The 72,089-nt window shown below is 43.4% G+C and overlaps 1 protein-coding gene across 5 annotated transcripts; it reads right to left on the bottom strand.

The window, feature by feature from the left end:
* Positions 1-36,500: 36,500 nt before the first annotated feature.
* IRX6 (iroquois homeobox 6) lies at positions 36,501-43,474 on the bottom strand. Of its 5 annotated transcripts, none has more exons than XM_044987405.1 (9): positions 43,435-43,474; positions 42,699-42,728; positions 41,407-41,664; positions 40,911-41,020; positions 40,016-40,323; positions 39,095-39,697; positions 38,575-38,688; positions 38,174-38,205; positions 36,501-37,697 (listed from the first exon to the last, which is right to left on the bottom strand). In XM_044987405.1, exons 3-7 carry the CDS (start codon positions 41,500-41,502, stop codon positions 38,576-38,578), a joined length of 1,230 nt encoding a protein of 409 aa, XP_044843340.1. In that variant the 5' UTR covers positions 41,503-41,664; positions 42,699-42,728; positions 43,435-43,474; the 3' UTR covers positions 36,501-37,697; positions 38,174-38,205; position 38,575. The 5 variants fall into 5 exon arrangements, with proteins under 5 accessions (XP_044843340.1, XP_044843338.1, XP_044843335.1 ...); XM_044987403.1 differs by lacking the exon at positions 43,435-43,474 and adding an exon at positions 42,992-43,129; XM_044987400.1 differs by lacking the exon at positions 43,435-43,474 and having other exon boundaries at positions 42,699-42,826.
* Between the last annotated feature and the right edge of the window lie 28,615 nt (positions 43,475-72,089).

Genomic DNA, 72,089 nt, shown 5'->3' on the forward strand with positions numbered 1-72,089 from the left:
GAGGTTTTTAGCGTTGGCTGGCTGAGGTAGATTATGGCTCTTTGACTCTGGAGGCTGCTGCCTAGCAGAATTAATTTATTTTTTGTTAGTGTTTGCGCTGCCTGGTGGCACTGGTGGGTGGTGGTTTTAATTGTCACAGCACTCAAAGATTTGCTTGGATGTGGTTTCATTAAAAGGTTCAGTCTAAACAAATATCATTAGCAGATGTTAAAGGGAGATTGCACAGTTCTGTTAGCTCCACCACTTCCGTCCTAAGAGCTTGTTAGCCTTTTTTTCATGAAGACTGTCCTGTCCCAGTGAACGCCTTGGTCTGGGTTTGAATCTGTGTTTGCCCCACCTCTCATCTTTATGACCTCGAAAGAGAAGGTCTGGGGTGGGTATTGCCAACAGTGCGCGGGGAAGACTGATACAAAGGAGTTGTTTAACTTCCCTGCAATGTCCTCATTCTCTCTGATTGCCCTGGGCACCCACAGGTAATCCAGCAGATTCACTGACTGTCATATTTCCAACCTCTGGCATATGTAAAGAATAGCTTGTTTGTGTTGGGCTACTGAGACTTCAAATTCCTTCCAAATTTTCCTCTTACGTTTTGCCTGTCATCATTTATATGCCTTGAACTGTGCTCCCCTCATCTCTAGGCTGCTGGGAGATGACCCAGCCTTCAGTGAAATGTAGAGCAGCCTCAGCACTGCTCTAAATTACAACTGGGTGCAACAGCTCCCAAGGATCCATTCTGCAGCCATAGATCATGAGAATAAAGAGCTCTGGTGCTGCCGCACCTTCTTACCCCTTCTACCAGGTGCTGTGGAGATGAAACAATGGTAGAGGGCCAGTTATAGTTGCTCTTGGCTACCTGGGGATTCCTCTGTGCATGCTGGGCTGGGTGAGGGGATGAGTGCATCCCTCCCCTTTCCCTGCACAGCTGCAGGGGGCCAATTACCACAGACTGAAATCTGCAGCCTTTTCAAAAGTATGTCTCCGCTACAGTGAAATCCCTAGTATAGGGTCAGATTCTGAAGTCCTTCTTGAAGCAACGCGTCCACTGACTTCCATAATACATGGACTGGTGTAAGAGAAATGAGGGGCGGGGGCAACTTGACTATTACAGGGTTCCACTGTAATTCAGAATAATACCAGATGTTTCATTATGTATCAGCCAGCTATAAACCAGCTTCTTTGAGCCAGTCAACAAAGACAGTTGACAAAAGAAAAAATTAATGTTGTGTCTTTGATCTCATGTTTTAAATTTGTCTTTTATAAATAGTGATGGTTTCTGATTTAAAAACACTCCAACAATTTGTTAAATATGCAAATGTCTTAAGTTTCTTAGCAACAGAACAAATAAGTGTTTTTCTTCTAATATAATATGTATGCTAGTTTAGTAAGCACACAATAAGTTAATTAGGCTGCGGTTAGGTATTATTTGTAAATGTCATATTAGCATGCTGTTTTGTTTCTTTGTTGCAACCGAAAGCCTCAGACTTGCTGATGTCACTTATTGCATGTTGTTTTTTAACTCTCCTAGTTTTGAAATGAGTTTATTTTTTTAGCATGCTTGTGGGCAGAATAATGATTTATTAAGTTGGGGGTTTGTTATTGTTTTGCTTAGCTGTAATGTCTTGTTGTTTTTACATTGTTAGTAATGTCAGGGGCTTTACAATGAAATTCCTAGGAAAGTACACATTACACGTGTAGCAATGCTGCCGCGGTTTATGATGATTAATGCTGTTGCAATGAATACCAAATGAATTAATAATGTTGGGGCCACTTCGTTTTAAAACGTTGGCATTTATCTAAATGCTGTTCAGAGGGGGGAAGAAAAGGCTTGGCAGCATACAAACAGAATAAAAATAGTACATTTACTGCCAACATGCTAGCTGCTTATGGCTTTTCAAACAGCTACGGTCAGCATTTAACCCCTTCATTTTCAAGTAGATTTGAGTGACTATTGGGAAGCCTTTCCTGTGGATGTTTGGATTTTTTTTTTCAATTATTGAACCATGTTTTCATCCTTTTCTGTTTAGATTTCTGCAGCTTTTATGACAGCACTTTTTAAATTGCACCAGTGTTCAGGGAGGAGGTTTTTATCCTGTGGAGCCATGTATTGCATGCAAATGCATGTGCCTGTCTGTGACTTCAGGTGTTTGCAACCAATCGAGCATCTTCACGAGAAGATGGTGCAGATTTTTCATGAGAATTTGAAATATTTAGACTAAATCTAGTTAAGTGAGGAATGATTTTCCAGCCATCTACATGATCTATTCACCCACAGTTTAACCTCACAACAGCTGGTTTGCACTCATCTGTCAGTAGAAAGCAGTCATGGAAGGTTCCTCCTTCAATGGGAACTGTCAGGTGATGTAGGGTTGATGTAGTCCCTCATAGGTGTAGTGTAGGGAGTACATCTAAGCAATAAGGGGCATAGTTGGTTGGCCTCTGCTTCAGCTGATTTCCAATGGCTAAAACAACCCTGGAGGCTGTAGGTAGCTGAGTGTGAATTAGAGCTGCCTTGAGTTTGCATACAAGTTGGGCAAAACTACTTCTGCATTATCTGCATGTCTGGAAATGGGAGGCTAGCTTCTCTTGGACTGAGTACTGAGCCTTAAACTGGGATTGCCCATGATGGAAATCCAGAGAAAAGATGGAGGTGCACAGTGTTTCTTCTTGCTTAGGGTGACTGTATTTCCCAAAAAGGAAAATGGGGCACTACCTGTGACTAGCCTGAGGCCTCGGCCTGAGCCCGGTGGCCCCCACCCTGCATGCGGGGGCTAGCATCAGCCACTGGCCCGAACCACTTGCCCCCCATGCCCACGTGGAGCTGGCCCATGCTTCTCACGCCTCCCTCCCAGCCCACGAGGGCCCAGCCCAAGCTGCTCGCCAAACCCTCCCTCCCCTCCCACAGGGCTGGTTGTCACCCCCTGCATATTCCTCCACACTTCGCCATGGGTGGCACCCCACTGGTTTTGCAAAGCTGGGCATTTGTCCCATTTGCTCTTGCCAATGGATGATCATTTTGCCAAAAAAGTCGGGACAGCTGGGACAGGGCTTACAAAAGGGACTGTCCTGGACAAAACGGGACATATGGTCACCCTATATTGCTTCTGAATTGGCAGAGGGCTGCACTATGACTTCGAGGATGCCACCTGAGCCACCATTCTGACATGATGCTCTCTCTGAGTTAGGCAGAAAAATCTAGGCTGACCCTAGCAACCACTCTCAAGATTCACACTCTGTGATCTCCCCACACCCCCTAGGATTCAGGCACTAGCCATTTAGGGGGCCCAATTTGCACCTCTGAGGCTAGATTTAGTGATGCTTTGATTGTATATTTACAGAAGTGAAACAAGACCAAGGAGAGGCTCCTGCCAGGGTTCATAGTTATAGAATATCCTCTTCACTCCAGTCACCCTGTGCAGTGTGCAGCTCCCAGGAATCCTTAGTGATTATGGTACCCTGGTAGGAAACGGGTCAGTTTTACTGAAGATGTTCTCCTGCTTGCTGCGGGGCTTGATGAATTTTTGCTGTTCCTTGCCTCACTCCATTCGACATCCTGTTACATTCACCACCTGGGCCATCTTATTTAATGCTAAACTATGCTGGCACCTGATTTACAGCTGCTCATTTTGGTTCACTTGAGGATCTGTGTGGATAAGGCAATTCACTTCCCTAATAGACATGTGGACCAGCAGTCATCCTGAACCCTGATCAACCTCTTGAAGTTTGCCCATCACCCTATATACTTGTGTACCTGCTAATCTATTCCATGAGTTTCTATGGCCTCCATCAACATAGTGTCTAAGCACTAAGATCAGCCACTAAAATCTATAGGGAATGAAATAGTCAGTCAGCTTCCTGGGACGCACTAGTACATAAAGCTGAAAGGTGATTTAGCACAAGAGGAAGAGAGGGAAGAAATGGTCAAAAGAATGATCACACCATTTAGTGGCAATGTCCTTTTGTGTTTCCAGGTGAATGTGTCTGTTTCCTGCCTTCTGTCAATATTAGTGTCATAATTCCTCAAGTGGTGCTTTTCCTCAACACAGTCATGACTGAAGGCCCTTATATGCTGTGTCTCTCCAAACAAACACGACTTACAGCACACGCAGCCAATGAATGGTGTTGCTTGAGAGCCAGGCACATTTAGGAATAGAGCCAGTCCAATTTTTCATTATGAACAAGCAATATGGCCTCCTGTCCCACTCACAAATGACACAAACTATGTACCTTTTAAAGTGCACAGGGGCCGTTAGAGTGCTACCCAGTAGAGCATATCACAAATCATGCCCCTCTGGAGCACTTTCCCACGCTGTGTAGACAAGCCCTAAATTTTGGCCAGGCTGCCCAATCCCAAGAGTCCTTTCCAGCAGCCAGAGATTACTGGAATACTCTGACCACATCCCTTTTCCCATGGACACCACCCCATGTATGAGGAGCTAGGCATAGAGCCACGACATCAGCTTTATGTCACCCAGGGGATTCTCCTTATACAAAGATAATCCTGCGGATGGAGGATGGTTAGGACAGCTTCCTGGCTGTTCACACCACCAGAGCTATGCAAAATAACCTAAAGCATAGGGAAGGATTGAGGTGCCGTTGTTCACAAGAAACTGTGTTTTCATGACTTACAGAAAGTATTTTGGAGACCGTTTTCATTTAGAAAATATATATCTAAATGAAATGGTGTTTTGTTCTGAATCTGACTGTGGAAAACGTTGGCTTTGATTAGAGTGTGCGATGGAAGAGCTGTAATTCCTTCTGCACAAATCTGAGCACTCTGGATACAGTTTGTCCATAAATGCCGGTGTCTTTTCCTTTTAAAATGTATTTTTGACTTCACTGCAATGGTAGTTTCATAAACATTTTTAGGAATACTGAATAATTTACTGAGGTTAAAATGGTGTGTTTTAATTAAAAAAACTTCAGCATAACAGCAAAACATATTTCATGAATTATTAGATAAGAAGAAACCACAGTGGTCACCAAGGCTGGGCTCCTGCATATCACAGAGCAGAGAATTTCATCCAGTGACTTCTGCCTCCATTAACTAGTAGGTAAATTAGAGAATCTCTTTTAGAAAGACATTCAATCCTGATGTAAAGATTTCAAGTGAAGGAGAATTTACCACATTCTTGGTAATCTGATCCCAGGATTAATTATCCTGTTAGGATTTTTTTTTCTTTTGTGCTACTGAAGGCCTGATTTTTTTTCTTTTTAAAAAACTCAGAGAGCTATGCACACGCACATGAGCACAATTGTGTGCTTGCTTGTATGCTCCATTATAGTGAATGCACAGGAAAATCGGGCCTTTGCACTTTCTAGTTACCAGGCATTGTGTCTCACCATTTATGCACACAAATAGCCACATGGTATTTGCACATATAAATGAGGTGCACAATTGCACACACACGTTTGAGTAATATCCTAGGATCTTAGCCTTATGAAAATCAAGCTGTGTAATACACTATCATCCTCAACCTCATTGAGGTTATGTCTGTACTGCAATCAGGAGGTGTCATTGCAGCATGTAAGAACATAAGAATGGCCACACTGTGTCAGACAAAAGGTCCATCTGGCCTAGTATCCTGTCTTCTGACAGTGGCCAATGCCAGGTGCTTCAGGGGGAATGAACAGAACAGGTCATCATCAAGTGATCCATCCCCAGTCACCTATTCCCAGCTTCTGTCAAGCACAGGCTAGGGACACCATCCCTGCCCATCCTAATAGCCATGTGTGATTGTTGCATGGGCCAACCCTATCCCCTTCCTGGACATTGGGTATGTCATTGAGAAGCAGCTGCAACATTATTACTGTTGTAACTCGAGCTAGCTTTGATCAAAGCTAGCCTCAGATAGGTCTATGCATGCTGCAATCATACCTCTCCTTGCAATGTAGAAATACCCTTAGGACCCTATAACCTGAGTGTCACCTTCAGCTCAGACCTCTCACTAAGACTTTATCTACACTTGCACTTTTGTCTATCAGGGGTGTGAAAAACCACACCCCTGACCAACATAAGTTTCACCGACAGCGGCACTGTGGACAGTGCTATGTCAGCGGGAGAGCATCTTCCGCCAGCATAGCTACCGTCGCTCATTGGAGGTGGGTTAATTATGCCAGCGGGAAAGCGCTCTCCCATCGGCATGGAGCAGCTACACAGGAGACCTTAGAGTGGTGCAGCTGAAGTGGTACAGCTCTGCCTCTGTATGATCCATAGTGTAGACATGGCCTCATGTGAGACTGACTATGTCTAAGTCTTTCATACTCTTTCTGCTTAGTATCTCTAAGATACCGACTTTGCTTTCTATCCACACAACTAAAATGCTTGCCAAGCCCTCCTCATCTCATGTCTTGATTATTGAAACATCCTTTTCTGTGGCCTGGACAAATGCGGTCTTGCCCCATTCCTATCCATTCAGAATGCTGCTGCAAAGATAATTTCCTAGCCTGTTCCTTGCACCATATCATCCCTCTCTTTGCATCCTTCCACTGGCTCCCCTTTCTCTGTCGCCTCAAGCATAAACTACTTGTCTTCACCTCCAAGGCTCTTCCCAGCCTCTCCCCATGCTACATCTGATCTCTCGCTCGGTATTGAGATGTCGACTCCCACTTCTGATCAGCTCATGATGTCAGCCTCCATCGCCCACCTGTTAAATCTTGGTACCTTGGTACTTTTCCCCATTCTGCTCCTTACAGCTGGGATGAGCTTCATGTAAACATCTGAAAAACTACATCATTATCCTCCCTCAAAACTCTCCTTTGCCATGATAACTTGACAAGGCCACTAGTATGCTGAGACCAGAGCCTGTCATGCTGACCAGCATTGTCTCCTTCTTTCCTTGTGCTTTCTAGCTGTCTATGACTCTGTCGTCTCCTGTTTCTTAGTGTGATTGGAAGCTCTTTGAGGCAGGGAACATGTCTAGTTCTGTGTTTGGATAGCACCTAGCATAATGAGGGCCATGACTAGGTTCCTAAGCACTACCACAGTGCAAATAATAAAGAAAAAAAAATTCAGGAGAGTTTCAGATCACCTGAGGCTGTGGTTTAACAGGGAAGCCTTAAGCAGAAAGCGTTATCATGTTTTTCCTTGGTACGCAAAGTCTGTCTAACTTGCTGCTTCAATTAGCTGGGTTTTGATTTACTTTTGTTACATTGGTTGCAGAGGAACAAAAGTTTTACAGCATGTGCTCATTAAATTCAGATAAATATTGAGGAAGTGCTATATATGCTAATTAAGAGATAGTGTTAATGAAATAGAATGTTCTCGCAGGATTATGGTTCTCCTGCTGTTACCAAAAAAATGTTGGGCAGAAGGAAAATAAATGTTAGAGGTGAAGCTGTGTTTAGTTTCAAACCAGGAAACACTGATTCTGGGACATGGTGTTACAATGATTTTATGTTTGTTATGCTAAATGATGGATGGAGATATAATCATTTTGTCTGATGGATGCTAGTGCAGAGTGACAGATACTAACTGCACTATTGTTGACCTGCTCTATTCTGATTGGCTGAAACAGACAAAGGTCTGTTTCATAAGCCAATCAGGGACAGTATTTTCCATAAAAGAACAGTTTGTTTAAAACAGTACTGTATTTTTATGAATAAATTGGATTCTGCTTACAGCATTATTATTAACTTGCTGTATTCTGACTGGCTTAGAGAAGAGATTATTGTGTGCTTGAACAAATCAGAATCCAAAGTATCCACACACATACTGAGTTTTAATAAAAACACGGTGATTGAAGCGCACAAAATTCTGCCCACGGTTACACCAGGTGCAACCTCATTGATTTCCGTGGATTTGCATCGGTTAAAAAGCAATTTTTGCAACTTAAAGCAATCAGAAATCAGCTTAGCGAACAGACTTTCTGGACCAAAATAAGGCCCAAAAGACTGTACACTAAGCTGATTTCTGATTGCTTTAATTTTTAAAAACTTTTATCAAAGATTAATGGTCAATTATCTAGCAATCTGATTTTCTGGTTTGAATTCTATTTGCATAATTTCATAGACACTTAATATATGACCAGACTCTTAAGTAATCATTTTAAAATGGGGTTGGGCCTGTCTTTACTGTGACTGAAAACTGGCCACAACCCATGTAAATATGTACTATCACTACTATAGCCAAGGATATTTTTAACAGGCTGTTGTTTGAGCAGTAAACAATGCAAATCATTTCTGTTCTCCGAACGGCTGACTATAACGTCAGGGCCAATGCTCAAGCATATGAATTCAGAACTTTATTTCCTCAGGTTGTCTCCTTTATGTGTTTAAGGTTGACTTTTTCCACAGATATGCCAGCAATCTAACTTCCTAGTATACTGGTAAAATGTGCACACACAAGGGGCATGAACATAATTGAACACAGTTGAAGTAAACCTGTTAAAAATTCAAGTAAATATTTGCAAGAAATATTTTTTCTGTATTCTCCCATAATAATAATCTTTACCTGTGGAGCATAACTGTGTGGGAAACAGGTTTTTTTTTCTGTCCCATTAAAATTTTCCTGTTCTGAAACTGATCTTTCAGGTATTTTTGTGGGGAAAAACAAGGAGGTGACCCATCCCACAATAGCCAAGAGCCTGGTGATCAGGGTACTTGCCTTGGATGTAGGAAGCCCAAGTTCAAGTCCTTGCCATCTGTTTGGAGCAGGGCCTTGAATCTGAATTTCCCACCCGAGTTTCCCAGATCCAAGTGGAATGCCCAGACCCTACAGGCTACTAGCTACTCTGAAGTGAGTGTGTCTATGGTTTTGACAAGAAATTCTACCTTGGATGTGACAAACCTTCCCAATGAAAGTATCATCAACACCAATCCTTTGCTGATGAAAATCTGTTTTACAGGTCTGTCTCATCTTACACATGGGTTCCGTTCTGCGGTTAGCGCGTAAAGCGAAAACCGCTTATAGTCAAAATTACATTGAGTTGAATGGCGGGTGGAATTGCCCGCACTACAGAAACAATATTTAAATTGTTATTTTTCTCTTTTTCTTTTGTTTTTGCTGACTGTGTAAAGCTGAAATTGCGTATGTTAAATGCGCGTAAGATGTGACAGACCTGTATTGAAAAATTTGCAAACAGTTCTAGTGTGAAGTCCTAAATTATGTTTGTAACAGACTCTGAAAGGTCCTTTAAGTGAAAAAATATCTCCCATAAAGATGGGGACATGGTTGAAGAAAGTCTGTATTTTCAAAGGGGAACCAATAATATTGTTTTCTAAGACCAGAAGAGACTATTATATCATCTAGTGTTACCTTCTGCATGACACAGACGATTGCATTTCATCCAGCTACAAATGTACTTGTTTTTAACAAAAGAATATCTTCCAGAAAGGCATTCAGTCTTGAGATCAAGAGATGGAGAAACCGCCACTTCCCTGGATAGCTTGTGCCAATAGTTAATCACCCATGCTGTTGGAAGTTTGTGCCTTGTTTTTTCACTTCACTTTGCCTGGTGTTAATTTCCAGTCACTGGCTATTGTTATATTTTTCACAATTATATTAGAGACCTTTAGTACCTGATATTTTCTCCCCGTAAAGGTCCTAATACACTGTATTCAAGTCACCTTTCAGTAAAAACATAAGAGAGACCATATTGGGTCAGATAAGAGATGCATCTAGCCCAGTATCCTGTCTTCCAACAATGGCCATCACCAGATGCTTCAAAGGCAGTAAACAGAACAGGGCAATTTATCAAGTGATAAATTCTAGCTTCTACAGTCAGAGGTTTAGGGATGCCCAGAGCATGGGGTTGCATCCCTGATCATCTTGGCTAATAGCCATTAATGGACCTATCCTTCATAAATGTATCTAATTTGTTTTTAACCCAGTTATACATTTGGCCTTCACAACATCCCCTAGCAATGAGTTCCACTGGTTGACTATGTTGTGTGAAGAAATACTTCCTTATGCTTGTTTTAAACCTGCTCTCTATTAAGTTCAGCGTGTGCTCCCTGGTTTGTGTGTTGTATAAAGGGGCAAATAACATCCCTGGATTTACTTTTTCTACACTATTCATGATCTTATAGATCTCTGTCATATCTCCCTCAGTTATCTCTTTCCAATCTGAACAGTTCCACTCTTTTTAATCTCTCCTCATGTTCCATCTGCCCTAATCATTTTTGTTGCTATTCTCTGTACCTTTTCCAATTCAAATGTATCTTTTTTAAAATGGAGTGACCATAACTGCCAGCAGTATTCAAGGTGTGGGTGTACCATGGATTTATATAATGGCATTCTGATATTTTCTGTCAGTTTACCTATCCCTTTCCTAATACCTCCTAACATTCTGTTAGCTTTTTTGACTGCCACTGCACTTTGAACAAATGTTTTCAGAGAACTATCGGAACTATAACTTTCATCTAACTGATCACCATATTTTGAGTTGGGAAGGAATGTTTCCCCTAGATCAGCTTGACAGACTCCTGGGTGGAGAGGGAGGTTTTGCCTTCCTCTGCGGCATGGGGCATGGGTCACCTGCAGTTTTAAACTAGCGTAAATGGTGGATTCTGTGTAACTTGAAGTTTTGAAACCATGATTTGAGGGCTTCAGTAACCCAGCCAAAAGTTAGGAATCTATTACAGGAGTGGATGGGCAAGGTTCTGTGGCCTACAAAGTACAGGAAGTCAGGCTAGATGATCATGATGATCCCTTCTGACCTTAAAGTTTATGAGACTCCAAGATCTCTTTCCTGAGTGGTAACAGCTAATTTAGACTCCACAGTTTTGTATGTATAGTTGAGATTATGTTTTCCAATATCCATTACTTTGCATTTATCAACACTGAATTTCATCTACCATTTTCTTTCCCAGTCACCCAAACTTCTTTTTGAGAAGTATTTAGCTAATCAAACCTATTTAAGATTGGGTTCTTTAAGTCTCACTGTAAGCCATTTTCTCTAGCCCACAAATAGCATTTGTGTTCTTCTGCATCCTCTCTAATTTTTCAACATGCTTTTATGATGTAGACACCAGAACGGTACACAGTGTTCTAGTATTAGCATTCAATTAGTATTATTCATATAGCAGCAGTGCCTAGTGCCCTAATCATGGCCCAAGACCCCCTTGTGCAGGGCCGGCTCCAGGCACCAGCCCAGCAAACAGCTGCCAGGGATGGCCAATGGTGAGCGGAGGCACGTCCGGGTCTTCAGCGGCAATTCGGCGGCGGGTCCCCGTCCCTCACTCCCTCTCGGAGCGAAGGACCAGTTGCCAAATTGCTGCCGAAGCCTGAAGTGGCGGCGATAGAGTTGCAGATCACGATCGTAGCTTTTTTTTTTTTTTTTTTGCTGCTTGGGGCAGCAAAAACCCTGGAGCCAGCCCTGCCCTTGTGCAACGTGCTGTACAAACACAGGACACACAGACAGTTCCTGCCCCCAAGGAGATGACTATCCAATATAAAATGCTGTTCCTTCTTGCCTTGAGGTCAAGGTAATGCTGCTGCCAAGATTTCCAATAGACAGAGAGGTAGAAGTGGCTGCTTTTTTTTTTTTTGAATTTCAAAATGTGGAATGTCTGTCAAAAGTTTGTGATGGTTTTCCTCCCATTTTTGACCAGCTAGATATATTTGGATTGGTTCTAATTTTGAGTTTCAGAAGGTGAAAAAAAATATAAAAATGCTTCTCATTCTTTTTGACCATCTCTACTTAAAAAGTTAACAGTGCTACAAAACAAATAATGTTTTGCCTCAGTATTGCTGTAGTTATAACTCCATCTGCAGGGGCGGCTCTAGGTATTTTGCCGCCCCAAGCATGGCAGGCAGGCTGCCTTCCGCAGCTTGCCTGCGAACAGTCCACCGAAGCCGTGGGACCAGCGGACCCTCCGCAGGCAAGCCGCCAAGAGCAGCCTGCCTGCCGCCCTCGCAGCGCTGGCAGAGCATCCCCCGTGGCTTGCCGCCCCAAGCACGTGCTTGGCGTGCTGGGGCCTGGAGCCACCCCTGCTCATCTGTCTCCCAGGACAGAACCCGATTGTCTTAAGTTCTTTGTTATCCAAGCTATACAATAGCTCAGTAAACATGGAGTTTGGATTTACCTTTGTTTGCTGGAAACATGCATTATCCAAGCCTCACTAAGCAATGATTAATTTTTATTTTTATTTGGAAGTTGACATAAACACTTGTAATCTCTATTTCCTTAGTCTTATGGGAATGGTACTGCAGGTCTTTAGAACTACCTCTGTGACACAGCTGTGTCTGTATGCTATTTTATGGTTTGATGGTGTCTAGCTGCCGATTTCTCCTGCAATGTAACTTCAAACCCATGGCCTCTTTCTTCCTTTTAATCTTGTACCTGTTCTTTAGCTTGCACTTATTCTTTCAAGAGAGTTCTGTGAGCCAGGCTTCAGATTATGACCAGGGGTTCCTTTCTCAGAGAGAGACAGAATACTCTGTCGAGGTGCTATCCCCCTCTTCCATCTCAGTCTAGTGCTATCACACCAGCATCTAGGTCCGTCTTGGAGGGGTCTATATAAACAGTTCCAGAATGGCTGTTTTAATTATACCAATGTAGTGTGTTAGCTTCCAGCTTCGTTCATTAGAGACATCTCCTTTATGGGTCTGTGGCCCGTTTTTGATCCCAAAGTGTGGGGCCCTGTTCCAGATGTGAGTAGAAATTAGTGGTAGTCTGATATTTCTCTGATGCAATATTGTTCACATACAAAGAAGGTACAAAGTGTTGTGTCTCTGACGGAATCAAATAGCTGGCAACAGGCTCTTCTGCTCAGAGCACCAAGAGCACTCTTTTCAGCCTGTAGCCCTGACACACAAACCTCTTCCCAGGTTTCTTCCATGCTTCTTCAGTCACATGCTTTTAGCTGCCTCCCTCATGCCCTCAGTTCTTGTCTGACCTCAATTTCTGAGAGTTCTCCCTTCCCACAAACAGGCACTCACGTTGAATACAATATTCTGCCAAATGCTTTTGGCCAGGTTCACACACCTTCTGTCTTAAGTGGGGCTTATGCTTACAGTTATGTTAACTGAATGGTGGGTTCACACCTGCCAGCCTCAATGGGGTTTTAACTCAACCCATAACTAGATTGTGTCCTGCTCATCACAGGTGCAAAGAGACTTCTCCAGAGCTGTCTCTCATCTTCTAAATCTTTCTAAAGGTTTCTTCATTTACATGCAAACTTTTCAAGGAAGTAATTGGAAATGTGCATAACTCTCCTGGCCTATTTTTCTTTGATCCATAAATCCTGTTAAATTACCTGTCCTCGAAGATCTTGGATATATGCAATTTTTTTCCTTTCTTCTGCTGTTTTTATAGGTCATTGTGCTCATTACCTGCCCAACCCATAAATGAGTGACGCAGGAGCATAGAGAAATAGGTCACGATACAGCTTACATCTCAGAAAAAGGTACACTTCTATTTTGGGGTTTTGCTCTGTTTTTTTGTTTGTTTGTTTGTTTTTGTTTTTTTTTAAGTCCTAGTTCTTTGCGTTAACCAGGGCGAGCAGCCAAAATCCCCAATGTTGCACAGCTTAGTGCTAGAAGATCCCACATCCCACGAGTCCCACAACAGCACTCTGCAAATAATAAAGAATAAATTGGCTCCAAAACCAGGTAGAAAACAAAGCAAGGATTCCTAGAAGAAAGGACGTCAATTGAAAGAAAGAGTAAAACAGTTGTTTTCTGGTTATCAGAAAAGATAAGCAATATTCCCCCCCCTCCCCAAAAAGCAGAAAACTCTGCATTCTTTCACTCCTTCCCACCTGGGAGCCACTTAGAGAGCTTTCTTCTGATTGTCTTCATTTCTTTTTGTATTGTTTTTGCGGCATCTCTTGCAAGGGGATTTTCTGTGCAGCAACATTGCTTTGTATCCATTCCTCAGAAAGCATGAGCCTAGAGAGAGAAATTCCTTATGGGAAAAGTCCCATAGAATTGAAAATAACTGTTCTATTAAAATTCTATCAGATGGTTGACAAATCTGCTAGAAAAGTATAACGCTTCTATAGAATTACATAGGACTGCTAAAAACCCAATAGATTTTCAGAGTAATTTCTATAAGTTCCTGTTGGCTTCACCTTCAACTAAATTGTACAGGACTTTCTGTAAAGGGGGAAAGGGGTTATATGACCTGAACCCCAAACATCTTGAATTTGGGGGCATTCAGAGCCAAACTGTGGAATTGTATGATGGTGTTCCGTTCCTAGGCAGGGCTCTCACAAGAGACTGTTTTGATCCTGGCATAATTCTTCCACAGAAGAAGTCATGTTGTGTGAACCAAACAGGAGTAGAAGGAGGTTGTGTTAATAAGGGGTGGGTGATAGGTAGACAAAAGAAATTACCTTATTACACAGGCACTGGAGGACAGGGGCATCCAAATTATTAACAGTTAGCACTTCATTATTTATTATTAACTTGTTATAAACTTGCATTAGGTTTACATAAACCGGTGCAAATCCCTGAGTGAACACTCAGGGCTTCTCAAAGAAACAGTCATAAGTATTTTTTTTTAATATGGACGGAACAACATATTTTCCCCTAACCTCATTCTTGGATATGGCTGAACTGTTTTGGTTGAAACTTTCAAAAAAAAAATCAACCTGGGGCAGACTCAGAGACTTTAAGGTCAGAAGGGACCATTATGATCATCTAGTCTGACCTCCTGCACAATGCAGGACACAAAATCTCACCCACCCACTCCTGTAACAAACCCTTAACCTATGTCTGAGTTACTGAAGTCCTCAAATTGTGGTTTGAAGACCTCAAGCTGCAGAGAATCCTCCAGACACCCAGTATGGGAAATTTCAGCCCAAATGGTTAAAATGTGGCAGTTATAAGTAACTGAAAAACAGGGTCTTGTAATGGAAAGTGTTGGGCAACTTTAATATGTGGTGCTACCAGCTATGCCATCATAAATAAACATCTCAGTCATTTCATCTGGATAAGACAATGGTAGATTAACTCAGCATAATGTTTTATTGGCTCAGAGTATGTTTGTGATAGGTCTTGTAGCCTAGTGGATAAGGCATTGGACTGGAAGTCAGGAGACAGGGGGTTTATTCCCCTGTTCTGCCACTGGGCTGTTGGTTGTCCTTGAAAGTTCACTTTGCCTTTCTGTGTCTCAGTCTCCCTATTTGTAAAAGAGGAATAACAATACTTGTTACCACTGTCACAAAATGATTTGCTATCTGTGGGTGAAAAGTGTTTTACAAGAGCTAGGTATTATTATTAATTATTATTTTATTATGTGAATTACATTCAATTTGAAAATCCCCCTCCCCCGCATCACCCTCCAAAAAAACAACCTCAATTTAAAGCTGGAAATAAACAAAAGTCTGGGTTCTGGTTGGTGGTTGCTTGTTTTTTTTTGTTTTTTTTAATTGCTTCTCTATAAGCAGACATGCACTTCTGTGCATACGCAGTTTTCACGTGCAAAAATCCTCATGCATGTGCCCAAGTCACGAATACATGTGCATCCATATACCCAGCTCACATATATTCATTGAGGGTTTTGTGCAGTTTTAGAAAATAAAGTAAAATACAACTGTAGAATATGTTTTCTGTAATGTTTAAAACAATGTCATGTGACAAAAATATTTTAGGCCATGTGATGGGTTGATACTTACTTATATCCTTGTTCATAAACAATTGTTCATGGCTCTTCCTTCCACATCAAAGGCTTCGCACTTCTTGGAATTTATGAATGGGCAAATTGGTATTTGATTGATTTTGAATGATTAATGATAATTCACATTTTAACTTTGGGTCATTCTGTACCACACAAGTGTCATATGTCAAGAGTCAAACTCTTGTAAGGAGAGTGAGTAAACACTAAAGACCCTTTCAAAAGTGCATCAGATGAATGTAGTATGTGGAATGAAAGTTGAATACAGTTATGTCTATAAATATTTAGAGGGTGAAAGCTGTTCCCAGCTTGATATGTGGGGGAATGCATGCAACATCCATCAGTGTTAATGGGAATTGCCCATGCAATTCCCTTGTGTTCTGCCGAAGAATAGATTTTTGTCTGTTTCTCATGTGTGAAAATATTCTGGCCTGTGTGCCAGTAAAAAATGGACAGCAAAGTACAATAATAAGTGGTAAACAGGAATATCAAGTTGGTTTTGTTGCTAAGTCATTGTGTTGGAGAAGAAAAAAAGTATCATTTATCACTGTAGGAAACAGGTTTACCAATTCATAAAACCCAGCTCTGCAGTTCTATTACACTCATGTGTCATAGCAAATGGCCCCTTTACTCTGTAATGTATTAACTAGGACTCTCCTATACACATTTCCTCTAGGCTGTGAAACTGGACTCAGAATTACCAGTGTGCAACTTAATCCACTGTGAGCCACCGGTAGGCGGGGGGAGAGGGGAAATGTAGGGATTTTGCTAGCTTCGTGTGAAATGCGATGAGAAAGCACATGCTATACTTTCTATCCATCCTACATAGGTTGCAATCCAATAGCGGGATTCTGACTAATGTCCATCACCAACAAATGGTAAGCACAACATCATTACCAGTTACATGTATAAGTCTGTAAAGGTAAACTCAGTAGCTGAGATTTAAGGAAGAGTGGATATGCTGGAATGGTTAGTGGTTGATTTTTATTGTAATTTAGTCTTTTAGGGTCTGATTTTTACAGTTGCATGTAAGATGCATGTTTAGTTGTGCTTCTAATTATGCATCTAATTGGCCTGCTTGGTGCAGGCAACCACGGTAATTTTCTATAGGAAGAAAAGAAAAAGCATGCAGTCCCCCGTGAACCCTTGAAAAAATAAGGCCTTTGGTGGTTTAAGGCCTGCTACAGCTCCCACTGATGTCAGCAGGAATACTTCCATTGACTTTAGCGGGATGTGGGTAAGGCTGTTGCCAGGGCCGGATTTATACCTTATGCTCCCCTAGGCAAAGCATCTACAGCACCTCTCTGACTGCAGCTGACCTTTGTGTTTTCCATAAAACATGAAATGAAAAGAAATATAAACACAGCCTCCCTGGGAAGGTGCAAGACCCTCTGCCACAAATGGCGCTCCCAGCCCGAGCTGGGACGCAGCCCACCCACCCCAGGGAAGGTGCCAGGTGGGGGACTGTACCAATTCCAAAGACGAGCGATCCCTGGGTGTCTTCCTTTCCCCCCGCAGCCCGGAATGGCAGCTGCACTCCAGCTCTGCCAATGCAAGTAAATGGGGCACCGGCCACACCTCTCCTCTCCCTCCCCAGTACAGGGCGGAGGCAGCGGGGCGGCTGAGATTGGGAAAGGGCTGGGACACTCCCAGCACCTTTAGCAGTTGCCCCGCCCAGCCATGGTTCACCATGCCCCTGCTCCAGCCCCACACACTGGACGGCCACCAACCCACACCAAGAGCCAGCTGCCCGCAGGGGAGCTGTATGTGTTACCTTTAACTTTTAGGCACCCCTAGAATGCTGGTATCCCTAGTCACGTGCCTACTGAGCCTAATTGGAAATCCAGCCCTGGCTGTTGCAGGGGAAGAGAAGAGTTTTTGAAGTTAAGGCACAGAGCTTATGTCTTAGAGGTCTGGGTTCTGTTCTGACCCCTTCCACAGATTTCTGGTGTAACCTTGGACAAGTCACTTAATCTCTCTTTACTTCAGTCATCTATAAAATGGGTACATTAATGTTTAATTATCTCACAACAGTGTTATCATTCATACTGGACTGAGCTGTGGCTAATTTTTACGGAGCCATGCAGTAAGCGAGGAACCTTTTCACTTTTTATGGCCTGCTTAAGAACCTGCTCAGAATCTTAAACCCAGAGCTCCAAGGAGCACATGGGGAGTGGGGATAAACAGTTATAACAGGCTGAGTTAGTGTGACGGGGTCTATGTAACTTATATATTGCCTCTGAATTTGACTCTGAGTCTAAGGAGATCTAAGGTGGCATAACATAGACATTGAGGTGATCAAGTATTTGCCTCTATATTTTACTTTGTGGGAGAGGATTCTTTAAGCAGATATTTGGGGATCCTGATGGGGGATTATGTGACTTGAACTATATGAAAAAAGCAAACAACTCAGCTTCAAATTTTAAAACAAACCATTACCTTGAATCTTCCGTTCTCCCCTGGGGCACAGGATGAGAGAACAAACCACGAGTGACAGATGTTACTCACATTGCTTATTGCACTACTAGGTGATCTAATACTACTGGGAAGGTGGTTTAAGAACTTAAATAGAAAAGAACCTTGAAAATGTACCAGGAAAAACTGCATTGAAAGTTTTGGTGACATCCAGCTAGTGCGAGGAAAATATTCCCAATTTCAACAACACTTTTCCCATCAGAAATATTATGCAGGAAACGCTATACTTTATGAAAGCTTTGCAAACTCCAAAAGAGGGCAGATTTAAAGTGTTTTCAATTTTACAATCAAATAATTCACATGGTTCCAACCTTGCAACCAGTATCACACGTTTTGTCTGGCATCCGTGCCTGACTGGTTTGCCTGTTCACAAAGCGAGGTGAACCACGAGTTTACAATAATAAAAATACACTGCAGAAGAGAGTTCTTCCCACTAAACATTAAGGGCCAGAGGTGGCTCTGTGCAAAAGGAGCATGGAGAGGGTATAGTTTGGCCAAAACCAAGAGTCATTGGAGCATTGCTTGTGTTCTGCTTATCCCTGGCTCCTAGAATGGCTGCTCTAAATTGCACTAGGGATCAGTCCAGTCCGCAGCTAGCCCCAGGATTGGCATTGAAAAGTAACATGAAACCACCTTTGTTCCACCCTTTCTGCGCTCAGCTCAACTCAGCTCAGCTGGATCTGAAAATAAGGCCCAAATTACAACATTAAAATTAAGTGTGATTCATGTATCAAATACAATCTATTAGCATTTATTATATTTTTAGCTCAGATTTGTAAATGGATATAAAGAGAGAGAGGTTATATTATCACTGTAATTGAGAGGAAACAGAGAAAATCTTTTCCATTTCCTGCTTAGACACTTGTGGCATAATTGCCTGGGTCAGACAGGATTTTATGTCAAAGTGCAGGGAGAGAAGGGTATGTTAAATTCTTGAATCCTACAAATTCTGAAAAATCTTATTGGCAGTTGATTTTTCTATAGGTAAATTATAAGTCTTAAATCACAAAAATTCCCCATCAGGTAATTAGACCTGTGTATTTCTAAATAAATAAATTCAATTTGAGGACACACTGAAAGTGTGTGGTTGTGGAGGGGGGGAAAAGAGGGAAGATGAGCTGTCTGCTAGTCAACCATTGGGGAGACAGATTAAAACCTTGCTTTGAAAATCTGCCATTTCAACAGATGAGGTGACCATTACAGTGTTATCCAAATTAATCTGAATGCTGATGAGTTGTGTAAGTACTTGGAATAAGGGTTTCTGATAATATATGGGAATGGTTTGGAGGAATTATTCCCCCCCACTACACACACACACACACTGTGTTACTTTGTATTTGTCTATGTCAAATTTCACCTACCGTTGTCCTATCCAATGTCCTAGTTCTGTTAGATTTGTATGGATCCTTATCCTCCCTAGTCTTGACAACTGCAACAAAAGAAAAGATTGAATCTTCACTGCTACAGAGGAGGTTTGGTCTTCAATGGTAGAAAATGCTGCTGATTTTCTAATCCCCTCTAGAAAATGCCCTATCAGAATCGCCACTTCCTTTAAATTGTAGACAGAATAATCCAACTAGCTCTGGTGCTCGCACCTTTAGGTGAATATCTGAGTGCAAAACTGAGCCCTTTGGGTTTTTTTCTTGCCATTAGGACATTATATACTATCAAAGGGGATAACTGGAACAGACTGTAAATATTCTACTTGAGAGACAAAAGGGAGAAATGCCTTTGGAAAGGCCAGGCTCCAATCCCCGGGTCAGCAGAGTGCACTGAATCCCAAATTGAGGAATCTTCTATTTCCATTTGTGCTTAGGTTAAATTAATGTGCTTTAAACAAACACACAGAAAAAACAAACCTCATCCCTTGATGGAAATGTCCTGTTTGCTAAATCATTCCATTGCCTTGTATGTTCCTACCAATCCTGTGCTATAATACACAAGCCACTGTTGTCGACCCCATAGTCATGGAAAGTTATAGTACATCATATTTCCCATGCAAAATGACAGCATGTTTGGATTCTGGGTAATCTGACACTTCAGAGATTATTGTGTAATCTCTGGTATTGTGAAAAATACAGCAGGCTTGATTCTCATCTCAGGCTCATATAAATCACAGAAATCAATGTAGTAACACCAGGAGAAGGCTGGTGTATGCATGTCTGGTTTGCTGGTGGTGATCTGTAACATTTTAGCCTATATTGGCTATTGATGTTGCGAAGGCCAAGACTATAACAGGGTTTTAAAAAGAACTAGATAACTTCATGGAGGATAGATCTATTAATGGCTATTAGCCAGGATGAGCAGGGATGGTGTTCCTAGCCTCTGTTTGCCAGGGGATGGATCGCTTGATGATTACCTGTTTTGTTCATTTCCCCTGGCATTGGCCACTGTCAGAAGACAGGATACTGGGCTAGACGGACCTTTAGTCTGACCCAGTATGGCCATTATTATGTTTGTAGAATCATTTTCTTTTCCCTTTGGCTGCTCTGTTTCTACAACAATTTTTGGTGTCAGTCTTCAGGGGAGAGTGAGTAAATTACTTAGGGACCCTGTTAGGCAGCAGGACAGTTGCTGGTGAAGTCCAAGTAGAGTTGTGAGAATTCTAATTGCTTAGAAATTTATGCAGCTCTTGTTTCAGATCTTTCCACCTCAGTGAGTCACAGAAATTCCTTCAAGGTCTTCACTAATCTCGTCACTCCACCGTTGGCTTTGGGCCATTTCAGTTATCTTCCTGAGCATAGAGCAGAGAGAGCCTGCAAATATAAAGCAGTGCCATTAGAAAGGCTATTGTCAGTTCTGATGCCAATGACATAACTATCAGGATACAGTAGCTTTCTATCATGAAACACTTTTCTGGACTGAATGTCACAGCTTTAGCTGGAGTGATTGTTTCTGTCCCTGCTTCCATTAATCTTATAAGATCATCGTTCACTACTGCGGCAGGGGGGGTGGAGAATGGGGAGGGTTAGATCAGATGCCCTCCATTAGTCAGAGCTGACTTTGGATCATGGGTGTGCAGATAGTTTTGCCATCTGTGGCAGTGACTTGGAAATGGCAGTCATTTTGGCTTGGCAGGGTAACCTGGTTTTACTATGAGCAGTCAGTCTTCAACTCTGCTGCTGCGGATCGTGTCTCAGAATTGCTTGATCTGCACTGTTGGCCTGGGTATGTATGTAACTGTCTGTTATGGTGGAGAGCTCAAAGGGAAGCTGTTATGCAGTGCTTCAAATAAACAGTGACGCGAAAGTCATACTCCACATGTGCTAGCCAGGATCGGGAAGCATACAATGCTGCTTAGCTTGGTCAGCGAGGAGGGGAGCAGGGGTCAATGGGAGGGTGTAGCTCTGGGTGTGACAGTGATGAGCTATCATTGTCGGTGATGCACAGGCATTTGCTCTCACCTTGACAGTTGTGGCTAGCATATTGGCAGGCATCACACCGTACATAAATCACAGCTCCTGATTAAAGGGCTGAGAAACACCTGGCTAGATGAACAGCAGCTAGCTCTGAAGTTAATACTCGGAAAGCAGGTGACCCTAAAGTCCTGGCCACCCCACCTATTATCTACCCAAACTGGTACCAACCGCTGTGTGATTCCCATTATATTTGTACACCAAATCTGACCACGAGATAGTGTGAGCTAGTGGATAGAGCTTTGGACTGGCACGCGGGTGACTGGGTTCTAGTCGTGGCTTGGCCACTGACCTGCTGAGTGGCCTTGGGAAAGTAATGTCACCTCATGCCTCAGTTTCCCCACCTGTAAAATGAGGATAATGCTGACCTCCTTTGCAAAGTGCTTTGAGATCTACTGACAAAAAAAAGCACTATAAGAGCAACCTGTTATTACAGGTATGTAATTTGGTTCTCAATATCATCTACAGTGCACAACAGTGGGATCAATAATATCCTACCCCAGTGAATCACAGGTATCTGGGGCATCAGGAAGCAGCTATATCTATCCACTTTATAGCAGTTTAGCAAGGCTAAGGCTCACAGCCCCCATTAGAGTTTTGCTGTTAGCAGCACATGCATGAAGTCTATGCCGTTGGATGAACTATCTCCTCTGGCAAGACAGGAAACTCTTGCCATGGTCTGTGGCTGTGTTGTGTGATATTCCCCGTCAGAGACTGGAGTAACTTTTCTGGGATGAAGCACCCACTGCCTGGTGCTGCGTGAAGGCATGATATGAAGAGAAGAGGGGCAGGAGTTTCCTCTCTTAGGGTACATCCAGACTACCCGCCGTATTGGCGGGTAGCCATTGATTTTTTGGGGATCAATATATCGCGTCTCATCTAGACATGATATATCGATCCCCGAACACGCTCCCGTCGACTCCGGAACTCCACCGGAGCGAGCGGCGTTAGCGGAGTCGACACGGGGAGCTGCGGATGTCGATCCCGCGCCGCGAGGACCCGAAGTAAATCGATCTAAGATACTTCGACTTCAGCTACGCTATTCACATAGCTGAAGTTGCGTATCTTAGATCGATACCCCCTGCCAGTGTAGACCAGCCCTTAGGCCCAGCCCTTGCGCAGTCTGTGCAGCCAAAAACATTTTGCATCAGCGTAGAGGCTCGTTAGTCACGTGGTGAATGTGGAACTGGTTTTGCTCGACAAAGGATATCAGAAGCACTGAGCAGTAGCTCTGCTTAAACATTCTACATTCTGGTAGGGCATGGAGCTAGCAAATTTGGCCCTGAGTTAAGATTCTATGAAACCATAACTTCTTTGGAAGTGAAGACTTTTCCCCACATGGAAAGGCAAACTGTTACATTATGTATCAGATGGGAAGAGGATGGACAACGCTACATTGTAGCCAGCAGGATTTTCTTCTGACTGAAAGATCACGCAGTAGACCTAGGTTTTCAACTTGAATCAGGTTGAAGCTATTTATAAATGACTATGAAGATGAGGCTGAATAAAATTAAGACAAAGTTAAGTGAAAGCAAGACCTTGAGTACTCTGCAATGCCATATTTGTGGAATTTGCCACCGAATCCACCTCTTGGCACAGAATCTAAACTTGTTTTTGTTTAAATTTAAACTTCTAGCTCTTGTGTCCTTCCAAACATCCACTTAGTGAAGATCAATGGATGAAATGTCATCAACCTTACAGCATGTCTGTATTCAAAAACTTACACTGATATAACTCGATCAATTTTTTAAATCAATCCAGTTACATGGGTGCAAATCCCTAATACAGATGCACTTTAAACCAGGGTAAATAATTTTAAACAGATTACATTCATTAAGCTAAACTGAACAGAAATATAAACATCAGTCATTGTGAAGAGGTAAGCCTAGACCCCAGCTTCCTGACTCCCAACCCACTGCAGCTTCCCCTACACAAAAGGGTATTTTGTGCCTGCATCTCTTACACATTTGGGCTCGCTTGTGTTCATGGTTATCACCCGGATTGCCTGTGCTCTAGAAAAGAGACCCCAATATGCGAAACCTTCCATGAAATGCAGAATGTTGAAGTCTTGAGAATACTTTTCCATTAAAACATCTGAGTCCAACAGAGCTGGCATCTACAATAAGCCAAGATTCTCCTCTGGGTCAAATCAGGCAATAACTCTGATATGCCTAAGGTGGTATTTCTTGAGTGTAGATACTTGTCCATCCAACTCTATTGCTTCTTTTTCTTGATCAGTTCTTTGAGGGGTTGTATTGTGACAAGCTTGGTGATAACATGTTCAAAGTAATAATTTAGGTCTTAGTAACTCCTGACATCTGTGGGAGCGCCAACATTCATGGCAGCAAAGAATCCTGTGGCACCTTATAGACAAACAGATGTTTTGCAGCATGAGCTTTCGTGGGTGAATACCCACTTCTTCGGATGCAAGAAGAAGAAGTGGACTTGCATCCGAAGAAGTGAGTATTCACCCACGAAAGCTCATGCTGCAAAACATCTGTTAGTCTATAAGGTGCCACAGGATTCTTTGCTGCTTCTACAGAACCAGACTAACACGGCTACCCCTCTGATACTTAACATTCATGGCAGCGTGTTTGATGGCTGATGCTTTTGTACCCTTTCCTGGTACACACCTCTTTTAAAAAGAATAATTTTGTAGATTACTCCATTTACTTGTATGAAATCGTCAGATATAATGTATCAACAATATAATAAATGTATCCACCTGTATAACAATTCATGCTATAGGTAGAGGGAGGATTGCAATTTCTTGTAGGGTACCTCTTCCATTTTTCCTTCCAAAGGAAGTCACTTAATTTAGTGTGCAAGTCTTATAAGACACAGTGGTCATTAAGGAAACCAACAGATGAGCCAAAGGTTAGCAAATTTTAAAGGCCAGCTACTGCCTCAGTCCACAAGTGAAGACAGCATTCTGCAAATAAAAAGGCTGAATATGCTGATCAGGCCAAGCTGCTCTCAGTACAGGTTTGGGAGTGGGGAAAGGAAAAGACATCTTTAAGGCGCCATTTCCCTTGCAGGATCCTAGAGACCCACTGTGCAGGGCCGGCTCCAGAGCCCAGCGGGGCAAGCACCCGCCTGGGGCGGCCCTTTCCCAGGAGGGCGGCAGGCTGGGCCGGTGGAGCTGCCGCAGTCATGCCTGCGGGAGATTCACCGGAGCCCCGGGAGCAGCGGACCTGCCGCAGGCATGACTGCGGAGGGGACGCTCGGCCGGCGGCTCCAGTGGACCTCCCGCAGGCATGACTGCGGACGGTTCGCTGGTCCCGCGGCTCGGCTGGACCTCCCGCAGGCATGCCTGCGGCAGCTCAACTGGAGCTGCCGGACCAGCGAACCGCCCGCAGCTGCGGGAGGTCCAGCCGAGCCGCGCGACCAGCGGACCCTCCGCAGTCATGCCCGTGGGAGGTCCGCTGCTCCCGCGGCTCGGGGGCGCCTCCCGGGCATGACTGCTTGGGGCGGCCAAATTTGTAGAGCCGCCCCTGCCACTGTGACTTCAGCTCACCCACAGTCCCCAGAGGAGATACTGTCATCTGGGGATCAATGGCCTTGAAGAACTGGAGAATGTAGGAGAAATCTGGGGGGAGTTTTTCACTGGCTAGCTGAGCCATATTTAAGGCTGCCTTATGTCTCTGGAAAATCCAGGTAGTAGATTTAATGGCTTTGAGATATGCATATATAAGGTCTCTACTCTGAATATATGAGTTTATTTCCCAAAGAGTCTCCCCAGAAGGGTAGGAAACAAGATATAAAGCACTAGGAAGTTTACTACAAATCTTCAAGGTGGATTTTTTCTTGAGAACTTTTTTCACTTCTCTCAAGTCTTTTAGAGGGCCAGACACTACCAATGTGTTGCTAAAGATAATTGAGATACACTGTTCTACTTACCTCAAGGTGTTATCAGGATATTTTCTCCTCTTCAGATGAAAAATCCAGCTTTCAGATTCCGGCTAGGAAAAAAAAAAGTATTTGTCCTGCTAAGTAGATTGAAAAAGAATCCAGATTAAATAAATATGAAATATTTCCAGAATGTTACCCACCTGTCCTGGCCTATGATTTATTTTCAGATGAACAGTAGGTTTTAAAAAAAATTCCCAGTAACAGATGCATTGGTCCTGAAATGACACCTGGCACAAGGAGCAGCCTACACTGGTTTAGAGCAGCTTGAAATAATCACTCACCATAACATACTGCTTCATAACAACAACTGCAGCCACAAATAATAATTTCTAATCTAGCAACCCCCATGTGAGGCTGTTGAAGTATGTTACAAGCTGAAGTTCAGTTAGACAGCACCTTGCGAGGCAGATAAGTATTATCCCCATAATACATACTAGGGAAACATAGGCATGTGCAATTAATAAAACTACTGGCTTGAGTAAGGTGAGCAGGATTTGGACTTAAAGTGTGTTGTCCAAAGCTTCTCTATGCATCAGCGGCAGATATGGAATCCTGGACTCCAGTCTCAGAGAATCATGGATTTTAAGCCCAGGAAGGAGCTATTCTGAATATGATCCATTTAATTCACTGTCTTCCAAAGTGTGGTGCGTGTCTTTCTAAAATGGGGAGTGAAGGGCTAGCTGGGGGGTGCAGACCAATAGCAGGGCAAGTTCATCCATGCTGACCTGCTACTATTACAAGTGTTAAAGGGGGATCCAGTTTGTTCCATTTTCCTGACATGGGCTTCATCTTTCAAAAGGTTGGGAAGAGCTGACGAATCTGATCACCTGCCTGGTATAGAATCATAGAACTGTCGGACTGGAAGGGACCTCAAGAAGTCAAGTCCAGCCCTGTTCACTGAGGCAGGGCCATGCAAACTTATATCAGCCCTGACAAGTGTTTGTCCAATCTGTTCTTAAAAACTTCTGATGGAGATTCCACAACCTCCCTTGCAAGCCTACTCCAGAGCTTAATTATGCTTTTAGTTAGAAAATGTTTCTTAATATCTAACCAAAATCTCCCTTGCTGCAGATTAAGCCTATTGGGTTTTTTTGTTCTGCTTTCAATGGACATGGAGAACAATTGATCATAGTCCTCGTTGTAACAGCCATTAATGTATCTGAAGACTCTTAGTAGGCCCCACCTCAGCCTTCTTTTCTCAAGACTAGACATGCCCAGGTTTTAAAACCTTTCCTCATGTTAGTTTCTAAACCTTTCATCATTTTTGTTGCTCTTCTCTGGACTCCCTCCAGTTTGTTGACATCTTTCTTAAACTGTGGCACTCAGAATTGGACACAGAGCTCCAAAGGGGCCTCATTAATGCCCAATTCCATCACATTGGTAACTCGTATTTAATTTGTGATTTACTATAACCCTCTGATCCTTTTTCAGCAGTAATACCACCTAGTTACCGCAGTATTTTGGATCACAATACTTCACCCTGTAATTCCTGAGCCATGCCTAGTAACTTGTGTAGCTAGAGCATCTCTCTCAATGCATTTACTGTGCGTGCAAAAAGAAAAAAAATGTATCTTTTACTCTTTAATCTGGGTTAGTTACTCCTGTTAAAATAGCAGTTTAGACACGGCCGCTCTAGATTTTACAGGGGTTAGCAGCTCGAGCTAAACCCCAGGCTCCCTGATAGGCTTTAACTCAAAAAAACTCACCCAAGTTAAAACCTGAGTTGTCGTCACTGTTCTTTTAGCTAACTCAGGTTAACCCCCTGCCCATTTTTTTTAAGTGAGAAGATATCTTTAGAGAGACAGACCATCTAGATTCAAGGGGCTTGTCTTCACTGCATTGTTAGCTGGAGCTATAACTCAGGTGTTGCCCCTCCCCAATTTCTAGCTCAAGAGAAGTGGAGCTTTAAACTGGAGGTAGCTGGCCCGTGGTTAGCTAGGCTAACCTGAGAGGCATCAACAAGTGTAGCTAACACCAGGGAAGGGGAACTGTACAGGGGCTATCAGACTTGTCCACACTGTAGCTGGGCTGTTTATAAGCATATGGAGCTGGAGCTTTGAAGGGCTTGAGGGGGCTTTTCAGAACCAGCGGCTCACTGTGACATTGTTTATTGATGTTCCTTGTTTGCCGGTGGCGGTAACTTGCTTGAAAACTGTTGTTTTTTATATATTGGCTAAGCAAAGCAAGGCCGTCCCCTTGACTCCCTGGCATTTCTCGGTTTGTCTGTAATGCAATAACTTTGGAACACCGTGTCCTGCTTAATTCCAGAATTCCTGGGTATGTTCTATGCATCCATTGGTGTTTGATGTAAATGGAAACACCAGAAAAGCCTGATAGAGAAGAAAACCGGGGGGCTCAGACTGCCTGGTACTGTAGGCAGAAGAATCTTGCTGCTCTCTCCAGCCCCTGTTTACATGTGTGGGAGCCAGCAGTGTAACTTGCTGTGTGGGACATTGTCTGTAGCCTGAACTCAATCAAAAATAAGCTCTACAGGGAGCGTTTGTGGAGGAAAGAGCAAAGGGGAGTGGGTACCTGTGTGTGTGTGTGTGAGAGAGAGAGAGAGAGAGAGAGGAGCAGAGCGGGGAAGCAGCAGGAACTACAGGCATGGGGCAGATATAGTGTGGTGAAGCAAGAACCCAAAAGGGAAGTGGAGGAGGGGAGGAGAAAGCAAGGGACCAGTGAGGACTGGGGATAAGTGGTAGGAGACGCAGGGACCCAGAGGAGAGTGGACTGTGGGAAAGTGAAGTTAGTGGTAGTGAGGGGGAAGCAGGGACTCAGAAAGGGGACGGTGGAAGGGATGGGGGCTGACGCAGGGACATGCAAGGGAATGGGGTTGCTGGAGTGGTGGTGATGAGGGAAGCAGAGATGTGGGCCGGAAATGGGTGGTTTGGGTATTGAAGCAAATATCCAAAATCAGTGGATGTAGAGACTGGGAAGGAAAAGGAGGGACCCAGAGGAGTGGAGAGGAGATGGGGAGTGGGAATGGGGGATACACAGAGGCCATGCTATGGAGGAAGGGGCTATGGGGGACACACACAGCCCCTGATATTGGGGGGGGGAGTTGCAAGGAGTCTCTGAAATGGGAGGATGAGACACAGGGAGCTTGGGAAAGGGAGGGGGAAATGGAGGAGTGGAAGGAGTCCCAGGTATGTGCCCTATGCTCAACCTGCAGACGCCCCCCAGTTTATTTTTACCTTTAGCTGGGTTAATAGGGAAATGGTGTGTAATATACAAATGGAACGTTGAGTTAGCAAACTGGGTTCTTCAGTTATCACTGGAGGCTACAAATAGCGTGTCAAACTCAGCCTTGTTCTGATTTTCTAGTTACACCCACTTTACCTTGGCTCCCTTACCAGACGTTATCCCTTGACTCTGCAAAGTGGAGTTAACCATCAGGATGCCAATACCATCAGGGAGTGAGGATTGCCCAGGCCAGAATCCTGGCACCTATCTTGACTATTCACAGTTGTGTCCAAAGATGAAAATGGTATAATGTAGACAGGCCCAGAGAGAGAGCGAGAGACTTTCAACTTCTACCCTCTTTCTCTTCCCCCACCCCCTCCAGCACAGACCACACCAGTGAAGCTGGTCCGAGGTTGGCTCCGTATCTGTGATGGTCAGTGTTATTTGTTGAACTAATTTTGCTAACACAACCTTCCATTTTTATATAATTAAAAAGCCTTTCCCCATCCAGCGAGTGAAGGCAGAACCAGGAGAGCAATAACTGGCCTGCAGCCGCTGGAGAGACAAGGAGTGGTGTTTGCTTTTGGAAAAGAAACTTCAGATGGATGGTTGCCACTGATTCTTTGGTTTTTGCACTAGCCCAGTGGTTCCCAAACTGGGGTTTGCAAAATGTTACAGGGGTTCTCAGGAACAGATTCCCTAATGGCAGTCAGAGCTGTCCCTAGGGACCCCGGGCAGCACGGGGCCAGCAGCCCGGAGCCCCTGGACTTCCAAGAGCTAAGCAGATCAAAGCAAACCTATCTATCACACTGAGGAGATTTACACTTCAAGACTCCTTGTAAGAAATGGAAAGGGAAGCGGATATTTTTTGCTGTTTTTAAAATTAAATAGGCAGCTAGTATTGTTTTTAAAATTTATTATGAAGAACAAGTTTAAGGTTTGTTGTATCGTTGTTTGCCTGGACTGCTCAAGACCTGGATGCTTGTGTAGGAGGAACTCTTTGAGCTGGCTTCTTAAATACCTTTGTGCTGTTTCACATCTGATGCTCCTTGAGGAAACATAGGAGCCTTGTCTTGTAACAGCCTTATTCAAAGTGATACAAGCTATGAAAGTGAGAGCTTGGAAGAGTGTTGCTGTTTTCATAACATAATAAAAATACTGTAATGATAAATAATTAATAATAAATAGTGTGTAATAAGCATGTCATAAAAACAAACTTTATATTTCCAGGATCACATCTTTTATAATTTATATTCAGGTAAAGGAGAAAATCCCTGGAAATATTCATTTTTACTAGGGGGTTCTCGTGAGACTTGACATTTTAGTGAAAGGGCTGTGCAGGTTATTAAAGTTTGGGAACCACTGCACTAGCCTAACGCTTCTGTAGCAGAATTGTGGGCGTTCCTGTCTACACTGGACCAGTGGCGTTTCACATGGAAGGTGACTGCGAACTCTAGTGTAGATGCTGCTCACATGTGTTCCGGACACACACGTGTCTGAAAAAGACTGTGTTTGTCAGCCAGGCGGCTAACTGGAGTTACCTGGCGTTTGGGGGGAGACAGGGCGCTGTAGCTTCCACCTGGCTATAGCCAGCGGAGGTAACCCCAAGGACGAAGCGGTGTGGGCGGGTAACGGTGTTGACCTCCCCAAGTTACCTCGAGGTAAAACCCACCGGTGCACAAGTCCGTTTCGAGCTGTGTGTAGCCCTAGGCAGCACCTGCCAACACCAGCATGTGCAGCCTGGGTTAAAATACAACGAATCCCCGTGTAGACGTGACCTCCGTGTGTCTTCCCGAGGTACCTGCCTTGGGCGAGCTCGGTGGGGGGGGAGGCAGCAGCCCGCCTGGCCTGGCCGGCTAGGGAGACAGCGAGGCGGCTCCGTCCTGGGCGGTGGGCAGAAGTAGGTCGTGGGGCAATCCCCGGGCAGCTCAGATGCCCCCGCCTGGCAGGCTGGGTCGCCCAGAGGGCACGGCGAGTGGCGGGGGGAGCCCGGCCGCACAAAGCCGCCTTTTCATCCCCGGGCTCCAGGCCCCCGATAATTATCTTGGACAAAACTTCATTAGCAGCGTCCGGCGAATTCCGAGGGGGGCGAGACACGATCCCGAACAATGCCCGGCACACATTCCGCCCAGCGCGCTCAGTGAAGTGTGCAGCCCGCGTCTGCCCATCCGCAGGGGAACGGGGAGCCATTAGCAGGCGAACTTTGTTTTCCCAACTTCCTAACCCAGCGTGGGACGCATCAATCAACGGGTCCCAGCTCCCCCGAGCCGGCCCGCTCAGAGGCAGGGGAGAGAAATAATCCTAGAGGGGAGGGGGAGGTCGTGTCTGCGTGTTCACTAATTGGGGAACAAAGCGCATTGACAGGCTACAAACTTGTGAACTGTTGTATCTAATCTGGAAGGTAGGGGAGGCGGTGTGACATCCGGAACCCGCCCCCTTGGCCCGGCGGTGGGGAGAGAAAATCCGATCCCCCCCATCTGAGGATGTTTCCAGCCAAGTGATGTGGCGTTTCATCTCTTGACAAGGGAGATAGACCCGCCACACGCGGGCTACCGCCTTTCCACGCTCTTAAACCTCCGAGTCCCCACGGCAGGACAAATCCCTCCATCATGGACCAGGATTGGGACGGGGCCGAGCTGGAGGGAGGGACATTCGGGGAAATGATCCATGATGGGTTTCTTGGATTCGGGGCCCCCGGAGGAGAAAAGACTTACATTGGCTTTGGTAGTGATGGGTCCCCCCCCGAGTGGCTGAGCTGTATTGAAACTCTCTAGGCAGAGGGGGAACACGTATCTAAGAGCATTTGCTTTTAAACCAAGTTCTCCTGATTATTTTGATTTCGCAGAGTGACTCCAACACCTCTGTGAACTTGATCTCGAGACAGCAAGGAAACCAAATAAAGAGAGAGAAAGACATTAGGGTGGCTTTATTACCCAGTTGCTTGTCGCAGGTTTTCCTCGTTCTTGACAGACATTCTGCCAAAGCACTAATCGTATCTGTCCTGGCAGAAGTGAAACATATCACAATTATCATATAAGCCAGCCCTAAAATGAACCTGCGGTTCATCTAAATGAAAGCCTGGGATTTAAATCATCTGGACTCCTTTAAATGGCAGGTTTCAAACGATGTATCCATTGTGGCTGTCCGGAGATCTCTTGCGTCCCACCATTGCTTAGCTGGAAGGTGTATTTCAGTTGGGAGGACGCTGTTGATGAATAAGATTTGGCATTGAAGTGTCAGGGTTGATACCTGTCTTGGCAGGGCAAAAACAGCTTTGCAGGGGGCATCGTATTGGGGTAGATGCTCTTTGTATCCCAGCATCACTTGTTTCTTGCTGATCTAGTGGGTGAGGCAAGTTGTCCACAGTCTCACAGGCCACGTGTCACTAAAACAGGCACAGGGAGGGGCTGTTTGTCACCAGAATGGAATATATACCGAACAAAAAGGAAGAACACGTATCTACGCTATCGCTGTATATTATGCCATTCATTAAAAGTACATCACTGTCCCATAGTCTCAAAATAGCTTTTATTGCAGTGGCCTTGTAATGGCTTCCCCTAGTCACTCTCACCGCGCTAGCATCTTCACTGTGATGGGATCACCGGATACAGCAATTGTGCTACAATCAGCAACACAGAGGAGTTCCAGACCGTGGAGTGCTAGTGCCTGGATGTGATGTTTCAAGGCAATATAGTCATTGTGCTGGGGTGTATTTATCCACTCATGGTGGTTGCTCTGTAGCATGATTGACATTTGCTACTGCAGGTAGGCTGTAACCACGCCGTATTCATCATAGGATGATGCCGGTAGGGGGTGCTATGGTAAATACCACAATAGCCACCACCCTACAAGACGGTCCCGAATGGAAGTGATTTGGGAGAAAGGGCAGCATTGACTCTTCCTCTAAAACAGGCTGTCTGCGTGCGAGTCTCTCCCGTCTTGCAGACAAACCCTTTAGCAAGAGGTCTTTAATCAAGGAATCTGCATCATAAGAACATAAGAATGGTGGTACCTGGTCAGACCAAAGGTCCATCTAGCCCAGGATCCTGTCTACTGACAGTGGCCAATGCCAGGTGCCCCAGAGGGAGTGAACCTAGCAGGCAATGATCAAGTGATCTCTCTCCCACCATCCATCTCCATTCTCTGCCCCATCCATGGAAGGGCATCTGAGTCCCGTCCTCCCCACCCCCCCTTTCCCCTGTTTCCTTTCTTGACTGCCAAATAGGTTTGGGGGCATTTCTTTGGTCATTGTTCATATCACTCGATGCTGCGACTGATTTAGCTGCTCTTTCGCAGTCAATCCGAGTTGGTACCTTGACTGTGCTCTTCTTCAAGGGCCCAGTCCTGCCCGATGCTGAGACCCCAATGGGTGTTAAAATCAGCGGGAGCTGAGGGCTCTGAGTACCTGGCAACGCCAACTTTCTTCTAGTTTTGTAATAGCCGCGTGTGGTCATTGTGTCCATAGTAAACAAGTGGGAGGGGGGAACCCACGGAGTTCACTTTCCTGTGCTGATTCTTATACAAAAAATCTGGTTCATAATAAAGCTCATCCAACAGATCTAGATTTTTATTATCGTGTTTAATGCTTTGAATTTGCTCTTTTAAAATCTGGGCGAGCCCATTTTTTATGTGTTATTAAATATTAAGGCGCTCTCCGGCTTGTGCTCCGCTCTTTTCATATTAGTTCTGCATCAATCCCTGCTCTGATTTTTTTAATCAAAACAGTATTCAGAATATGATTCCCCAAGATTATATTTTGAGAGATTTGCGATACATATCTTGCCGGTATGGGCAGATTGCGGCGAGTTCTGAGCTGCCTGGATAATCTGCATCGGGCTCGCTTGACCTTTAATAAAAGGAGAGCAAAATAAAAAGAAAAGTATCTTAAGACTCACAGCAGGTCACCTTAATTCAGTCGCCTGCCCCTAGAACATACCAACGTGTTTAAGTATCCCCTAATCGCCGGTTCTGAACCAATCTTTCCAAAACCACTAGAGAATGGAGGTGTCTGGAGTGCTTGGGTACAATTAGTCTTCAAAAGACGGAGAGGTGTCAAGGGAATTAGGCGCACTATGATACTGGGGATCCTTGTAGCGATGGAGGATGTGTGCTTTGCTCCCACGCTGGGTCCCCATTCCTCTCTTCTTCCACCGTCTCTCCTGGGGCTGGGATTGTCAGGGCTCGTTGTACCGTCCTGCAGGATGTGTAGCGCTAGAGGCGCCAAGAGCCCCTCTCTCCCTGAGAGCCAACGGACGTTGCGCTGCTTCGCACACCAGAGTTCGCTGGGAAGCCCGATTATCCTGCGCCGCGCACTTGCTTTGATTGTCATTCTCTCTGGGCTCACGGGCAAGCTCCAGTGGCCACCTCCGCTTCCGACCTGGAGGGCAGAGGGTGGCGGGTGGGAAGCCACTGAAACTCAAATCAAACTAGGATGCGTGTCAACAGCTGGCTCCCAACGAGAAGGCCGGAGGCCCGTTTTCACGGGCAAGAGAGCGACTTCTCAAGGCGCTGGTGGTGATGGTCCCGGGTTCCTTCCGAGGGCAGAGAACCGCGGTCTCGGGCCTTCGCAGGAGAAGCTCCTTCCTGCAGCTCCGGCGGAGGGCCAGGACGTGGAGAGTGCAGAGGTTTTGTATTCTCAGGAAAAGCTCCCAAGTCCGGTTTGTCTAATTACAGCAGCTGTCGAGGTCCCCCCACCCCCATGAACCCTCCCCTTAATGGTTAGTGTTAAACACGGCCGGGAACAGATGGCATCCATGCTACCTACTTCTCCTTTCTGCTTCCCTGGGAGCTGCAGCTCAGGTGTGTGCGGGCTGATCCCAGGCTGCTTAGAAAGAAAGGCCAATTAACAGCCCGGCACGAGGACATGGGTGTGACATTTTAGCAGCGGGGGGAACTCAAAGAAGTTCCCTGGCTTTGAAGAAACGGGTCCTTGAGGGAAAACCTTTGCGTCACTTCCCAGCGCAGAAAACACCTGGCCCCTCTGCGGCGGGTGATGGGATGGGAGCGCCTGAGCCGTCGACTTGCAAGAACCCTCCCAATGGGCCTAATACTCTTTATTACAAGCGCTAATCCTTCAAATCCGACTTGAAATAATGTTTATCTTCTCGCAGCTTAATTTCCCTGCCTCTAAGCTGCAGGTCACTGCCACAGCCTGCTGCTCCTGCGAGGCTGGGCTTTCCCAAGAATGCACAAGAAAGTGTAAAAGCAACATGCACGGGGAAGTAGCATAAGTCTCAATCAAGTCATCTTTGTACCTAAAGGGAATACATTAGAAAGTGATTGGCTCTTCCTAAGGGGCAGTGCACTTCTTCTATTCTTCTGATTTCATCCAGTACTGTCTGTTTGATCGGTGGTTTGGTTCAATCCCTCCAGACACACAAGGCATCTATTTATATGTTCCTTTGGGTTGTGTTTTACTGCGCGCAACAAGGCAAATAATTTCTGAGCATCTTGGTATTAAAAAAATATACCATTGTCCACAAGATGCAAAATCTCTCGATAAAGCGAAAGTTTGTCGGAAAGAGAAAACTCTGTAGCTAAGGGAGAGTTCCTACTAGAGTGACCAGATGTTCCCAATTTTATAGGGACAGACCCGATTTTGGGGTCTTTTTCTTATATAGGCTCCTATTACCCTCCACCCCCGTCCTGATTTTTCACATTTGCTGTCTGGTCACCCTAGTTCGTACAAATCAACGTAGGGACAATCAGAGCCGAAATCCATACCAAGGAAAAAGGCAATAGAATAGTTCTGCATGTCTTAATCAGGGAAATTAAGAGTTTCAGGCTGTTTTTTAAGCCACAAGAAGTCGCCTCAAACCTAGAGAGGTGTAAAATCCGTCAGTTTCTCTCCATCATCTGGTAATTAAAAACCGAATGAAAGCAGTCTGATCCCCTTCTAGTGGCCATTAGGGTTTGAATGAGGAACTAGATGGATATTAAGAGTTAATTCCTGTTAAGATGAATGTGTGATCAGTAAATAGTTCAGAATGAGCTGTCTGTTACTCCTAATAAGAGCTGTAACGTTCCAGTCCTAGGAGCCCAGTCAGTAGCCTCCGCACAGGCCACTTGAAATGGTTCCAGTTAGAACAGGGATTGCGGTTACACTGCGAGCAGACTTTGTGAAGGGGCAAACCCGGCCCTCTTCACTTAGGCAAGTCTCCCTCTGAGCCCAATGGGAATGGTGTGAGGGCTGAACTGCCTGGACCACAAAACTGGAAAATGATGGTCACCTTTTTTACTGGCGGTCTTCATCACAACACCCCGTGCTGCTGCTCAGCATTAAAGCTGAAATATTTATAAATAATGGGAAAGACATTAAAATATGCACTTTAGGAGTATGTACAATAAAAAGGACATGCTACATTTTCCACATAAAATCGGTGTGTGTGTGAGTGTTATACTCATAATCTACAGAGATCATATACAACTTTTTTGTATATATACAGACTAACAGGGCTGCTACTTTGAAACCTGTCATTATGCAAAGGACAACTATTTGTGTGTGTCTTGTCTGTGTGTTTCATACTTGGAAGACATGATAATTAACTCATAACAAACATATAGTTACTTATTCCAGTTGTTATGCAAATTCCAAGTATGAAACATACTCTAAAGAAGGAAAACACGACGTTATAGACGTGAGTCTATTATCAGTATAGACATAATCCCACCCTACAGATTCATAGAGCGTGGGTGTGTTACACAGACCACTTCCAATCACTCCCCCGATCCCTTCTCATTGATCTTCGGTTTCTTATCCCCCTGAAACGCTTCACTTCTTCTCGGTCACAAAACTATAGGATCCCCCCTGAGCAGTCCCACTTGTCTTAGTAGCCTTTGGTAAACATGTAGAACTCTACTCGATTTTCAAGATTGATTTCCCTGATTTATTAAGGCAGAATTCATTGGACTCTATTGACCACAAATGACTTAATGTAAATGTTGACCCTGGTGAACTTGGAAATAGCTGGTATCGGGTTGATCTACAGATGACCTCTTAATTACCACAGTTATTAATTTAAATTATTGCCACTGCTTCTAGAAACAGGGAACAAAGAAACATTCTTTCCTCATCCCTGCTTGGTTTATTAGTCTGAACAGAAAGTGTTTGATGACACTTTTAATTAAACAGAAATAATGCAGAGATGCGGTTTCCTTTTCTTGTCTGCCTTGTAAAGTTCAACACTGCTCTTTTAACTGAATTATGGTGATGACCACTCACAATGCCCTACTTTGCCACTCCAGACCAGTTGCTAGACTTTAAACTGGCCGGGGCACCCAATATCCCCTCCCCCACCCCATCACGCAGGTCTGGGAGGAGGGGTGGATGCTTTAAAAACAGGGGAACGCCAACGTAGCTGGGGGCAGGAAGGAGGGAGAGAAGGAAGGAGCGTTCGCTTGTCCTATTGGTCATACCTTTGAGTAGTTCAGACATAAGTTCCTCAAGTTTGCAAGACGGCTTTGCAGCATTCAGCTGATTCGTTTTAATTAGAGACTCTTAAAAATACCTTCAGCGAGATCTTTAAGCGAGATCTTCAGCGAGACAGAAACTAAGCAGCCCGTCGAATGTCCTTAAAACAATACCCCGCTCTTTTGTCTCTTCAGAACGACACAGACAAGGAGATTTACAAACATACTTTACCAAAGGCAGGGGGAGATGGGAGGAATGAAAGCGCTGTGGTTTGTTTGGTTTGTTTTAATAGGACAAGGTGAGATTAGAATTAATACTGGCCTTTTGGTAAACACGCTAATCACTGGTATTTTACAAATTACAAAGTTGTACATTGAACACGATGGTTCTTGAGGCGGGTCTGTTCAAACTCGGAGTGACAGCGAGTGGCGGGGCGGGGATGGAGTATTGTCTTGTAAACTTGTGCGAAACTACAATGATCCAGTGCATGAGCCAAAGTCTATAGTTTATTCAAGTTCCCCCGCTCTCTTTCCGAGCGGGGTTTTAGTCTCATCCATTTTTGAAAAGCAAGTTGTGCATATGTTATGACCGCTCCTCCATAAAAGAAGACGGGACGCTAGAGTCACATTTAATGCTTTCAAGGAGCAGGGCTCCTCCCTGTTGGCGGAGGATTTTTCAAGCCAAGAGCCTTGATGCTCAGACCCATCTTCGGGATTCTCACAAAGGCGCTGGGCTAACCTGCTGAGAGGGAAAGAAAGGGGATGAAAATTTCACTAGCATTGGTCAAGTGTATGCCCCGCGCCTTAAGAGGCTAAAAGCTATGAAAACATCCCAATTTATAAAAGCAGCAAAGAGTCCAGTGGCACCTTATAGACTAACAGAGTTTTGCAGCATGAGCTTTCATGGGTGAATACCTACTTCGTGGGATGCAAGTGGGTATTCACCCACGAAAGCTCATGCTGCAAAACGTCTGTTAGCCTATAAGGTGCCACAGGACTCTTTGCTGCTTTTACAGATCCAGACGAACACGGCTACCCCTCTGATACTTGATCCCAATTTATCATATTGAAAATTGTGGAGTTTTACAAAACTAAACTCAGGTGCAACATTTTTTTTTGGGAAAGACACAGTAAACGTTTCGGAGCAATTTGCTTCCTGAAAAGGAACATGTGGACCTAATTATCTGTTTGCTCAAAGAACGTTTTAAACTAACTTACTAGAATAGTTGTTGGTCCTGGGAGAAATTTCCCTGCAAAGCAGAACACAGATAGCATTATTGGCGCCCATCCTCTCCCCTCACAACACGGTAGCCAGCAACTGTTCTCTCTCTCCCACAAATGTTTCGGAAGACCCAATAACCTGAACCCCTAAGCACTCAAAATCATATAGTTTGTTACAGTCGGGCTGCTTTAATAGGTCACATCAGTCATTCACGCACACAAGTTCCGCTAGCCAAGGGGACCCTGGGCTTTTGTAGAATCTGTTTGTAATACTTCGAAACCGAAGCGGTTTCCCCTAGCAAACACGGCACGGATTCTCTCTGAAAATACACATCTTTTCCTGTGCCTCTGACGAGCCCATACAATGGTTTAGTGTGCAGGAAAGTTCGTTTACCTACCTCACCTCTTCAGCACTGGCCTAAAAGCTGTTCTCAGTTTATCTTTATGCTGCACTACACAACCTTCACTGAGATCTATGGCTCCTTGGCTGGGTTTCACATTTCTCCCACACCCTGCGTATAGACACAACCAATGTATCACAAACGTTGAAGCTTCACAAGGTACATTTGCTTTGCCTGACCCAGGCCAAAAGGCTTCCCAGCTCTCTGAAATCCTTTCAGCCTCTGGGACTTTGAGGGCCTGCCCATACCCCACTCCCTCACTCCACCCAGGAGTTGGTTGTACTAGAATCATTGTTTAAAACATGACAGAAAAGGATTCGGTCCAGCACCCAGCTCTGTGCTGCATCGAATTAGCAGGAGGAGTTGTATGTTTTTCATGTGACCGGTGCTGTAAACAAACGTGTTGGACTAGAAGCAGGCGGCTAATGGGGAAGGAAGCCGTTTGTTTAGGCTTAGCTGCCTGTTTTAGCATTCAGGTATGTCCCCCCCCTCAGGGTGAAGAGAGAGATGGAAATACCTTCGGCTCCTGAAGAATACTGGCACGTCTCCCCCAGGACGGGGTAGGAAGCGCAGCTTAGCTGGAGAGACTGCAGGTTGAAAGAGGAGTTTCTAAAAATCTTGGTGGCCTGGGGCAGCTCTTCGAACGCACCGTCCGCCACGGGCGGGGCTCTGGGGCTGGCCAGGGGTCTCGCCTCGGGGCAGTGTCCAGACACAGCGCGTCTTCCCCGGCCGAGCACACAGCCAGGGCTCGCTGTCCTTGCTTCGGAGTGTGTGCGGCCAACTACCACATTGGCCCCTGCGGTGTGAGCTAACGACCAGATTCTGGGCTTGTCTGTGGTTTCGTATTGCTGCCCCGGACTCACGGTGCCCACCACGCCCGCCGCCTTTTGCCCCACGGTCTCTAAAAAGTCTGCCCCTGCCCCCGGCATGGTTTTGTGACAGGGGAGAGGGTGGAAATTGCTGGGTGGGGTCAGGCTGCAGTCCCTTTTCTCAGGCTCGGGCAAAGCAGAGCTGGCACTGGAAGCCGCCGGGTGCGCACGCTTGTCTTCCTCGTCCTCGTCTAAATCGTCCAGGTCGCTCAGTCTCAATTCCTTTTCTTCCTTGAAGCTTTTCTGACCTGCTTTTTAAAATAATGGAGGGGGGAGAAACCAACACATTAGTGAGACTGTGAAAGGGCACGAGCATTGTGGGTGTGCAACGCAAGATGTTAGTCGCTGACAGTATGTTTGTGTGTGGGGATGCTTTGTGGAGGCTGATACCTAATGCCACTTCCTACAGAGTTTGCTACTGTGTCTTTTGAGATGGGGTCTGTCTCGTCTTGCTTTTTAAACACCTTCCTAATGAAGACATGGCTCTCAAAAAACAGAAATCAATGGATCTCACCCCAGCTCAATCCAATTCAAAGTCACTCGTCCTAGATGGCCTCCCCCACCCCTACCTTTGCCTTCATTTTCGGTGCCATATTCCTCTTCCTCCCCCTTGTTTTCATCTTTTCTCTCTTCTCCTGCTTTGTTCTTGGGAGACCAGGTCATTTTGTTTTCCTTCTTGAGCCTCCGTCTGGCGTTAGCAAACCAAGTGGACACTTGAGTCAGAGTCATTTTGGTGATGATGGCCAGCATGATTTTCTCCCCTTTGGTGGGATAAGGGTTTTTTCTGTGTTCGTACAGCCAGGTCTTAAGGGTGCTGGTTGTCTCTCGAGTTGCATTTTTGCGCCTGGCTGAGCCACTGAAATCCACTGTCCCATACCTGCCATGAAATAGTTACAGAGGAAATGTCACTGGATGGGAATATGCGGAAGTGGTACAAAATTAACTATCCTAGCAAACTGTCTATTAAGATTAAAGCTACCCAAGCTAAACAATTACCACCCCCCAACCACTGGGTTTTATTAGCCAGAATTACTAAGCTTACTTCACGCTGGGTATTTTATTTATTTGCTACTTAAAAAAAAACCCGACTGATGCTTTTATTCCTGGGAACAAAGAGGACCAGGGGAGGGGAGGGAATCATTACGTTGCGGTCCCGTTTCGAGTTCACCCTGTGCTGGGAGGTCATAAGCAGAGGGTTACACCCAGTTTTAATAGAGAGTATCACGTGTCACCGCTTTAGCAGCAGATGTTGCTAATCCAATTCGCCTTTTCCTGGAACTTGATTACCGCTGCAATTACCAAGGAGATGAGCGGCAAAGTTTTACGTTAGCTGACTGCTGTTAGCCGCTTGCTTGGATGCTTTGTATAACATCTGTCAGCTAGGACATCCCGGGGTTTTGGATGGCTGTTGCTGCAGCGCAGAGGGATATTAAGGCAACTCGCAGTTGATCAAAGGGGTTTTACCTGTCGTACTGGTACTGGCCTAAGGAAGGATCGTAGGGGTAGAAAGCAGCAGGCTGTGCGAATCCCGAGTGCAAACTGCTGGTCCCGTCCTTAATTTCATACTGAGGGTTCTGGAAGGGAAGGAGCAGCGTTTGACGTTATAATTGAAGGTGTTAAAATAGGACATTCCTCCACTTGTCCGGCTGAATCAGTGGGGGCTCCATGCATTCCAATCCTATGAGGCCCCTGCTGTCTCTCTCGTCCCTGCTGTCCTGAGGGGCCCCCGCTGCTGCCTTTACCCCAGAAGGGCGAGGCATCTGTCTTAGCATTTTTCCTACTTTCCCCTCTTCTCACACTCTGCCTCCCCCCTCCCCCCATGTCCTAAAGCAAAGTTGTCGCCTGTTGAAGGCTAGCTGACCCCCACCCCCTTTCCCTCCCTCCCCCTATGCCCAGAGGTAGCAATAGAATAAAAGCTCCCGGACGTGGGACGAAGCTTGGTATTTGGAGGTCCACTCACCAGTGAGGTGTAAAGAGCTGACGGGTCTGTGCTGTAAGGAAGGTAGTTGGCATAACCCTGGCTCGCTGCGGCTGCTGAATAGGGAGAGCTGTACATCCCCAGAGCTGCATTGAGTTCCGTCCGGGTGCTGGCCAGCAGCCTGTTTTCGTAAGAGGGGCAGCAAAGGGTAGCCGCTTGGGCAGATCCCGAGGAAACATCCGGCACGGATCTGGAGGCGGTTTCACAACAAGTCGTACTGGGGCTGGCGGACACAAAAAACTGGGGAGAGAAAAGAATGTCCAGGGCGATTATTTAACACGCAGAAGGAATTGAGAGGTGGTGGGAAGAAAAGCAACCTCCCTACAAAGGAGTGTCAACTAATGAAGGAAAATTGGAACTAAACCGAATGGGAAGCATGTGTAGGGTGAGGGTAACTAATCAAAGCAGGCAAAACTTTAGGGAAACCATTGCTATAGAAAAATTTAAAAAATCTGTGTGTAAACCCCCTTACTCCGCTTCACATTGATCTAAAGGCAAGAAGTTGCAATTGCAGATTACTTGACAATAGACTAAGCACTAAACATGTCAGATAATGCAGCCAAAGGCATATGATTCCTTTACTTTTAAAAGCACAGGAGAAGCCAACGTCCCAAGGAAGGGGAGGAAAACCTTGCTGTGATCACGGTGTATAAATAATCCAACCAAAATAAATTATGGATCAATTTACGATAGAGCAGCAATTTAGTTAATTTGGAGGCACTTTTGGAAGTCGCCAGGCAAATATCGACACATGCTAATACCAGGCAGTTAGAGGAAATACGGAGGAGCATGTCACAGATAAATCACACAACAATAATATATAGCAAAATAAACCAGCAAACAAAAGCTCTGGCCGAATACTTCCTATAGGTGCACAAGAACTAGCCTGCGAGGCTAACACCACAGAGTAAAAGGCTGGGAGAAAAGCGCCTGCAAAAGCCAATGCCTTGCGCTGCGCCTCTCAAATGAAAGCTTTAAGCGAGTAACTCAGGTAATAGATCAATACAGATTTGTAAATCAGCTGCATCTGGAATTTTTTGCACTTAAACCAGAGCAGTGACAGATCAGGTTCTTTGCCCTGCAGACTGAGGGTTGTTGTTATTTTTTTAAAATCCTAGAATAACACAAGCGACACACAGACACACGCACATTTTTTAAAAAGCCTCCAGATGTGCCCTTTAAAAAGACTCGAAGCGAGGGGGTGGGGGAAGGAAACAAAACATCTGGAATGCAGCAGCGGAATCTGATCAAAAGTGAGTGCTCTCTTCTCTTACCTGCGAAGTGGTGCTGTAGGGATATCCAAACTGAGAGAAGGACATAGCTGCTCCTTATTTTTGAATCATAAGCAATATTCCTCCCCCCCCGATCGATTGTAACTAACCCCCCCTGCTTCAAGATGTACCTTCTCCCATACACATTTCCACGGATGGTCCTCCCCCCCTCCCTCAATTATAGATGATTTCACTTAAGAAAAGCAGCCAGGCATCTGAGGCATGGAGCCTGAGAGAAGGCTTCCCCCCACCTCCCATCCTTCTTAGCAATATATATGTTTATATATAAAAATCACCCCAATGTATGGAGGCTTGAACTGCAAAGGGGAGTTTAAAAGAAAGGAGGGGACCACGTAAGGCTTGCAAGCTATGGAGCCTGCTTGTTGTAGTATTTTCTGCTCTATAGTTCTTTAGCATTCATCCATGGAAGGGTAGCAAAGTGACGTCATAGTAATCCCGAAACGACAGCCCCAACCAGGCTATAACCATCTTTGCCAATCATCTCTAACATCGAAGATGCACTCAACACTTGTTTCATGTTGTTTTAATGTTGGGCTGTGATGCGCGTCAAAGGCAGGGACCTGAAATGCTGCGCGGTTGGTCTCCCTCGCGCGCTCTCTTTAAAAACACCATCCAATTTGGAGGTTGAAAAATCAAGGCGATGGGGGTGGTGGGGGGGAAGAAACTTATTCCATTCACTAAAGTGTAACATAGACCGTCCCCCACCCCCTCGAGATACCTCAGCCCTGGAGCTTCAAAGAAAGAACAGGGAAAGAAATGGCGTTTGCAGGTAGTGCAGGGGAATGTCGCACACGAGTTAATCATGCTGCTCCGTTCTGACTTCTAGGGTGGATCTGGTGCCTGCGAATGTATTGGAGTCTTTAGCAAGTTCTCTAATATGTGCCTGCCTCTGTGCTAATGATTCCACCTCCCCCAGGATCATCGGGATCTGTCTGGTCCCCAGCCCCAACTTTTGCATCCGAGTCCATTATTCGTGCTGCAAAGGCTGAAATCCTCTTGCCCTTGCCAGTGGCCCTGAAAGGAAGGGGCCAAAAATAACCCCCGGCCCCCTTCCAAGGCGCCTGCAGCTTGCCAGGAAAGGGAGAGACACCTGGGATCCGCAAGTGAGGAAGAACTGACACGTGTGGGGGGGTCGAGGAGGGAGGCGAAGAGCCCTCAGAGATAGTCTTTCCTCCCTCTGGCTCGCAGCCACCCCGCTCCCTGGCCCCAGGGTCCCTCCCTAAGTGATGATGAGCAGGGGATCCATTTTTCTCTATTAGATCCAGAAATGGTCCCAACAGGAATGAAGGGAGGGGAGGGGAGGGGAGGCTTTGACAGGTCAATGGGAAGGTGATTGATGGCTGCCTGGAGACCAGCCTGCCCATTACCACTAAGGCGTAATTGCATCAATTAACAAATGGAAATGCCCTTGTTTAACCAGCAACGTACACATGGCAAATTTGCCTTTGAGGTGAGATCTTGGAGGGAGGGAGCAGGCGGTTTTCGGGTCGTGTGCTAACCGCAACTGCTCGGCAGATGATTTCTCTCCAGGAGAAAATACGCTGCATTTTAAGGCCAGTTGCCCCTCCCCTCATCCGACCGGAAAAGTGGTCCCGCACGCCCTGGCCGGATCTGGTATCTTGTGCAGTGAAGAGAGGTAGGGGAAGAGGCTCCATATCCCTTTGAGCCACCAGTTTGACAAATTCCAGGGGGTGGAGGGAGGTTATTTTCTCGTTGCAAAAAAAACATTACAACCCTCCCTCCCCCAGCGTCCAGTCTCCCTATATCTGCTGCAGGGGCTCCCAAACCATTGAGTTTATATAAATCCGTGTTCGCTATCGGTTCTGTTGGCAAAGAGCATTCCACGTACACACGCCACACCCAGTGTAAACGGTGCATTGGCGGCCACGGAGTGTTCCACACATGACTTGCGAGAGAAGGGCGGGGGTGGGTCTTCCTACTAACGGGGGCATGTTTTGGAGGGGAAAACAAACCACTGAACCCTACTGCGTGTGCTTCCTGGCCTGACGAGCGGGACCAGGGCAGATGCGACCTGGCTAGAGGTCAGCGTGAAAGACCGACTTTCCTTTCCTCCTGCCGCCCACTCTGAAGTTGGGGAGAGGACTAGACAGACGATCATCAATAAAATAACCTTGGCTGCAGTTGCGCGGGTTCTCTAAGGGTGGCGCTAGAGAGCCGCGAGTGAAGCAGGGATCGGATCAAACGGCGCTAGATCTACATCTGAGAGCCAGGGAGAATAAACAGAGGTAACCTGCTCCTTCAGGGAATGAAACGCGCTCAGTCAGGTAGAAATACCTTCTGCTCGCGACCTTTTCAAAGTTTGCAAGCAGGAACTGTGCAAGCCCAGCCCGAAAAGGCCGTGACCCCCTTTCCCTCCAAATTATTATATCCAGCCAAAGTTGTCCCTGAGCCTAGGCAGAGCACGGGGGTCAGAGTTTGCAACGTGGGGCGCAATATTACTCTGCTGCGATTAAACAAAACCCTCTGAACAAAGACCGGTTGCTTAATACGTGGGATTGGCGCTAATGTTCTACCATGGACACGTTCAGTCTGGGAAAACCCGCAAGGCAATTCAGCAAAGCCAAACCAAACTTCTATTGTTTTACGCCAATCGCCTTCTGAATGCAGCAGCAGAAGCCCTGATTCTGGGAAACGCTCAGCATTAATTGCTGAAGCAAACGCGCACACACCCGCCCCTAGTCTCTTCTCAGAACAATAAAAAAACAGTCCTGCAATGCTGTTTTAAAAAAGTTTCTTTTATTAAGAAACAGCGCTTCTCACTTGGGAGTTAATACAGTGTTATTGCTGGAAGCTGCATTGAATATGCCAGAAAGAATCCTCTCCGTGGAGCAAGGGAACTCACTTTAAGCACTTTCCACGTGTAAATAAGACCCTGGAAAGTAAGTTTTCAATTACTTTTGGCGGTTGTATTTCAACCATAGTGTGTGGGTATAAAGGCGGCTCTAATATAAGGTGAGAGAAGAATAGTTGTAGGGAGATCTGGATTTGTTTCACTACTGCAATTATTAAAGGGGAAGAAAGATGATCTAGAAGCCACTCTTCCACCAGCCACGTATGACATTGGACTGCTCTGCTCCAACCCGTTTACCAGACTAAATTCTATTGCCCACCACCTTAGAGGAACTGTGGCAATAGGAATCCTTCCTATCCAAACACACTCATATTACAGATTTCAGTAATATGCAGAGGCCAAGACTTCCACTATATTTCAGGCCAGTTTCAAAGCTCACCTGTGGGGAAGGAGAGGATATAGTCCAATCTGGAGCAACCATTTACATATATAGACTACTTGAAGGTCTGGATTTAAGCACAGCACCTTTTTTGTCCCTGATGACACCTCATTGAATGGTATGTTTGAGGGAGCACTATATTCATGAAGGATTTGATTGTTTGTGTTTACTATGCATAGAAATTCAAACTCAGTGGGCAGAAGTGTCATAACAAGAATTGTTGGATATCTGGAGTAGGGCTGTTTGTGTGAAAGGCTGTCCAGGGCTTTCTCTCCTTTCGCCTGTTTGTTTACAATTACACTGTGTATCCACTAATCCAAGATAACACGAGAATTGCTTGGTTTTGAGATCCGGTTTTCGGTGTATTAGAATAGCAGTTTATAGAATGCCACTCTGCACACTCATTTAAGTTACGCTTCCTGGGAGTTTTGCCAGAATAGAAAGTGCAAGATCTCACCCCTCAGATTTCAAGGCTCCTGCTAATGTTTAATCTTCTGGAGAACTCTTATGCTCAGACTCTGCTCAGCTCCTGAACCTTGCAGTATCCAGTTACCTGAAATTATCTTCAGACCAATTTGACTATAATTTAGGGGGAGGGGGGGACAAAAACGAAAAAAAACAGACTTCAGTTTGAATTGTAGATGATCTGGAATAGTGCTGTTTGTGTGACATGCTGACCAAGGCTGTACTTTTCAATCAAGCCACTGATCCATTTTAGCCATTGTTGACACTGGCAATAGTTTAAGAAAATTCATTAAAGCACACTTTTGGGTAACATTATTGCTAATTATTTAATTGCAAGAATTCTTAAGGGGGGGGGTCAAAGTATGTTAATTTTAAAGTAATAAAACCGCTTTTTCTAAATCACTTGCCTCAGCAACTGTTATTACCAATTTAGTCAAGTATCGGGGGTAGCCGTGTTCGTCTGTATCCACACAAGCAACAAGGAATCCGGTGTCTTTAAGGTGCCACTGGACTCCTTGTTGTTTTTGCACCAATTTAGTATTTCTTAACAGAAATGCTTTCTTAAATTATCTGATAAAAGCAGCAACAACCAAATTTTGCTCAGCCCCTTTGTGATAAGAAGACATAGGGGCTATTGTGAGGGCAATATTGATTTACTCTTTATTTATAAAACCAGCCAGATTGTAGAAATGCTATGTTCAAGTTTACCTCTCTCTCTCTCTCTCTCTCTTTTGACCTTAAAAATAAATGAACACCGAAACCTCAAGCAATATTCAATGCGCAAAACCAATCTCATAATAGACACAATGCAGATCAATGCAAACATTATATTTATCAATCTGTACCCAGCACAATCAATATTAAAACAAATCTATTACCTGTTAAGTATCCTGCAGCTGAGTGCAGCTTTGAAAGATGGCCTTTTGCAACTAAATTCCCTCTTTACTTGTGGCACCCTGCCCTGCACTTTGGAGATCTTTGTGTAGCATACTTTGTGCACAAGAGCCAGACATGTGGCCGTTTTAAATTACCCTTCCAACCTGGGATATTAAACTATGTTCACATTAACCAATACAAGTCTTACCTTCCCCCACTAGATTTTCAAGAGGTCAGAAGTTCTATCTTTCCTTGTTCTTCTGAAATGCTGCTACCAGGCTGTCTGGTTATCTCACTTAGCAACTGGAATCAGCATGTCAAAACTATTCAATCATCTTTCTGTGATATGTAAACATTGGCATAAACTTTATGTAAATGGATTCTTGAACTAATCTGGGTTCAATGAAGCTTTGGAGAGAAAGTATTGTGGAATTGGGTTTTATTGTTTTGATTATAGTAAACCACTTCAGCAACAGTATTGTCATTCTGCTTTTCACGCTGATGGCAATGTTTAATGGGAGAGCTTAAGTTACCATGATGTGGTAGATGATTGTTGTAAATCTTTCTCATTAATTTGTACCTACACACATTATGATTATATACACAGTGTGTGTGTATTCCTTTTAATAAGCTGTTCCAAAGAACAATATATCTATGTACTGTACATGAGCAGAAAAAACTGATGTCTATGGATTCAAACTTCGGTTTTTAAAGAGAAGAATATCAGAGTCTCAGCTGAAAATATTTTGAGCAGTATTGCAGTGAAGCATGATGACTGGAGTCCAACTGCAGTTGACTTAATTTGATTTTTGATGCTTTTAGTATCAACATCAGTTGGTTTAGCTCTGTCATTGCCTTACTTAAAAAGTAATCACTGAGAGGTAAAGTAATAACTATGTTCTTTCCATTAACACAAATGCAACTGATGACAACTATGTGAATAAAATAATAGGTGAATTGAAACATGCATAGAATGTCATTTACAGAAAAGAAGAACATTGAGAGAGGTGAGGGAAAACAAAGTGTCTGCGGGGTGGGAGGAAAAGAAATGAAATATGAGAGCAAAAATATTGCAGAGAAGAAAGTACATTTATATTTTAAAATATAGATTTTTGTTGTTGTAGGTTTTTTGTACTTAGAAAATGAAAATTCTTCAAGTCCATGCATGAATAAACAAGTACAGCTGGCCAGCCTAATACATAATTTATACTGATCAGTCACTGCAGATCTAACTGAATAAAATCAAAATGAACACTAATTGTTTTGACAAACTAAAGTAGTGTATATGGTGGTTTATTGTAAAGCTTTCTGGTTACTTTCCTTATCTCAGTGGCTATTGTCCATGGTGATTTCTGCACTAGAAACAGAAAAAGACAAGACAAAATTAGGACAATATTGGGATTAATATCTTGTCACAGATAACACATTTCAATTGCTTAGCACATGAGCAGAAAATAGAAAGAACTCACTTCAGAACAGAGGTAGAATTGACATTGTGAAGCATGAAACATCCTATGATTTACTAGGGGAGTGTAATTGCTGAGATAATGTGTGGTAACTTATCAGTCACGGATAAATCTAGTACGTAGTTGGGAGGTGATTTTTTTTTTAAGCTCAAGTTTGAAACATGCGTAGGTTTAATTTTCAAGATCTTTAAGCATTTGTGTTTTGAAACGGGAACACATGAAGAGATGTTGCTGAATTCCTTGAATGTTATACATCCACTTTACCTAGTCTAAAAAGTTGCAAAACTTATCACTGTTTTGGGTACGTCTAAGGTGTTAGCATGGTGACTTTTAAGTGATTAATATCCCAATATGCAATAATACTTACAATGAAAAAAATCACAGCACCGGAGTGAAACAGTAACTACAGTCTGATACTGCTGTGTTACTTGATCTGTGCACGGAGTAGTTAAAGGTAGCTACCCTCATCTAAAGCCCCACGTTTAGATGTACTGCTAATAAGAGTTCTGTCTAAAATGTTGCTTCAGAAATTAAACTAGACCTAGTCAGAGATATAGCAGACATAGCCTCCAAGCAGAATTTCAGTGCAGACCTCGCTACACCACACTGATTTGCACCTTTCTATTAGCCTTCCCTTTCTGCCACTTGTCCACTATGTCTCCTCTAACTCACACCGCCCTACCCATCCCCCTGTGGCTCTACCATTCTAATTACCTTGGAACCTGACTCTACCCCATGTGATAGCTCCTTTAAATCCTTATAGATTTATTATGCCTCAGAGTGCCATAGAGGTGACTAGAATAGGTTTTACACCCATGAGATGGGTCCAAACCAAAAAGTCAAGACCCGGAACCAACCTTTCCTCAATTTGGGGACTGTTTGACTCTCAGGTTCTGGTTTTGGTCCACTTGACAAGTAGGAAAAACACACACACGGGTTGAATCTGAGTCTGGATTGTCCCAAAGTTCATAAGTGTTTGTATTTGTGGTTCTTGGTTTGGGTTCATCACTAAAAGTCTGATTTCAATACAATATTTGGCATTTAAAGACACATTCCCCTTACATTTACATTGCATAGCAGCTCATCAACATTTCTGTATTATTTATGTGAGTGTCGTGCTTATTTAAGTCCATATAATATGATCTTTATTCAGTAAAGGTGAAATTCATTGACTCTGAATAATGTTTTGAGGGTGAGAACCTTACCTCCACTCTGGCTCCTTTATGCTGGGGGAAAAAAGGGCCAGAATAACATAAATAGGTCCTAAAAGTCCTATATAGGGCCAGAGGAAGGTTCCCTCTGTGCAGGCACTGTGAAAGTTAACTATGAGATTGCCCTCTGAGGACGTCCGAGGAAGCTGGGTTGCAGGGCATGTGCCGGGGTGGGAGGGGCATGCCAGGGGCAGGGCCAAGTACGCATTATTGTGACCCTAGGGCAGCCCGGAGAGGCTGCTGTAATTTAGACAGATCCCCAGAGGGCCATTCCCAAGCCTCTTAGCCTAGGATCAGAATGTCTCCAGCGTGGCTTCAAGCCACCTAAGCTCCCTGGGTAAATTCTCAGAATCTGCACAGAATCTGATTCCAGATATTCCAGGCTGTGTTTGATCCAACATCCACTGAAGTCAATAGAAGGAATTCAATGGAGTAGCGGTCACTGTGCCTTCATATTATTTGGGAGGGTGAGGATATCCTCACCTTTATCCCTGCACATGCAGGGGCCCCTCCCTTGTCCACGCCACCACCTCTGTAGCCTTCTGCACAATCCTAAATGATGCTGGCAAAAGGGGGGTTCCTCAGGGAGCTGCCTATGGCTGTTGTGCCTGCAACCTTCACCTTATAATAGTTACAATACATGTTTTCTTTATGTGACAAACTGTGGTTTCTTTGTTCCATTATACAGCCCAATTGTATTAATGTACTGGGGTCTATTTATTTTTAGGGCCATATTCTGATGCTGGTTACTCACTCTGAATAGCCCCAAGTGGTCTCACTGTGTACTATTTAAGATAAAGATCAGATTCTGCTACCCTTATTTACTTTGATTTACAATACACAGAAAAGGCTATACACCTACCACAGGCTTCTGATGCCTTTGCCATAATGTTTACAAATACAGGCGCTACCCCTTACCGCCAAACCAGGAAATAATTAACCAAAGTGAGAATCATAGCCCAGCCAATGCCCCTTCACCACAAACACCAGACCTTCCTAAGCCCCCCCATCACCAGAAGCCTGAGTAAAAAGATATTGAACTTGATTCTCCTTCCATTCACTCCAATCTGATTCTCCTTCAATTCACAGTGTAATCGGACTGGCTTCGGTTCTCAATCTGCACCCTTGTAAATGAGTGCAGAACTGGACCCGTTATGTAGTTTTCTGAGACTGCAACTGCCGGATGTTTATAATGTAAATCAGTTCAACAAATGACCTATTATATGCATGGTTTTCTTCCTGTTGTAACTGATATTTTCTCTGGTCTTTCCATCCAGTGTTATTTCATATAATACTTAATTCTGTGTGATACACCAGAGAAGGTTCTGCCTCTGATGTATCCCATCTGCAACACACTACTCTTGGGAAACTGGGACCTCTTGTGATTTCACACACAAGCACCACTAATCTACAATAAATCTTATAAAATCAATAAAAATATGGGAAGTATATCATTTTTAAAGAAAAAAAACACATGAGACATGGCCATTAAGGGCATAGCCATTCTAATACCTGTGTCTGGTTGAAACTGCAATTAAAAACATGCCAATAATAAATCTACCTTCAGTCTCCTTTAATGCTTTTAACTTTTCTTGAAAGTTCAAACTGGTATCCCAAAAATGTGCCAGGACTTTCACAATGTATTTTATAGACTCATAAATAAATACGGCAATTAATCTAAGCTATATTTCTATCATATTTGATGACAATTTATTATGACATTCACTCATTCAGTGCACAAAAACTCTAATGCACTTAAAATAGGATTTCAAACCAAACGTTTTATGGGAAAATATAGTATTGATCATCCATTTAAAGATATCATGGTGATGATTCATAACCTGCTGTAAAAAGGATCTTAGGAAGACATTCAGAATGAATTTTGTCGAACAGTCCCTTCACAAAAATCAGAGCTACCAGATCTATAGATCTAACTGTTCTATATTTATTATTCACCTCTTAGTATTTATATATATATATAGCTTTTGTTGCCCATCACAATTATGTGTTTCAGAAATAAAAGGTTTAAAACAGAGATCTGATTTTCTGCTCATTTAAACTGGTATAAATCAATTGAAATCAATGATAAATGAATCTCATTCATTTCCCCTCCCCACCCACAAAAATGATAGAGGAACATATTAAATCCTATATTCCACTTTGGGATGAGTACTACTGTTTGGGACATGCAAACTGGACTGCCCAATGATTTGTTACCATGCCCTGTAAGTAGGAAAAACTGGGCCTAATAGTGATATGATTTTTAAATGGTATCCTTTGCTATTTGCACCCTACTGTACTCACAATCATTGTGGGGGCCAGAATGTTTCATTCTGCGTTCTCCCAAGATTTTCCAAAGCAGAGAAATATTACAAAATGGATCAAAGCTATGTAAGTCCTGTGGCTTGTGGTAATTCAGCTATACACTATAACATGAGCTTGGGTGCCAGACGAAAGAAAAAGAGGGTTGCAGAATATTGCTTATGTTGTACAGTGCTATGGCTAGGTTGGTATGCAGCCAAGGTTTTTCCAACCTACATCATGATCCTTTAAGTGGAATGCCACATCACAGTCAGTTTTCGGTGTGGATCAACTGTGCAAGTCCCATCTTACACTGGTGCTCAGATACCATGGTGATGAACATGGTACAAAATGTGAGACAGAAGGAGAGGAGGGCAGTAGCACTAGGCTAAAAGACATTTTAGTTATCCCTTCCAAATGGGGATACAGCAGCAGTTGTGGAGTATTTCTGCTTCTTTCTATAATGAATTCCTCGGCATCCTACCTCACTGAATTCCCATTTGGTTTTGTAAAACCACTAACTCACACCTTCCTTGATTCAAGCTGGGTAGTCTGTGACCGTTCTCAATCTCTTGACACATTCACAATCCCACAGTGCAGATTTCACAGGAGCACTTGCTTTGCTTAATGGCAATTGACTTTATACTGTATATACTCGTTCATTAGCCCATTCGTTTATAAGCCGACCAAAATGGATAGGTAAAAATACCAAAAACTGTATGACCCTTTCATAAGCCGACCCTATATTTCAGTGGTTGGAAAACTTTGGCTCCCGGCCCACCAGGGTTAGCCGCTGGCGCCACTTCCTGCAGCTCCCATTGGCTGGGAATGGTGAACTGCGGCCACAGGGAGCTGAGGGGCTCCATGCCTGCAGATGCTCCAGGTAAACAAAACGACAATGTATTAGATATTCAATTCAATGATTCCGTAGAGTTTAAAATCATCAAATTTTGGTGTAGACCCATTTATAAGCCGACCCCCGCTCTTTGATGCATCACTTTTTTACCAAAAATATTCGGCTTGTGAACGAGTATATACGGCAGGGGTAGGCAACCTATGGCATGCGTGCCGAAGGCGGCACGCAAGCTGAATTTCAGTGGCACTCACACTGCCCGGGTCCTGGCCAATGCTCTGCATTTTAATTTAATTTTAAATGAAGCTTCTTAAACATTTTAAAAACCTTATTTACTTCACATACAACAATATTTTAGTTATATATTATAGACGTATAGAAAGAGACCTTCTAAAAATGTTAAAATGTATTACCGGCACGCAAAACCTTAAATTAGAGTGAATAAATGAAGATTTGGCACACCACTTCTGAAAGGTTGCCGACCCCTGATATACGGTATATCTTTCATGTTACTCCTAATTTTAAAATACCTTCATGTTAACCCTTCCATGTCTATGACAATGTTGTCATAATTATCTTCCAAATCTCCCATTTTAATGTAAAAAACCCTGGATCATGATACAAATACATGGAGGGAGAGAAGAAGAAAACAGTTAGTGAAGGATAAAGCATTTGTTTTAAAAATGATCTCATTTATAAATCAACATTAATAACATATTTAAAAGCTCTCACATTTGCCTTTAATGAGTTTCCATTTTCCCCCTTGATCATTAATTTTTAAAATATTTTTCTTTACTGATTTTTTCCTATTTGTGTTCTTCCAGATTTCCTTTCCAGCTCATAAGCTTTTATCTGCAATACTACAGCGTGTTTCCATAGGATATATGCATAGTTTACCATGACAAAAACAGTTGTCCCATCAAACAGATTTCAAAGGAGCTTAAATAATTGTTTTAAAAGCATTGAAAATGCTGTATAATTCAGAAAAGGACATTAATTTTAATTAATGAATTTAGTTAAGTTAATTTACAGAATTGGTAGAATGCATTTTACTTTAAAAAAAAAAAAGCAATGGTAAAATTTTCAGATGTGCTTAAGTGACGTAGGAGCATAGTCTCATTTTCATAAGTGACTTAGGTACGTAGGACCCTAAGGTGTGGATTTACTACAGCAGTGGAAAAAACCCTTCTGTGGCTGTAGTTTACCCTACAGTGTTATAGTTGCAGCTGTGCTGCTGTAGTGCTTGTAGTGTGGTCATATACTGAGACTCACTGAAATTCAATGGGACTTAGACTCCTAAGTCATGAAGGGTGCGTCTGAAAATTTAGCCTACGAGGTTTATTCCAGTTCTTCAAATGTGAATGATAAAGAGACCAAGATGAAGATGAGAAGTAGGGTATAAATAGCTCACATGTATGCTTTGCAGGATTAAAAACATATTGCAGCCCATATCCTGTACTGTAATAGAGAAGATGAGATAGCGCAGGCCTGACATGTCAGTCCTTGCATTCCTCAGATTCCGTTTGCCGTCAGTGGGAGCTTTGGGTATCAAGGATTGGGATCTATAGATAAAGACAGAACGGCGACTCCGTTGGCCTGATGCTAGGCAGGCACATACAATATCTATTACTAAAACTGAGCAAACGGGCATATCCTGCCTCTGTGGCTGTGGAGGCACCTCCGGCAGTGTTGCTGGTCTGGTTTCCCTGCACAAGGGAAGACAAAATTCCAGGGGGCTGTGCAGCTGTTGTGTGGCCCCCTACAGGCCAGAACTCATCTCTAGAGCATCCTCCCTCAACCAATGCGTTTTAGAGGAGGGCAGAGGGTGGAGGATCTGTAGGTAGGTGGGTCTTCTCTCCTATGTAAAGAGCTGCACAGAAGAAATCATCTGCAGTGCACAGCAAGTTTTACTGGCCTTAAAACACCCAGAATCTTATTCTACATATTCTTGAGCATCATCTACTAGCTTCTTATCTATTAACTATTTACATTTACACAGCACTTCTGTAACATCCTCCTTTCATTCTGCTACCTATGGCCTCTGTGGATTGAATGCAAACATTTAGAATTCAAGCAGTGTTACTTATTTGAGATGGGTCTCGTTAGTCAAATGTTACTGTTTTCTGTTCCCTTATTGAATGAGCCAGGCAAGCACTTCTGACACAAGTACAGGTACCCACCCCCAGTGATTTAAAATTTGGTTTCCACATGTACCTACAACTTCTGAAATTCAATTTCATGAACATTTATGCCAAAGACAGTGGCTCAAATGTTCCTTTAAAGTGAATGCATAAGTGGCAGTAGTATGACTGATGCAAATCTGTTAAAAAAATTGAACAAATATTTATGGAAAGTAACTCCTAATTCCCTGAGGTGCTTTCAAAAAATGTCAAAGTCCCACTGAAAGTCTCTGGAACTGGTACTTCTAACTCCTTCAGTTGTTTTGAACGTCTCCGCCAAAAATTTCTTATTGCATTATTTGCTTGGTTGTGTATGTTACTCAGAATAACACTGACCACTAGGACTGTCAAATATGTTCATGATGTTTATTAATTCATTTCAAACAAGGATGTATTTGCTAGTTATAGACAATATAGATCTGATAACACACATTTATATTTACCTAAAGAAGTGGTGTTTTAACTTCAAAAAAATTATCGTCAAACAGAGAAAGGCGAATACAATGTATGTTTCTGCCAATGATTTTACATATAATTTAAAAGAAATATTATTTGCTTTGTAAGAATCTAGCCTTAGCTACACTTAGGATCCAATTTTATTCTCCTTGAATTCAATTGGAAACTTAAATTGACTTTGATCTAAATAGTTTTGGGCCCTTAGAGAGTCTGGTTCATATCCTGCCCATTTTACAAGCAAGAGCTGGCCATTTAAAACAATCAGTTCTGTTGTTTTCAGAACGCATTGAGTGTCAGGATCTTGTAGCTACCTCACCAAATGAAACTCCTAAGGAAATCAAACAGAACCTTTTGCAGCTGCAGTATCAAGTTTCTCTGGTAAAACAGAGAGATTAATGGGAAATATTATTTGTATTGCAGTAATAACTAGAAAACCCAACCAAACTTGTGCTAGGAGCTGTACATACACCAGAAGAGATGGTCTCTGCCTGAAGAATGTACATTCTATATGGACAAGACAAAGAAAAGGAAAGAATGAAACACTAGAGTTTCTTAGGGAACCAGATAATGGCTCCTCATTAGTAACAAATCAGAGCTGATAGGAAGAACTTTAGACATTCAGTAACATCAATATACTTTTTATTAGAGTTTTATTACATTGTTGTCATTAATTTACTGTGTCTGGCAAGAGTTTATCCTCTTCTTAATTCATGGTAGCTAATTTTTTTACCCTCAGTCCATTATTCATCTATGAATTCTTCATGATTTGTAAATGGGAGACAAAGCAAAATATGAAAAAAGAATAAAAATGAAAGTAGAAATCAACCACATTTTGAATTTTTTATTTTCACAGGAAAGAGGAATATTTGTTTTCTCCTATTGCTACCATGTCCCTTTTGGCCACTGTATATCTTCCTTGTCCTCTCGTGTGTGCAGAATAGATACTGTCCTTTGAACAGAGTTAAGTCTAACAATCATTCAAATGGTAACAGAACATATATATTTAATAAGAAATATTTGGGAGCAAAAGGATAACTAATTCAGCTACCAACGAAGTCAATGACAAAGCCAAATCTGACTCCCATTGGCGTAAATGGACTAAATTTCACTTTCTTCATATAAATAACCCCTGAATATTTGTCTGAGTAAGGGTTTTGTCATTACATTCAGCCAGATGAGAATTGGGCTAAAGGTCCTGATTCTGACCACATCTGGGTCCAAATTTTCCATAATGGCTGACCTGCGCTCAACTCAGGAATGTCAATGGGAAGGTACAAAAATGGCTTTACACTTCCCAAACTCAGGGGACTTGATTAGAATAGTTCTAGGGACTGTTCTAATCTGCACAACGATGCCATATCCGTCTTCATGCCATTGCTGAAGCTCAGAATAGCCAGAGTAAAGTGCACATTTCTCTCCCTAGCCCTGTTCCTAGGGCTTTTGGTGGCTTGATGTAGTATCATTCTGATAGCGCTCTACCACCGGGGAACTCCCCTTATACTTGCGGTGTTTGCCACAGAGAGAGATTCAGTTTTGTGTCCTTGGTACACTGGTGGAGTTGACATAGCACATTTCAGGTTAGGAGGTGGATTGTTCCTCTAAGACAGTGGTTCTCAACCAGAGGTCTGGGCCTCCCGGGGGACTGTGAGCAGGTTTCAGAGCATCCTCAAAGCATGGTCAGCGTTAGACTCCGTGGGGCCCAGGACAGAAAGTCGAAGTATCACTGCATGGGGCTGAATCCCAGGGCCCTGAGCCCTGTCACCTGGGGCTGAATCCAAAGCCTGAGCAACGTAGCTTCACAGGGGGGCCCTGTTGAATGGGGCCCCAGGCAATTGCCCTGCTTGCTATCCACTAATGCCGGCCCTGGCTTTTATATGCAGAAAACCAGTTATTGTGACATAGGTGGGCCGTGGAGTTTTTATAGCGTGTTGGGGGGGCCTCAGAAAGAAAAAGTCTGAGAACCCCTGCACTAAGATAAATGTGGACGAGACACCTTGCAAATGTGGATCCCCTCCATCTTCACAATGGGGCAGGTTTGCTGTCTCTCTAACATTGTCACCCCCCAATCCAGGGCTGATGAGTCAGGGAAAGGGGGACAAGCTCAGGGAGGCCCCCAAAACATCTGTAACTGTGGTAAAATTGGGGTGAAATGGAAGTGGATGTGGCCACAGCGAACATGTTGTCCCAGGGCCCGTGATGGGGTTTCCAGACCCCCCCCAATAAGGTAAAAAAAAGTGGTGGAAGAGCATTGGGCTGAGAAGACCCTGTGCCTCAGGAGCTGCGGGGCATGCTTCCTATGGTGGACCTGCTTAAAAAAGTTCTGGTAGTCTGGCACAGGGGAGCATGGAGGAGAGACTGGCTGCAAGGGAAAATAGAGAAGATGGGAATGGCAGCCAGAAGAGATTGATTCACTCCTTGCCTCTCTCCCCTTGGGCCCTGATCTGGGAACTGGTGGAGAGGGAGGACCTAGGTCCTCCTATATTTCCCTTTCCTTGGCCTCTGGAGAGATCCCAGAGGACTGGTCGGGGAGAGGGAGGGGCGATAAACTGCAGCTTGGCTGCTGGGCCCCTGGACTGCTCGGAAAAGCAACTGCAAGGCTTGGAGAGATTGTTTGGCTGTGGCCTGACCATTAGGCCTGCTGAGTAAAGCTCACTACCAGGCCCCAAATTTCTTGTGATGGGCCTACCATTTCTTCCCCACCTTTGGCCCCACAGAAAACTCTGAGGGTCCTGTGATGTGTGAGTGTCAAAGAAGGTGATGGAAGGAGGAGGGCAGAAGGATGTGCATTGTCAACTCTGCCAAATCTCCAAAACAGCAACTGGATATATGGCAATTTTTGTTCGAAGCCCCCGCTGCACTCTGGAAGCCTCCTCTACATCTTAAATGAGGCTCTAGACAGGTGGTTGAATCCCTAAAATGACCATTCATGGGGAGCTGCCCTGCCAGCGAGCTCACAGGGAGGGTAGGGTGCCTCAGAGCTGGTGCAGAGGCCCAGGCTCTCCATGTGCATAGCCCTGCACCTCCAATGAATCCCTCATGATCTGTGAACAGAACTCTTGCTGATTCTGTGGAGAAATTTGGAGGAATCTCCAGGAAGGGAACCTCAGAATTTTCTTTTCCCTTCACCGCCTCACCTGTCCAGCAGTTAATGAACCTCCGTTAATTGCCCTGCACCTATTTGGAGAGGGTGAGCACTGTTCTTCCTTTTAGACCCTTCCTCACTTCACTATAGGCCCGTTTCTCGAGGAAGGAAGTGATCTGGCCCAAGGTTTAAGTTAAAAGGATTTTCAGTGTTTTCCTTCTTCCCTCGGACCAACACATTCATAGATTGTCTGGGGGTGACTGGAGATTTATTGCATAGATAGATGAGCTGAAGTTCCTCTTGCACACCATTGCAATCACTGACTTATGTTTCTCTAATGTCACTCTCTGAATGGCTTCCTTTGTCAGCTCAGTCAAAAAGCAGCTCTTCGTATGCATGTGAATAAGTTAGTGTACACAATCTGTGCATAAATAAAACAGAATGTAATGTACTATCCCACTGATAATATGAGCTGACAACAGCACTGGAAGTGCCTTTCCTATTTGAGTGCGTGTCTTAAAAGGACTGTTGTAGGAAAGTTACATTCTGAAATTTCTGTGTTAGAATACAGTGGAAATAATTATGCCACAAACATATCTCAGCTAGTATTATGGGTTTAAATCCAGATTAGATCAATGGTGAGTGGATGTTACCATCTTGTGGTTGGTTGATGGCTATGTGATAGGAGTTTGATTGCCTCAGTCCAGTTCCAAGTAGACAGTTGTAATACCAAGCACTATCAGAACTGACTTTCCACTTGGCAAGGAAGCCAAAGATCAAGTGGGTCATTGGGAGTAAACTGTCCTCTCACATCCAGGCCTAGTGTACACTTGGAAACTACATCATGCTAGGGCACATGTTAACTAACATGATGTTGAACACTCAGGATGAAATCCTGACCCCATTGAAATCAACAGGAGTTTTGCCTTTGAGTCCAATGGGACCAGGATTTCACCCTCGAGGTAGATAGGAACTGTTGTGTTTAATGCTATGTTAGCTTGTCCGTAGTTAGTCCTAGGGGCCTCCACAACCAGCTCATGTGATGTTAAATCTGACATAACTTGCTTATGCTGAGTGCTAAGTCATATTGAACACTGTACTAGTTAACACACGTTCTAACATGATGTAACCTTCATTGCAGACAGGCCCAGTGGAGAAGCTTACACTCCCACTGTCTATTCTAAAGAGGCTTCGGAGCCCAGGGCTTAGAATCTGGTGCCTGTCACAAACACTGAAATTCACACTGAGGAAAATATGGTATTTGTAAATTGGTGGAATTTGTCTATCAACATACTCATTCAACAGGACCCTAATGAGCAGGCAGGGTTCACAGGATCCTGTAGCATGTACAGCTATGCAGCTGGCCAAGCTGTTTGGATAATTAGTGGAACAGTTTATTTTTTATTTATTTTTTATTCTCTAAGGCTGAGGGCCACATGGAAGTGGAGAGCACAAGCTTATCCTGACTGAACAAGAGGTGGTATTGGCTCTAAGGACGATAGTTTGCCTTTTTGAGACAGACTTTTAGACGTTTTAATGAAAAATGTGTGAATGACATATTAATGGTCCTGAAAGTGAGGGACTAATAAGCACAGTTCAAGCAGACTTCATTCACAGCCTTAGCGAGGCACCCCGCCTGTAACCTAGCATCCTAGCTATTCAGAGCCTCCCTTGAGACAAGACTGTGAATTATATCAAATCATGTGGTGGATATGTGGTGTTCACCAATGGAGATTAGGATGCAGCCTAATTGGATCGTTATCACTCACAACCTAAATTGGCAGGACTTTTAAAATTAAGGTAGTCTCATTTTGGGGCCTGTACATTTTTCCAGCATCACCATATCATACACAGACTATATAATCATACAGATTTTCCCTTACAATACTGCAGAAGAGGAAACATTTAGCACCAACAATGCATTTAACAGAATTATAGTTCGGAATGGGATTTTTATTTTATTGGTTAATTAGGTTAAAAAAAACCTGGGCAAAATAATGCAGAAGCAATTTCCTTGGTGTGGTTAGATGGGGAGAAAGGGTTGTAGTGAAGAGTTAAACCACTGCTTTTAAAACAAATGGGCCAGATTCTGAACTTCTCACTCCATTTTTAGTCTGTCCTTACTCAGGAATAAATTGAATTGAATTGCCAGTTGTGGCTTTGTTGTGTAAGGAAAGCAGGATGCAAGGAAAATGTTTGGGATTTAATCCATAAAAAAGACTAGAAATGGCTTTTGCGGCAACCAGAATGATCTGACATGGGCTAGCAGGTGCAGCTTGGATGTCCGTTTCCTTATACTCACTTGTATGAGAATCTGGTGTTCTAGATATGATGGAGACAGAGAAAAGAGCATTGTACAATGATGGTATATATCATTCTAGATGTTAGAGTGGTAAGGAGCTGCAACGGCTGATTTTTGGGACAGTTGATGGAGAAAGAATTCTGATGGAAATCAGATTTAACCTGAGAGATTTACACGCAAGACGTTAAATGAGTTTTTGGGTTTAGTCCTAGGAATAATATTCCTAATCATTATAGTAAATAGTGCTGTCAAGACACACAAAAGGCTCTGATGTAGCCAAGTTCATTTTTATATGAACTAAGGATGCCTCATTTTGGTATATAAAAATCCTACTTTACAATGCGGGCCAATACCTAGTAAGTGTATCACAATTGGGACGGATCTTGTGAGGGGCAGTGTGCTCTTAGATCCCCCTGCAGCTAATGGCCATTGAGAACATTCAGCATGTCACAGACCAAGCCCTAAGTGAAGAAGGAAGAGTCATTCTTCACATGACTGTGGACAGCCAATGTGGCTTCGAGAATGCAAAGCCATTCATGAAACTATAAATCAGTATACACAAGACATTCAGCAACACTGGTATAACCTCTGTCCAAATTCCTTGCACTATTTTTGTGCTGCTCATCCCTTTTCATTTAGTTTGTTACAATGCTTTTCAATAAAAATGTTTCCCCACACACCTCTGCACCCACATGCATCTTCTTCATCCTTCATACATATGCAATTTTGTCCATGTTGCTCCTGTTCTAACCCTTTTGGCCTGTGCTGAAAGAATAGCTGACAGCAATGCTATTGTGGAAATTAGTCTCTAGTGAGTGATGCAACTAATAACCTCCACAGAAGACGGGATAACCTCCCAGATGGACTCAGCTACTGTTGTGTGAGGTGTGGATAGGAAATATTCTTACTAAATTCTTCAGTGAATTCGTACATTTAGAGTACAATGATACTTACAAACAAAACAAAACCAAAAAAACCCCTCTTGGACTATATTGTCTTTTAATGTATAACTGTAAGGGGCACATTTTCCTTTCTTCCACACACAGAGTACCCATCAGCAGCAGTAGAGTAGAATGTGCTTTTTAATATATCCCAAATGACCACATAAAAATAGGTGAAATGGTTCAGTGCTGTAGTGGAAACTATTGCCTCTTTTTGTCACCCTGATCCCTTCAGCTCCCAAAAAAACCCACCTAAATAAATAAGTAAACATTTGAAAGTCAGTATTGAGCTGATTTTGAAGTGAACATGTTTTATTGAATAAAAATACTGCATCCCAAAGGCCCAAACACTACACCAAGCCTAGGCACAATCAACTCCATCTAAAATGAATGGATGTTGTCACGTGCAAACGTCAAGGTCCAAAGCTTGTAAATATCACCATCTCTAAATATGATGTCAGTAAATCCTAGAATGATGGTCCAAGCAAGTTGTCCTAAGAATGCCCCTGTAGCGTAAAAGAGGAGACCTTCCTTTGGTAGAAGTTCCAATGCAATTTGTCACTCACCCTTCTCATGGCATCACCATTGCCCTCTTTTCCTGTCTGTTCCTAGCATCTTTGATGCAGGGTACCTATTAATCTTTCTGGGCCTTCATAAAAGTCTTTGAGAGCAAGGTGGAAATAATGGGGAAATTGGGGTTACTTGGAGAGTCTGTGAGAAAAAAATAGCTATGGAAAATATATGATTGAATTTATACCATATACCATATTATTCCCTCTCTCCCCGCAATGTCCAGTATCACAAATCCATGATATGTCTCAGTCCAAGAAACTTGAATTTGGGTTTCTGAATCAGCATGACTGTTAACTGCGGCTCAGGTCAGCACATCACATTGTCATAACAGCATGGCCAATTGTGACTTACATCAATGAGAATCATTGTAAGGTCAATTGTGAACGACATCCTTAAAGTCAATGCAATTATGCAAATATTGACCTTTCTATTAACACTTTTGCCCAAATAGCTTTATTGTATATTTTACAAATGAAGTTACTGTCACATTTCATTATGCTGTTTACTGACCCATTGCTTAAGAGGCACTATTATAGCTATGCGATTTGGGTCTTTCCATCCTGATGCTGCAGTATGCATTCCCACAGTTAAACCAACAGAATTCTAGAGTAAATGCAACTGCCTAACAAAATCCTTTTCACTAATCTGTATAGCTGTTTGATATGTTTCATTGTAGGGAGTTATATTTATGTTGGCAAAAAAAAGTATTTTTTCCCTAAACATTTAATGGTGAAACATCACCAACTTTCAGCAACTCTTCAAACCCTTCATGTTTTCTTTTTTCTCAATGTTTTCTTTTTGATGCTATTACAAATTAAGGAGAAAAGAAAGGAATGATTTGGGGACTCCAGTGGGAAAGCAGGTGATTGAGAGTAGTGGGCTTAATCCTAGATGGAACTTGTATACAAGGGAAAAACATATATCAAATTTATTTAATGAAATTTGCAGCTGTACTTTCACTGAGTTAATCAGTGAATAGTATTGAACTAGCTATAGAGATGGTCGAATATTGCATATAGGTGCTGGGTTAATGCAAATAATGCAAAGATCACTGCATAATATATGTCGGCTAGTAGGGGCTAATTACTGAAGCAGGATGGAAGGGTGAGGCAAACATCAGAACAAAAGAAATGTTAAGGCAATCAGTGGCAGAGGGACAAGAAAATGTGTAGAAGTTGGGTCTGGATAAATACCTAAAGCCTTGATCTTGCAATGAGCTCCACCCGGGAAGACCCCCTATGCCTGGCAGAGATCATTGCAGCTTGGGACTGTAAAATAGCCTGAAAATATCACAGAAACAAATGGTCTCATGATCTTTCTTGGGCTTTCTATTTCTGGTCAGACAAAATGTTTGGTCCTGCAGCAATAGCTGCTTTCCATTTAATTCAGCATTGCTGCTTTCTATTTGAACCAGACCTGGACAGTGCAGTGGAACACAAAAAGTGGGAGAAGAGGGTGGATCCACGCTTCGCTACAAGTAATAGCACTCAATATGAAGTGATCTGGTATCCACAAATGTATCTGATGCATTACTCAGAGGAAAATGATCAAACACTGATGGAATGGAAGAACATCATCTATCTGACAGCTGGCATGGGGCCTCCACATAATATCATTTTTAATAGTGTATTAGTACAAGTATTTAATGTAACCACTGAACATGTCATATATTTTTAGGAGATGACTATCGTGGTAGTTCTTCCTTTCTTGATAAACACTTGCTTCTGAAAGTCTTTCTGACTTGGAATCTTTCAGCATAGTTTTAGTATAATATCCAGTTTGCTTACCAGATCCATCAATAGTCAAGCAAGCCTCAGGTTATTTATACAATCCTTCCATTGACTTCAGTGAGAGATTCCCATGCATAGATGGCAGGAAGTTGCCCATGTCACAGGGGTCAGCAGTAAGTGTAAGGAAACTTCTAGGATAAGATTTTTCCAAAGTGCTCAGCATTGGCCTAATGCTGCTTCCATTTAAGCCAATGAGAATTTTACTACATACGAATGGCCCTACTGGGTCAGACCAATGGTCCATCTCGCCCACTGTCTTCCGAAAGTGGCCAAAGCCAGATGCTTCAAAAGGAATGAACAGAACAGGGCAATCATGAAAAGATTCATTCCCTGTTATCACTGGCAGTCAGAGGCCTAGGGATTTCCAGTGCATGGGGGTTGCATTACTGACCTTATCTAATAGCCATTGATGGACCTATCTAATTCTTTTTTTATTCCCAGTTATACTTTTGACCTTCACAACATCCCCTTGCAACTAGTTCCACAGGTAGACTGTGTGTTGTGTGAAGAAGTACTTCCTTTTGTTTGTTTTAAACCTGCTGCCTATTCATTTCATTGGGTAACCCTTGCTTCTTGTGTCATGTGAAGGGGTAAATAGCACTTCCTTATCTGCTTTCCCCACACTATTCATGATTTTATAGACCTCTATCTCCCCTAGTCACCTCTTTCAAGCTGGATAGTCTGTCTTTTTAATCTCTCCTTCTATGGAAACTGTTCCATATCCTTAATCCTTATGTGGCCCTTCACTGTACCTTTTTCAGTTGTAATATAACTTTTTGGAGATGAGGTGACCAGAACTGCACACAACATACAAGGTGTGAGTGTACAATGGATTTATATAATGGCATTTTGATATTTTCTGTTTTTATTATCTAGTCCTTTCCTAATGGTTCCTAATATTTTGTTTGCCTTTTTGGCCGATGCTGCAGATTGAGCTGATGTTTTCAGAGAACAATCCACAATACCAATTACATTAACGGTCAGGTAGGTGATACTTGGCAGTAGAATGACTGTACTGAATTGGGTGAGGAATCTGGGAGAAGCCAATCAGAAACAACTAAGGTGACTGTACACAAATGCAAGGAGCCTGGGTAACAAAATCGAGGAACTAGAATTATTGGTGCAGAAGTGAAACCAGATATTACAGAGATAACAGAAACATGGTGGAATAGTTGTCATGACTGGAGAACAGGTTTTGAAGGGTATGACATTGGGAAAGAGAGAAATAAAGGTAAAGGTGGTAAAGTAGAATGGTATATTCATGATGAGGTAAACTATAAAGAAATTAGAAGTGATGAAATGGATAAAAGAGAGTTTATTTGAGGCAAAATCACTTGGGGGAAGAAAGGTGCTGGAAGCTGCCCTGGGATAGTGCTACAGACCCCAAGGATCCAATCTGGATATGGATTGAGACTTCTTTAATATTTTAATGAAATAAATACTTCTGGGTATTGTGTGATTACGAGAGACTTTAATTTCCAAGATATAGATTGGAGGACAAGTGCTACTAATAATGGTAGGGCCCAGCTTTTCCTGGATGAGATAACTGACAGATTTCTTCACCAAATAGCCATCAAACCAACAAGAGATGATGGCATTTTAGATTTAGTGTTGGTGAGCACTGAGGGCCTTATAGAAGAACTAGTTGTAAGGGAAAACCTTGATTTGAGTGATCATGAACTAATTTAGTTTAAACTAAATGGAAGGATAAACAAAAATAGGTCTGCAACTAAGGTCCTTGATTTCAAAAGGGCAAATTTTTAAAAAAAATTAGGGAATTAGTTAGGGAAGTGGACTAGGCTGAAGAACTCAAGGATCTGACGGTGGAGGAGGCTTGGAATTAGTTTCTGCAACTTTGACTTGAAGTATTTGAAGCCTGAATCCCAAGCAAGGGGAAAAATTGTATGGAAGGGTTGCATACCAAACTGGATCAGCAAACATCTCAAACAGGTTATTAAGAGAAAGCAGAAAGCCTACAAGGAATTGAATATGAGATAGATCAGCAAGGAAAGCTAGTGTAAATGGTGGTTTCTCGGTAACTTGAAGTCTTTAAAACATGATTTGAGGACTTCAGTAACTGAGCCAGAGGTTAGCGGTCTATTACAGGAGTGGGTAGGTGAAGTTCTTTGGCCTTCAATGTGCAAGAGATCAGACCAGATGATCACAATGGTCCCTATGAAAGAGATATTGGAATCATTCTTGAGCGTAACAACTAATTTAGACCCAATCATTTTGTATGCGTAGTTGGGATTATGTTTTCCAATGTGCATTACTTTGCATTTATCAACATTGAATGTCATTTACCATTTTGTTGCCCAGTAACCCAGTTTTGTGAGATCACTCTGTAACTTGGCAGTCTGCTTTGGACTTCATTATCTTGAGTAATTTTGTATCACCTGTAAACTTTATCACCTCACCGTTTACCCATTTTTCCAGATCATGTATGAATAAGTTGAATAGGACTGGTCCCAGTACAGATCTCTATCATCACTATTTACCGCTCTCCATTCTGAAAACTGAACATATATTCCTACCCTTTGTTTCCTATCTTTTAACCAGTTATTGATCCATGAGAGGATCTTCCCTCTTATCCTAAGCTCTTCTCCTTTCAGTATCCTTATTCTACCCTATGCTCTTGCAAGTCTCCCCCTGACTCTTTTGATAGTTCCAGCCATTGGGGGGGGGGGTCTTTGGCCTTCCTATAGGCAAAACCATTCTTCCAGCCCCTAATATAAGAGAGACCCCACCCTTAGGGAAATCCTAGCCCCAATTGTGCTGCAACAGCAATGGGGCTTTTCTCCAGAGAAATCCCTTCTACAGATAAGTAAAGGTCAATTATACCAAATGTTTGGTAGTTCTCTTTACCAGCAAATATTAAAAATACAGAACTTTAAATCACTACAAGCAGAATTGTCTCTACACTAATATTTAACCACCTTGGAGTTTTAATAGCACTAATCTCTGCTGATAGAAATATCCCCATCAAAACACAACAAAAATTGTTTTAAGGCTAAAACACCCTGGAGCAAACCTAAGCAGAGCCTCAGCATTCATTATTCATTACAAGGCACGTGCTCCCACAGATGCATGTAATCCAAGTAGTACCCCACAGAGACACTAAGTCACACACGGAAATCATTTGGTCCTGATTCCCATGCAGTCCAACCTCCCATCCAGTGCTGTAAGAGGCTGGCCTATAAACAACCGGCCCAATTGACTTCCAACTATTGGCCAACAGAAGTCCACCTGCCCTGACAGGATTTTTTTTCACCTCGCATTTCACCACTTAAATAATATTTGGCTGTATCTTTAGGATGATAAAACAATAAGTTAAAATGTGATCATTTTAAAGTAAAAACAAGCTTGCTAGCTTGAACTAAGCCCCACAGAGACTTCTTGTGCAGGTCAATGTAAGGAAAAAACTGTGTCAAACTTCAGGCCTCAATCCTGCAATGAGCTTTATGTGGGAGGACCCTTTTACTTGCTCACAGTTTCATTAACTTCAGTGGGGCTATATGCTACACAGGGTTTTGTCTGCATTGTTGCAGGACTGGGGGCTGTCTAGTTTCAAATGAGGAGCGAGATAGGTGTCTTTCTGTAGGCAGGTGTGGATGAACACTGCCCGCAAGGCCTTGTCTATAAGACAAGAGTGACATTAGTTTAAATCGATTTAGGCCAATGAAAAACCCTTATGTAGATGTACTTAAACTGGTTTAACTTTGTTTAAATCAGTTTGATTTATGTTGGTAACTTATTAAAGCAGGAGTTAAACCAGTTTAAGTGCATCTACAAGAAGGATTTGCATCAGTTTAACTAAGTCAATTTAAAATTGATTTAGTTAAACTAGTGTAACATTCTCCTATAGATGTGGCCCAAGAACTACTGAACACTCATTTAGTAGTGATGCTATTTGTATCATCATAAGCTCATAATCACGATACATTTATTACTAGGCCCTGAGCACTTTATGAGACACCATTTGAATTCATAAATCAGGAGAAAAAACTAAAAGCGAGATTCATGTAAATAGCAACTCCCTTTCATGAATCCAGCCCATTGTTGAAAAGCACATCAAACTGCTGGTAGATAAATATTTTTCTGGAGTCAAGAACAGAGAAGCGTGTGACATTTCAATTACCAGTGTACGTATTTAAATATAAATAAGTGGCTTCTTTCTTTACTCTATAATTCAACAAACCTTATAATTATGATCTTCTTATGATATTTTCATAGCACTTGCAACAACATATGGCACATCAATGAGCACACAAGGCAAGAAATGAAATTGAAGAATTTCTGTGATGTTGTTTGTGTGTTTGTGGCTACATTATAACCTCTTTGTACTTTAAATAACTCATTTCTTAATTTACCCATTTATATAATTGGAATTAATTTACTTTATACCCAATAGTTAGATCATCATGTATGTCCTAAATCTGATATAATTTTTTTCTGCTATTAGAATGGCACGCAAAGAAAAGTATGGCATGGCCAGAGCTAAAATACCACTAAGAACTGCATTGATCATATTCCAATATTATTCCATAATATTCCATATTATGGAGGGAGGGATAGCTCAGTGGTTTGAGCATTGGCCTGCTAAACCCAGGGTTGTGTGTTCAATCCTAGAGGGGGCCACTTAGGGATCTGGGGCAAAAATCAGTACTTGGGCCTGCTAGTGAAGGCAGAGGGCTGAACTCAATGACCTTTCAAGGTCCCTTCCAGTTCTAGAACATAGGTATAGCTCCAATTATTTAGGGGGAGAGGGATAGCTCAGTGGTTTCAGCATTGACCTGCTAAACCCACAGTTGTGAGTTCAATCCTTGAGGGGGCCATTTAGGGAACTGGGGTAAAAATGTGTCTGGGGATTGGTCCTGCTTTGAGCAGGGGGTTGGACTAGATGACCTCCTGAGGTCCCTTCCAACCCTGGTATTCTATGATTCTCAGTAGTGGAAAATTAGTTTAGTTGCCCATTGCTATTGGTATATGGAACAAAGTGGTAATGAGGTCTCAGAACTTGCTGATCTGTGCTGAGGCTATGAAATTTGATCCGACTAGTGATTTTTAAAAATTATTTCTCAAAGTCTATGAATCAATTCACTAGCCCAACACAATAATAAGGGCTGAAATGGAAGATGTGTACCAGAACATACAGGCCCCGATTCAGCAAAGTGCTTAAGCATCTGTCTAATTGGTGGCATGTGAGTAATCACATTGGAGGAACTACTCACATGTGTAATGTTAGACATGTACTTAAGCACCGCTCGGAATTGGGGCTGCAGACATTAAATGGGCGAACTGAACACAATAACCTAACATGAATATATTAATAAAGCATTTACAAGCATCAGAGTCCACCTACCTCAAATGATGTGAAATATAACCAATTTGCTCTTGTTTCACCCCAAAGCAGCTCATTTTAGAACATGTTTTTCTCTAGTGAATATATAAATAGCAATGATAGCTTTCAGTGAAGTAAAAGACAAAGGATATGATATAACCCGGAATGGGAACTCCTAAGGGTGGTGATGGTCTTTATACTGCGTGACTGTACAGTGCTGAGCCCAAAGGGACCCTGATAGTTGATTGGTGTCACTAGACACTTCCATAATACAAGTCATATATAATGATAACTTTGAATAAGGTTAAAAGAATGTGCAAACATCTGTGTTTGTTATTATTGTGGCAATACTGTTAATACACTTGGAGTTGTAATCTTGTCAGAGATTGTCTGATCTGTGATGCCGGTAGATGAGGTACCAGGTCATGCCAAGGCCCCAGGCCTCACTGAACACTGGCATATGCATAGCCGGAAACCAGTCTAGCTCACCTCTGTGTTAGCACTGTTAAAACAGATGTTAAATTGATAAGAATGTGCTCAGTGTTTAGACTTTATGAAAGACTTGTAGGATGCTGCATGTATTGATCTCAGTTATAACAGCTGTATCCCATGGTAAAAAGTGATATTGAGTCTTTGCATGGTAACTGTAACGGTGTAACTCACCCAAGAAGCGTTAATTCATGTAAAGTGCTAGTCCGACACACTAGAAGGCCCATTGAAACCAAATGAACCATCGTAAAATATCACAGGAGAAAGACTTTGTGGCTTGCCTCCCACACCTCCACCCCCATCCATGAAGCAGAGACAGGCACTGAGACTTATTCCACCAGTTTGAATGCTGGGGGAAGGGAATAAAAAATGCCTGACCAGAAGGAACTGTATCACGAGATTGTCTGTCTGAAATTTGGAGAGGGCAAGCTTAAGCAAGGAATCTCCAGGCTGCTTAGCTTAGGTTAGCCTTAAAGGAGTGCTTCTGAAAGTCAGGCCACTGCTTGTGCAGGGAAAGCCCCTGGCGGCCCGGGCCAGTTTGTTTACCTGCCGCATCCACAGGTTCAGCCGATCATGGCTCCCACTGGCTGCAGTTTGCTGCTCCGGGCCAATGGGAGCTGCTGGAAGCGGTGCAGGCTCGAGGGACCTACTGGCCGCCGCTTCCAGCAGCTCCCGCTGGCCTGGGCTTTCCCTGAACAAGCAGTGGCCGACTTCGAGAAGCACTGCACTAAAGGACATAGAGAGCTTGCATGTTACAACAGCTCCACTTATCTTTTGAAACCTAAGACTGTAACTCATTTGCGTATGTACGTTTACCAGCTATAATTTCATAAATAACTCTCATGTCTTTTTTCTCAGCTAATCTTTAGTTAGTTTATTGTAGGATTGGTTACAAGCATTGTCTTTGGTGAGAGGCCTGAGGTTAAATTGACCTGGGGTAAATGATTGGTCCTTTGGGACTGGGATTAACCATCTGTTACAAAGGCAGGCTTGCCTAGATGGCGAGATAGACTGGAGTACCCACGGGGACTGTCTGTGACTCCATGTTAAGGCTGTTGCAATGTTTGAGGATTCACACTTGATACTTGGTTGCTGGAAGTTAATTACCGAACACACAACCAGTTTGGGTTTTTGCCCTGTGTCTTAACAGCTTTCTCTGAGGTTGGCAGTCATGGTCATGAGCCACTCCAGACAGCCTGACACGGTCAACACTTTAGTGGCACACCTTCAAGATAAACCAATATACACCAAGAAATGGTAGTATTGATATGTAGGTGGCACTCTTCTTTCTAAATCAGTACTGAAAACATGTCCTGGCACTACACTAGAGTGCCCTGTACTGCTGATGGTCCCATGTTTGCAATGAGAAGTGAAGGTAAGGACTTGCTCACTATTGAAACATCCCACGGTACTTTTCACAAGACAGCAGTATTAGTCTAGGTGTATTACCGTATTTTAAATCAGATAATTGTCCAGTTAATCACCCACCTTGCAGTTTCAGTTGGATGACTTTTCAAATGACTTTTCTATTTTTTACAGTGTTGCTGTACAGTATTAAATAGCTGTGAAATTGGAGATAGATTATTTCAGTAGTGAGTGAAGGGGTTCTTATATGTACAGTGTGTAAATCAGTTTGTAAAGCACTTTGGAATTTAGGTGAAAGATGTTGTACGATATAAAGTTATCATAATACTGCGGAAAAACATCAAACGGTGATCCCTGTTGCTAAGTAGGAATAAATTATATGCTTCCAAACCTGAGGTCTGAGTCATGGTTTAGGAGAAAAGACCTTTATT

Source organism: Mauremys mutica, chromosome 14 (assembly GCF_020497125.1).
Source record: "Mauremys mutica isolate MM-2020 ecotype Southern chromosome 14, ASM2049712v1, whole genome shotgun sequence".
In the NCBI taxonomy this organism is placed as follows: domain Eukaryota; kingdom Metazoa; phylum Chordata; order Testudines; family Geoemydidae; genus Mauremys; species Mauremys mutica.

What these genes read in the sequence shown, in the direction of transcription:
- IRX6 (XM_044987400.1), bottom strand. Translation starts at nt 42,743, where the DNA reads ATGTCCTTCTCTCAGTTTGGATATCCCTACAGCACCACTTCGCAG. An exon ending in CCTACAGCACCACTTCGCAG is followed by an intron (nt 41,665 to 42,698) that starts GTAAGAGAAGAG and finishes TTCTCTCCCCAG; the next exon opens with TTTTTTGTGTCCGCCAGCCC. An exon ending in GTATTCTTCAGGAGCCGAAG is followed by an intron (nt 38,689 to 39,094) that starts GTATTTCCATCT and finishes GTCTATACGCAG; the next exon opens with GGTGTGGGAGAAATGTGAAA.